Below are 72,089 nucleotides of genomic sequence, written 5' to 3'. Positions count from 1 at the left end.
TCAAGGAATTTTAGAGTGAGGTTGAGAATCAACGTGACAGGAAAATCAAGTTCTTATGATCAGATCATGGGGGAGAACATTTGAGTCACGAATTTGGCTCGCACTTAAGGAAATGTGGAATTGTTTCACAACTCACGCCACCCGGAACACCTCAGCGTAATGGTGTGTCCAAACATCGTAATCGCACTCTATTGGATATGGTGCGATCTATGATGTCTCTTACCGATCTACAGCTATCATTTTGGGGTTATGCTATAGAGACTGCCGCATTCACTTTAAATAGGGCTCCGTCGAAATCCGTTGAGACGACACCGTATGAATTGTGGTTTGGGAAGAAACCTAAGTTGTCATTTCTGAAAGTTTGGGGATGCGATGCTTATGTCAAGAAACTTCAACCTGAAAAGCTCAAACCCAAATCGGAAAAATGCGTCTACATAAGATACCCTAAGGAAACTATTGGGTATAGCTTCTACCTCAGATCCGAAGGCAAGATCTTTGTTGCCAAGAATGGATCCTTTCTATAGAAAGAGTTTCTCTCGAAAGAAGTAAGTGGGAGGAAAGTAGAACTTGATGAAGTATTGCCTCTTGAACCGGAGAGTAGCGCAACTCAAGAAAATGTTTCTGTGGTGCCTGCACCGACTAGAGAGGAAGTTAATGATGATGATCATGAAACTTCAAATCAAGTTGCTACTGAACTTCGTAGGTCCACAAGGACACGTTCCGCACCAGAGTGGTATGGCAACCCTGTCCTGGAAATCACGTTGTTAGACAATGGTGAACCTTCGAACTATGAAGAAGCAATGGCGGGCCCGGATTCTGACAAATGGCTTGAAGCCATGAAATCCGAGATAGGATCCATGTATGAAAATGAAGTATGGACTTTGACAGACTTGCCCGATGATCGGTGAGACATAGAAAATAAATGGATCTTTAAGAAGAAGACAGACGCGGATGGTAATGTAACCATCTATAAGGCTCGGCTTGTTGCTAAGGGTTATCGACAAGTTCAAGGGGTTGACTACGATGAGACCTTCTCACCCGAAGTGAAGCTGAAGTCTGTCCGAACCATGTTAGCAATTGCCGCATTCTATGATTATGAGATATGGCAAATGGACGTCAAAACGACATTCCTTAATGGTTTCCTTAAGGAAGAATTGTATATCAAGCAGCCGGAAGGTTTTGTCGATCATAAGAATGCTGACAAGGTATGCTAGCTCCAACACTCGATCTATGGGCTGGTGCAAGCATCTCGGAGTTGGAACATTCGTTTTGATGAGATGATCAAAGCGTTTGGGTTTACACAGATTTATGGAGAAGCCTGTGTTGACAAGAAAGTGAGTGGGAGCTCTGTAGCATTTCTCATATTATATGTGGATGACATACTATTGATGGGAAATGATATAAAACTCTTGGAAATCATAAAGGCCTACTTGAATAAGTGTTTTTCAATCAAGGACCTTGGAGAAGTTGCTTACATATTAGGCATCAAGATCTATAGAGATAGATCGAGACGCCTCATTGGTCTTTCACAAAGCACGTACCTTGACAAGATATTGAAGAAGTTCAATATGGATCAGTCCAAGAAGGGGTTCTTGCCTGCATTGCAAGGTGTGAGATTGAGCACGGCTCAATGCCCGACCACGGAAGAAGATAGAGAAAAGATGAGTGTCATCCCCTATGCCTCGGCCATAGGGTCTATTATGTATGCCATGTTGTGTACCAGACCTGATGTAAACCTTGCCGTAAGTTTGGTAGGAAGGTACCAAAGTAATCCCGGCATGGAACACTGGACAGCGGTCAAGAATATCCTGAAGTACCTGAAAAGGACTAAGGATATGTTTCTCGTTTATGGAGGTGATGAAGAGCTCGTCGTAAAGGGTTACGTCGATGCTAGCTTCGACACAGATCCGGATGACTCCAAGTCACAAACCGGATACATGTATATTTTGAATGGTGGGGCAGTCAGCTAGTGCAGTTGCAAGCAAAGCGTCATGGTGGGATCTACATGTGAAGCGGAGTACATGGCAGCCTCGGAGGCAGCACGTGAAGCAATCTGGACGAAGGAGTTCATTACTGACATAGGAGTTATTCCCAATGCGTCGGGCCCGATGACTCTCTTCTGTGACAACACTGGAGTCATTGCCCTTGCCAAGGAGCCCAGGTTTCACAAGAAGACCAGGCATATCAAGCGTCGCTTCAACTCCATTCGTGAAAATGTTCAAGATGGAGACATAGAGATTTGTAAAGTGCATACGGACCTGAATGTCGCAGATCCGTTGACTAAACCTCTTCCACGTGCAAAACATGATCAACACCAGAACTCTATGGGTGTTCGATTCATCACAATGTAACTAGGTTATTGACTCTAGTGCAAGTGGGAGACTGTTGGAAATATGCCTAGAGGCAATAATAAAATGGTTATTATTATATTTCCTTGTTCATGATAATTGTCTATTGTTCATGCTATAATTGTATTATCCGGAAACAGTAATACGTGTGTGAATACATAGACCACAACGTGTCCCTAGTGAGCCTCTAGTTGACTAGCTCGTTGATTAATAGATGGTTACGGTTTCCTGACCATGGACATTGGATGTCATTGATAAAGGGATCACATCATTAGGAGAATGATGTGATGGACAAGACCCAATCCTAAGCATAGCACAAGATCGTGTAGTTCGTCTGCTAAAGCTTTTCTAATGTCGAGTATCCTTTCCTTAGACCATGAGATTGTGCAACCCCCGGATACCATAAGGGTACTTTGGGTGTGCCAAACATCACAACGTAACTAGGTGGCTATAAAGGTACACTACGGGTATCCCCGAAAGTATCTGTTGGGTTGGCACGAATCGAGACTGGGATTTGTCACTCCGTATGACGGAGAGGTATCTCTAGGCCCACTCAGTAGGACATCATCATAATGAGCTCAATGTGATCAAGGAGATGTTCATGGGATGATGTGTTACGGGAACGAGTAAAGAGACTTGCCGTAACGAGATTGAACAAGGTATTGGTATACCGACGATCGAATCTCGGGCAAGTATCGTACCGATAGACAAAGGGAATTGTATACGGGATTGATTGAATCCTCGACATCGTGGTTCATCCGATGAGATTATCGTGGAGCATGTGGGAGCCAACATGGGTATCCAGATCCCGTTGTTGGTGATTGACCGGAGATTTGTCTCGGTCATGTCTACGTGTCTCCCGAACCCGTAGGGTTTACACACTTCAGGTTCGGTGACGCTAGAGTTGTAGAGATATTAGTATGCGGTTAATATAAAGTTGTTCGAAGTCCCGGATGAGATCCCGGACGTCACAAGGAGTTCCGGAATGGTCCGGAGGTAAAGATTTATATATAGGAAGTCTAGTTTCGGCCACCGGGAGAGTTTCGGGGGTCACCGGTATTGTACCGGGACCACCGAAAGGGTCCCGGGGGTCCACCGGGTGGGGCCACCTATCCCGGAGGGCCCCATGGGCTGAAGTGGCGTGGGAACCAGCCCCTAGTGGGCTGGTGCGCCCCACCCAAGGGCCCAAGGCGCCTAGGGTTGGAAACCCTAGGGGCCGTTGCCCCCCGAGGGGCCGCCGCCCCGGGGGCCGCCCCCCTCTAGATAGGATCTCCAAGGGGGCATGCGCCCCCCTAGACCCTATATATAGTGGAGGGGAGGGAGGGCAGCCGCACCCTAAGCCCTGGTGCCTCCCTCTCCCTCCCGTGACACCTCTTCCTCCTCCAGTAGCGCTTGGCGAAGCCCTGCTGGAATCCCGCTGCTTCCACCACCACGCCGTCGTGCTGCTGGATCTCCATCAACTTCTCCTCCCCCTTGCTGGAACAAGAAGGAGGAGACGTCTCCGCTTCGTACGTGTGTTGAACACGGAGGTGTCGTCCGTTCGGCGCTAGGATCATCGTTTATTTGGATCACGACGAGTACGACTCCATCAACCCTGTTCTCTTGAACGTTTCCGCTCGCGATCTACAAGGGTATGTAGATGCACTCCTCTCTCTCTCTCTCTCTCTCTCTCTCTCTCTCTCTCTCTCTCTCTCTCGTTGCTAGATGACTTCATAGATTGATCTTGGTGATGCGTAGAAAATTTTAAATTTCTGCTACGATCCCCAACAGGGGGGCGGGCTTCTTTGGCCACTTTTATTTTGATAACCTCACATGGGACAATGTTCTAATAATGATGATCATCACACTTTTATTTACTTACAACTCAATAGTACAACTCGATCTAGAACAAAGATATGACTCTATATGAATGCCTCCGACAGTGTACCGGGATGTGCAATGATCTAGCGTAGCAATGACATCAAAAAACGGACAAGCCATGAAAACATCATGCTAGCTATCTTACGATCGTGCAAAGCAATATGACAATGAATGCTCAAGTCATGTATATGATGATGATGGAAGTTGCATGGCAATATATCTCAGAATAGCTATGGAAATGCCATAATAGGTAGGTATGGTGGCTGTTTTGAGGAAGGTATATGGTGGGTTTATGGTACCGGCGAAAGTTGCGCGGTACTAGAGAGGCTAGCAATGATGGAAGGGTGAGAGTGCGTATAATCCATGGACTCAACATTAGTCATAAAGAACTCACATACTTATTGCAAAAGTTTATTAGCCCTCGAAGCAAAGTACTACTATGCATTGCCCCTAGGGGGATAGATTGGTAGGAAAAGACCATCGCTCGTCCCCGACCGCCACTCATAAGGAAGACAATCAATAAATATCTCATGCTCCAACTTCGTTACATAACGGTTCACCATACGTGCATGCTACGGGAATCACAAACCTCAACACAAGTATTTCTACTAATCCACAACTACCCACTAGCATGACTCTAATATCACCATCTTTATATCGCAAAACTATTGTAAGGAATCAAACATATCATATTCAGTGATCTACAAGTTTTATGTAGGATTTTATGACTAACCATGTGAATGACCAATTCATGTCATCTTCTAAATAGATATAAGTGAAGCAAGAGAGTTTAATTCTTTCTACAAAAGATATGCCCACACTCTAACAAATATAAGTGAAGCAAAAGAGCATTCTACAAATGGCGGTTGTCTATGTAAAGAGAAACAGGCAATCCAAACTTCAAATGATATAAGTGAAGCACATGAAGCATTCTATAAAGCCACACTCAAAAGATATAAGTGAAGTGCAAAGAGCATTCTATAAATCAACCAAAGACTATCTCATACCAGCATGGTGCATAAAAGAAAGATGAAAACTAAATGCAAAAGACGCTCCAAGATTGCACATATCGCATGAACGAAACAAATCAGAAAACATACCGATACTTGTTGAAGAAAGAGGGGATGCCTTCCAGGGCATCCCCAAGCTTAGATGCTTGAGTCTCCTTGAGCTCTTTCCTATCTTCCTTCTTCTCACATCGAGACCTTCTCGATCATCGAACACTTCATCCACACAAAACTTCAACAGAAAACTCGGTAAGATCCGTTAGTATAATAAAGCAAATCACTACTCTAAGTACTGTTGCAAACCAATTCATATTTTGTTTTTGCATTGTGTCTACTGTAATATAGCTTTTCCATGGCTTAATCCACTAATATAAATTGATAGTTTCATCAAAACAAGGAAACTATGCATCAAAAACTGAATCTGTCTAAAACAGAACAGTCTGTAACAATCTGAACATTCACCATACTTATGATACTTGAAAAATTCTACCAAAATTAGGAAAAATAAAAAATTTGTATAGGAAGACAGTGCAAAAAGAATCAGAACCGTTTGATGTTCCAACTAAAAATGTAAAATCGCGCACTACAGACAAAGTTTCTGTCCTGCACCGTACAAACCATCAAGCAAATGTAAACATCCTAAAGGCAAACCTTGACACATTATTTTTAATTTTAAACCTTATAAAAGCACACAACAGAAATAAATGACTCTCTAAAACTTTTGGGTTGTCTCCCTGGCAGCGCTTTCTTTAAAGCCATTAAGCTAGGCATATAGTACTCAAGTAATGAATCCACCCGGATCCCAAGGTATATCAAAGCCAATTTTAATTAGCAATGATTTGTAATTTAGCAGTGAGAACAAAGTAACATATATCATGCAACAACAAAGTCTAACTCTCTTCCTATGCATTGGCATGTCATAAAAGAACAATTCATGCACACAAAGTAAAGGCCAATGCATAGTATAAAAAGTTTCTTGCAATTTCGTTGTATTGGAAACATAAAGAGGCGGAGATGTAGTTCCTCTCTGATAATAATTGCAAGTAGGAGCAGCAAGCACATGCATATTATATCTATCAAAATCATCATGTGTAGTAGTAAAAGACAACCCATCAATATAATCCTTAATAAGGGCAAACTTCTCCGATATAGTGTAGTCGGGAGAATTCAAAAAGATAATAGGACTATCATGTGTGGGTGCAATAGCAACAATTTCATGTTTAACATAAGGAACTATAGCAAATTCATCTCCATAAGCATAATTCATATTGGCATCTTGGCCACAAGCATAGCAAGCATCATCAAAAAGGGATATTTCAAGAGAATCAACGGGATCATAACAATCATCCTTCGGTAAGCACGAAGGGAAATTAAACAATGTATGAGTTGAATAGTTAATCTCATTAGAATGTGGGCACGGGTAGCTAATCCGCTCTTCCTCCTTTTGTTCTTCGCTCTCCTCCTCATCTTTTTCATCCAGTGAGCTCACAGTTTCATCAATTTCTTCTTCCATAGACTCCTGCAAAATATTAGTCTCTTCTTGGACAGCGGGGTAGTCCTCAATATATGGTTCAACATAGGCATTAGAAGCATAATTATCATAGCAATATTTAAGTATGTCAAAATTTTCAGATTTGTAAAGAGTAGCATCATACGTTTCAATCAAAGAAGCAATTTCATAAGCACCCTTAAAAGCAACAAATTCTTCAATTTGTTGAACATCATAATAACTATAAAGAAGGTTGGAAAAGGCGGTAGGCGTAAGCGGGGCGGTTGGCCTTTGCCTAGTGCCTAGGCGGTGCCTAAGCGCCCTAGGCGCGGCCTAGGCGGTAATATAGTTTTAACTCGAAGTGTATTTGTGACTTTTATATGGGTGTTGATACTAATTTAGGGCATATGAATAAGGTAATTACCGGCTACTCCCACTGGAATATAACCCGCTTGACATATCTGTGCAGTATATGGCATGATTTCTTGCTTGGGTAGGCAATTCCTTGCTTTCCCTGCCTAGACCTTCATTTATGCCCTAGGCGAGGCGTTTGGCCATTGCCTAGCGCCTCCTAGGCACTGCCTTTTCCAACAGAGACTATAAACACCCTTAGCATACGAAGATATGATTCCATTATCACTAAACTCACATTGATAGGGAAGGTGTTTCTTAGGGTTTTCAGAACAACAAGTAATATCATATATTTCGCATAAATTCCAAGCATAGCATTGCAAACGATGAATTTGACCCAGTAAAATTTTCCCTTTTTCAGATATTCGGTGTGGCACACAACAAGCATGCTCATCTAAAGATTTGCCCTCAACTAAGCTAGTTGGGGTTTTAGCACGAGCACATAGGGATCGAAGATGATCCAAGTAATAAGCTTTAGCAGTGTGATAGATTTTGAGTGCTTCTTCAACCATTGGTTTAGTAGGTACAACTAATTTTTTTGGTATTTTGCGTTTCCTACCCATAACTAAAGATAGAAAACAACTAAGAACAGCAAATAAAAATTACTTAGTGATAAAGCAAACAAGCACACATGAGAATATTCACCCCCACGCTATTGCTCCCCGGCAACGGCGCCAGAAAAAGGTCTTGATAACCCACAAGTATAGGGGATTGCAACAGTTTTCGATAAGTAAGAGTGTCGAACCCAACGAGGAGCTAAAGGTAGAACAAATATTCCCTCAAGTTCTATCGACCATCGATACAACTCTAACGTTCGCTTTACCTAGAACAAGTATGAAACTAGAAGTACTTTTGTAGGTGTTTTTGGATAGGTTTGCAAGATAATAAAGAGCAAGTAAATAAAAGCTAAGGGCTGTTGTAAGTAAAGAATCAATAAAGTAAATATAGCGAGTGTGGAAAAGTGGTGGTAGGAGTTGCGAAATTGTCCCTAAGCAATTGACTACTTTACTAGACCGATAGCAAGTATTATGTGGGAGAGGCCACTGCTAGCATGCCATCCCTAACTTGGAATTCTATGCACTTATGATTGGAACTATTAGCAAGCATCCGCAACTACTAACGTTCATTAAGGTAAAACCCAACCATAGCGTTAAGATATATTGGTCCCCCTTCAATCCCGTATGCATCAATTTCTATGCTAGGCTGAAGCTTCTGTCACCCTTGTCCTCCAATACATAGTCCTATCAACATACAACTAACCCTATGGTGTGATCCACGTGCGCGGTCATATGATGGGCACCAAAGGACAGCAACATAACCACAAGCAAATTAAATCAATCATAGCAATTCATCAACCATGATAGGACAACGAAAATCTACTCAGACATCATAGGATGGCAACACATCATTGGATAATAATATGAACCATAAAGCACCATGTTCAAGTAGAGGGTACAGTGGGTTGCGGGAGAGTGGACCGTTGTAGATAGAGGGGGGGAGGTGATGGAGATGTTGGTGAAGATGGTGGAGGTGTTGGTGTAGATCGCGGTGATGATGGTGATGGCCACGGCAGCGTTCCGGCGCCACCAGAAGAGAAGGGGACAGGGGGCCCCCTTCGTCTTCTTCTTCCTTGACCTCCTCCCTAGATGGGAGAAGGGTTTCCCCTCTGGTCCTTGGCCTCCATGGCACTGGAGGGGCGAGAGCCCCTCCGAGATTGGATCTGTCTCTCTTTCTCTCTTTGTTTCTGCGTTCTGTTCTGCTGCCTTTTCACTGTTTCGGGTATATATGGAGATCCGTAACTCCGATTGGATCAAAACCTTCGCCATGATTTTTTCCTGAAAATTAGCTTTCTTGCGGCCGAAGAAGGGCATCAACCATCTTACGGGTGGCCCACGAGGGTCAGGGGCGCGCCCAAGGGGCAGGCGTGCCCCCCTGCCTCGTGGCCACCTCAGGCACCGTCTCGCTTGGATTTTTCTTCCGGAATTTTCCAAATATTCCAAAAATAAGCTCCTTTCGTTTTTATCCCGTCTGGATTCCGTTTGATATGGATATTCTGCGAAACATAAAACATGCAACAGACAGGAACTGGCACTGGGCACTGGATCAATATGTTAGTCCCAAAAATAGTATAAAATGTTGCCAAAAGTATATGAAAGTTGTAGAATATTGGCATGGAACAATCAAAAATTATAGATACGACGGAGACGTATCAGCTGGCGCCTCACCCCCTCCGCATGGGCCCTCGCCGTCCGCGGCGCCACCGGCACTGGGATCCTCTCCGGGTCCAAATGCCAGTCATGCGACAGCGTCACGTCCGGGTACGGCAGAGGCACGCGGTGGTGCCAGTGCCACTCGGCCTGGTGCAACGGCACGTTGATGCGCTTCCTCTACCGGGGAGCGCGCGCCGGCGCGGGAAGGGCGGGGAGGGAGGGGGAATGGCGGGCGGGGGCTTTGCCCTTGCGGCTGCTGCCGATGCCGGAGAAGAAACTCATGCTGGCGGTGGCTAGGGTTGTCGCCGGCGTGGGGGCAGGGGTGGCCAGATGGGGACGTGGGCGAGTGGTAAGTGGATGAGGACGGCCCCGCCGAACGCCCGACTTAAAAAAGGACGACCGCCGTTGCTGACGTGTGGGCCCAAGGTGGGCGGTCATCATAAATTATGTTGACCGTGGCGGTTGGGTGGCCGCCAGGTGGGGACGCGGCGGACGGCGAGGAGACGTGCGGTGCGTCTGCTTCGCGTCTGCGCCGACACATTCCAGGCGCAATTTTGGGCCGGAAATGGGTCCGCGCGGACGCCGGGCGGACATGATTTGAGTTTGGGTTGGCGCGTTGGACCGCCACTTTTGTCTGCGCCGACCCAAACGGACGCGGGTGGACGAAATGGGTCGCCTCATTGGAGTTGCTCTAACTTTAGCACGGACACCTAAAACGAACATTGTACTCCCTCCATTCCACAATGTAATGCTTTCTCTATCCTCATGCTTCAACTTTGACCGTAAATTTAACTACCAAAACCGATTGCGGCGGAAGCAAAAGTTATATCAGTGAATTCGTATTCGAAAGAAGTTTTTTAATTATGTAACCTTTTCTCCCGCCGCAGTCGGTCTTGTTCGTTAAATTTATGGTCAAACTTCGATCTTGGGAAGCGTGGGCGCACTATATTTTGGAATGGAGGGAGTATCTATCCGTGGACTGATTTGGACAGGGTTCCAAACAACGATGTGGGAGGCGGTCTTTCAAATCTAGCAAAAACGTCTGATCATATTTGATGCAAATTTAAATAAACTACACAACTTTTCATTCAAATTTAGATAATTTTTACATAAAATTGGATGATTTTCTTTTAAACCGGAGCACATTCATTACATTTTGAGACAAGTCCACATTTCAACCCTCAACTAACTAACATGGTTTGATTTTCACTCTGATCTTTGAAACTGATCGAGCTCAACCCTCACGTTGTCACAAAGTTCAAATAACAACCTTTGACTCAATTTTTGGCTGGTCAAGCGATTTTGACCAGTCAAAGCTGACTAGGCAACCTAGTCGGCATGCCACACACACATCCATCCCAACCTTATGCCCCTGTCTCTGTATGTTTCATTCACACCCTCACACCCTGATCCAGTCCACCCCGTCACCTAGATCACAAGAAACGCCGCTGCTAGCGGCCACCACCTCCACCATCGACAAACGGAGACTTGCGATGCCGCCACACCGCTGACAGGTTCCTTCTCTCTTCCCCTTAAGTTGCTTTTGTTGTGAACCATAGCCCAACTGTTGTTGTTGCCACCACCGACGAGCTACTAACTTGGGCGAACTGCTGCTGCTGGTGTTATCGCTCCACCCCTCCTTCTAGTGATCCTCTCTCTCTACAGTTGAAACCCTAGTAATGATTTGTTTTTTCCATCTCTTGTAGATTGAATGGATCCTCTGAATTGGCCTTTTCTTCATCCACCTGACATCTCACCTCATGTATCACCTCTTCCACGTGTAATCTCATCTTAACGTAAAGCATAATTGGGATCATCAAACTGCCTACTATCACAACAGCACAAAATAATGGCATAAGGCTGCTTGTAATGGGTAGTATCATAAGTTAGTATCATGCATATGGTACTAGTATGTGATAATACCTCCCTAATGCATAGTATCATGTACTAGTATCATAGATGACTTTATTTATTGCCATGCATGATACATAGTGGCATTGCATTTATTATGATACGGTATCATTATATGCCCTCCTCTTCGAGCAGCCAATTGCTTACGATGTGCCAATCTCCGACGAGGTGCTTGCCAAATACACCCTCCTCTTCGAGCAGCCACTTGCATTAGACGTGCTACAAGCTTTCGCCGACTTCTTCGGGTGGCAACTGCCCAGCTCGCTGCCCCCTCCCCCGGGGCAGCTCATTGTCGCCTAGGTGGCTGCCTCTGCGCCGTCTATAACGTGCCCCCACCTTTTCCTATGGATTGTAACCTCAAAACAATTTTTTGGAATGCCCGTGGTCTTAACTCCGGCGCTAAGCGCTCCGCCGTCCGCAGCGTGATCTCCGCTGCCGCACCTACCATAGTGTGTCTCCAAGAGACAAAGCTCGCTCACGTCTCCGACGCCATTGTCGTGGACACGCTAGGTCCGTCCTTTGAGGACTATTTCTTCCTCCCCGTGGATGGCACACGCGGTGGCATCCTCGTTGCTTGGCAACGTTCTACCATCTCCCTCTCCAACCCCCTCATCGGTGAGCATCACGTTACGGCCTTGGTCTCCTCCTTGGCCGGTGAGGGCCATTGGTGGCTCACCGGGGTGTACGGGCCTCAAGATGATGACGCCAAACTCGAGTTCCTTGCCAAGTTACATGACGTGCGCGAGTCCCGTATCGGCCCATGGCTAATTGGTGGAGATTTCAACATGATCACCTCGGCCTCGGAGAAGAACAACTCTAACATCAACCGTCGCACCATGAACAGATTTAGGTGCTTCATCGCCGACGAGGAGCTTCGTGACCTCTATATGCACGGCCAACGATATACTTGGTCCAACGAGCGCGACGCCCCTACTCTGGTTCGCAACGACCGCATTCTTTGCACCTCCAGTTGGGAGATCGCCCACCCACACTGCCTACTCCGCTGCCTCTCCTCTGCGGCCTCCGATCACTGCCCGCTTCTTGTTGACTGTGTGGCCCGCCCTCCGGGTGCACGACGTTTCCACTTTGAGAAATTTTGGCCGAGGTTAGAAGGTTTTCACCATGTGGTTGCTGAGGCTTGGGCCTCTTCGCCGCCGGACGCCGATCCCTTTAGACGGATCGTGACACGTCTCAAGGCGACTGCAAGGAGGCTGCAAAGCTGGAGTGCATGCACGATCGGCAATGTGTCCTTTCAGCTTATGGTGTCCCGCGAGCTCATTGCGAGATTGGACGCTGCTCAAGATCTACGTCCGTTATCCCCCCTCGAGACCTGGTTTCATCGGAAGCTCAAGGCGTCCTACCTTGGCCTTGCTTCGCTCGAGCGATCCATCGCCAGACAACGTGTGCGTCTCTCTTGGCTCTGGAGTGACGACGCCGCGGTATCCTACCTCAAAGTGCACGCTGCCCATTGCAAGCAAAGAAATCTTATGGCAAGTTTGCGCGTCGGCACCCAAATTGTCACCGACCATGATGAGATGACCAAGGCCGCCTTTGTCCACTTCTCTAACGCCCTTGGCAGCACTTCCGATCGCGATATCACGCTCAATCTTCATGCCCTTCGGGTGCCGCAGTTTGATCTTCTTGAGCTTGACGCGCCATTCACCGAGGTGGAGATTTGGAGCGCCGTCAAGAGCTTGCCGACCGGGAAGGCGCCCGGCCCTGATGGATTTACCGCCGAGTTCCTAGTCGCCTGTTGGGACACGATCAAGCCCGACTTTCTTGCGGCTTTCGACAAGCTCTACGCCATGAACGGTCGTGGGCTGCAGAAGCTCAACGAGGCACTTCTTACACTGCTTCCCAAGCGTGCAGACGCGCAATCACTCTTCGACTATAAACCCATCAGTCTCATACACATCTTCGCCAAGCTAGTCGCGAAGCTTCTCTCCCTCCGTCTCGCTCCTCGGCTAAACACCATGGTCTCCACCAACCAGAGCGCGTTTATTGCAGGGCGATGCATCCACGACAACTACCTCCTCATGCAGCAGACGGCTCGTCTCTTGCACAACCTGAAGGCGCCGCGCATGCTTCTCAAGTTGGACATCGCTCGTGCGTTCGACAGCGTCTCCTGGCCCTTCCTTCTGCAACTTCTTCAGCACCTTGGGTTTGGCCACGCTGGCGTGAATGGATTTCCATGCTTCTCTCCACGGCCTCCACGAGAGTTCTCATCAACGGCCACCCAGGGCCTCCGATCGACCACGCTCACGGCCTTCGTCAAGGCGACCCGGTCTCACCCATGCTCTTCACCTTAGTCATCGACGTGCTGAACTCCATGTTGCTACGTGCGGTTGAGCTAGGCCTCCTTCATCGCTTGACCAATCGTCACGCAGCTTCGAGCATATCCCTTTATGCCGACGACGTGGTCATCTTCTACCACCCGGACTCCCACGACCTCGCCACGGTCCGCAGGCTCCTCCACGTCTTTGGGCTCGCTTCTGGGCTTCAAACCAACCTTGACAAGTGCTCGGGCACTCCTATACAATGCACCGATGACCACATGGCCACTATAGCCGCGGAGATGCAGTGGCCCGTCACTCACTTTCCCATCACCTACCTCGGGTTGCCCCTCTCTATCCGCAAGGCCTCTTCGACGAGCTTGCAACCGATCATCGACAAGCTTGGGTGCAAGCTCTCCACATGGCGGGCATCCATGCTATCCAAGGGAGACCGTCTATCCCTTGTGCGCCACGTCCTCAGTGCCATCCCCACGCACTTCCTCATGGCCATCGCCTTCAACAGCACCGCCATCAAGAAGGTGAACCGGATCATCCGTGGATTCTTATGGGCAGGATCGGCTAAGGCTAACGGTGGCCAGTGCCTCATCAACTGGCAGCGTGTATGCCGGCCTATCTCCCTCGGTGGTATCGGTATCCGGGACATATAGCGTACGGGCATCTCTCTCCGTGTTCGTTGGCTATGGTTGCAACGCACCGATGCTACTCGCCCGTGGAGCCACCTTCACATCCCCCACGACGCGGACGCGAGTGCAATTTTCAGGGCCTCCACGACCTGGCAGCTTGGAGCGGGAGACTCTTGCAGATTTTGGACCGACCACTGGATCTCTGGCAGCTCTGTGGCCGAGATTGCCCCTCTCGTTCTCGCTCTCGTCCCAAGGCGCCTTCGGAAGCAACGCTGCGTGCGTGTGGGTCTACACCAGCGCTCTTGGGTACAGGATATCCGCGGTGCGTTTGGGCCGGCGGCCATGGTGCAGTACGTTCAGCTTTGGCGCTTGGTGCGTCACACTACTCTCTCCAATGAGCCGGACACGCTACGCTGGCGTTGGACCTCATCTGCTACATACACGGCAAGCTCTTGCTACAAGGCCCTATTCTTCGGCGCTTGTGAAGACCCTTTCTGGCGGCTCACCTGGCGACCTTGGGCCCCGCTCCGCATCAAGTTCTTCCTTTGGCTGGCCATGCAAAACCGATGCTGGACCGCAGAGCGCCTGGCTCACCGCGGATTGCCCCACGACGACGCTTGCGTATTGTGTGACCAGGACGAAGAGACCATGCACCACCTTCTTGCCGGTTGCTCCTTCTCTCGCCAAATTTGGCATGAGATCCTCGGCTGGGCACGTGTGCCCATCAGCCTCCCTGCCCCCGACACGCCATTCCAAGTGTGGTGGCAATCCTCCCTCGACATCGCGCCCGCTTCCATGCGCAAGGGTATATCCTCCCTCATCATCCTCACAGCTTGGTGGATTTGGAAGCAACGTAATGCCTGCATCTTTGACGGCGCGACACCATCGATCACCTTCACTCCGACACCATCAAGGACGAGGCACGACTATGGGCCAAGGCGGGCGCCACCGGACTGCAAAACATTATCCCCGGCGCGTAGTCTCTAGTTTCTGATCGCGGGGCTGAGCATACCCCCATCTGTTGTGCTCCTTTGCTTGTACACCATGCCTACCGCGCACATGGCCTTGTTAGCGATGTAATCCCATGCTTGTACTCTTCTCCTATCAATACAAAGATACGCAGCTTGCGTATTCGCGAAAAAATCATTGTATGATACTCAACCATCTCTTTCTTCATTTAATTCTATGCCACATCATCAAAATTGCCTACTTGGCATGCATGATACTAACTATGATACTTCCATTACGACCAGCCTAATGAGTCTAACAACTAAATCAACACAATAAATCCTCATGTGGCAAAGAACATCACACAGCATAATAAATCCCTTGCCAGCAGTTTCTCCGAGGGTAGTAATGGTGACCGTGACCAGGACACGATTTAATCGCCTCCCTTGCCGGAGTAACTGCCGCGGCCCGACATTGTCCGAACCTTGTAACTTGTATACGAATTGAGCAAATGGTGAGCTTGGTGGAGGCAGCAACTCTACTAGGCCTAGCAGCTTGCCGGCGGCGACATCAACAACTCGCTGGCGGCTGCAACAGCAACATCTAGGCTAGGGCACCTATGGCGCTAGTTATAGGCTTTTTGGTAAACTGGCGTCGTGCGCTTGTATAATGGGCCAACCCATCTTAGGTCGACCAGGAACTCATCCCGGTTTTGAAAAGCTTCTGGAAGCTTCCCCGTCGGTTTTTTTTTGCTTCTGCCTTTTCTGGACATGGTCTTTGTATAGATTTTTTGTTTTTTCCTTATTTTATTTTCATTTTTTTAATATATTATTTTTTTCAAATTTAAAATATTTCAAATACCTGAATTTTTTAAGGATTTTTTTCAAGTTTCCAAATTATTTCTTCAATTTTTTGTTCATGTTTTATGAAGTTGTGTCAAATTCCTGAAGTTTATTCAAACTTCATGAACTTTTTTCTACTTCCATGATTTTTCTCCAATTTTATGAAGTTTTTTCAATTCACAATTTTTTTCAGATTTGATGTAGTTTTTTTTAAATTTGCAACCTTTCTAAAAACTAAAAGTATTTTTTTGAACTTTTCCCAAGTTTGGAACTTGTTTAGAAGTTTGATGTTTATTTTTGTTTTTTATGGTGAACAACCAAACGGTTTTTCGAGATTTTTTTCAAGATGGTCTTGCGTTTTGAATTGAAGATTAAAAAATTGATTGTGTGAATTATTTTAATCTATATATAAGAACAATGTCCGAGTTAGTACAGTAAAAATTTACGAACTTTTTTTTAGCAAATCATTTAATGTCCGAGATGGTCTTTTTTTTAGCAAAGATTGCGGAGTGAGAATTAGGCCACGGCCATGAATGAGGCTAGCGAGCGTTGTGGCCCTTCATCATTTATTGGTTTTTTCTTTTCTATTCTATTTTATTTATTTTTATTTGTTGTTTTTCTTAGTGTTCATTAGTTTTGTTTCGTTTTTTTGTTTTCCTTCGTTTCCTCATGGGTTTTCACGGTTTTCTTAGGGTTTTATGTTTTCCTGTTTTTTCGTTTTCTCTCATCATTTTTCGGTTTTCACCGTTTTCCTTCGGGTTTTATGTATTCCTTGGGTGCTTTTTCTTGTTCCTTATGTTTCTCCCATTTTTACTATTTTTCTTCTTCCTTCCGTTTCTTCCGTTTTGACTATTTTTCTTCATTTTCAACACATGTTCACAGTTTTCATACGCAATTATACATTATACATACACATCAGGAACAATTTTCTAATTCATGTTTGAAATTTTATGAAAATGTTTGATGATTACCTTTTTAATACATATCGTACATTTTCAGTATATATCAGGAACACTTTCTAATACATGTTTAATAAAAATACATGATTAACATGTGTTATACACGAGCAACATTTTATAAAATTTATGTTTTATGTTCAAAAGTTTAAATACACGTTCTTAGGTTTTTTATAAACGCCAGCAGCATTTTAATTTGTACATGCTTAATATTTTTTAACTATTTTTATTTGATTTTTTAACACAGTACAGATACAGACGCTCATGCATGCGCACATACATTCATTCCTATGAACACACGCATGCACGCACTCATACCCTACCCTCTATGAGCACATTCAAGAGACTGAACTAGCACATTATCCTGAGAATGATGAAGTCACCATAGACGTCTTTATAGTCGACGGGAGTGTCTCCTCCCACTGAACGCACATCACCGAAAAGTCTGAAATAAATCCAGAAAAATGCGAGCACCAAGTCTAGGGCTTGAACCCAGATGAGTTGGGGTTACCACTATCCTCCTAAGCATCCAACCACAGGTTGATTCGCTAACTATGTTTATTTGATGACTACTTTTTTTCACACATATTGTATACTTTTGGTATCAGGAACAGTCTTATACACGGTTATCATTTTTGAAATATATGATTAACTTTTTATACACAACCAAATTTTTTTTTAATTTATATTTTTTTATTATCAATGTTTAATACGCATTCGACATTTTTGGTATACACCGGGGGCATTTTTTATACACATTTAAATTTTTCTAAATAGATGATTAACATTTTTCAAATGCTTGAATAACACTTATAAATACATGGTCTACTTTTGTGAGACACATTGAATTTTTCCTATACATTCTTTATACATGAGAAGCGTTTTTTTCTATACACATTTAACGTTTTACAAATGCTAGATTAACATTGTTTAATTGTTTAATGTAGAGTGTTTTTAATATTATATTTAGAATATTTGGAAGTATAAACAAAAGTAAAAAAATAAAGTAAAACATGAAAACAAAAATAACGTGAAAAAACAGAAAAAAGAGGCTGTGGTCTCCCGCGAGATGGGCCGGGCTTTAGCGGCCTTAGCTTCTCCCTGTGTATGGGCCGGGAAGCCCAACACATCTGACCAAGTCTGTCCTCTCTCTTGTGGCTTTTTATGCTAGCCAACCGGTATCATCCGACACCAATCTCCCCTAAAAAAAATTCGACACCAATCGAGAGGAAGTTTTTCTCGCGGTAGCAGAGCGGTGAACGACGACGACGATGGAGACCCTCCCCTGTGATTTTCGGGAGGGGATGGAAACCCTACCTTGTGAGATTCGTCAGGCGATGGAGGTACTGAACAAGGATAAGGCCGACCGGATCCAGGAGATTGCGGAGAAGCAGGCGATCGAGATGATCCAATGGTACTATGATAAGCTGAAGGAGAAGGAACCGGATTCTTATGAAGACTCGTCATCGTCTGATGACGAAGACTCGTGTGAGTCTGATGAAGATAGGTGTCGTCGTGACTGGAACCGTCTATATGCCGGTATGTTCGGCTCCTTCGATGATTTCAGTAAGCCCTTCCGCCGAATTCGCTTGGCAACGACGAAAACCGCCATTGATGCACATGCTTATCAAAATCCCTCGTATTTATGCGTGCAGCTGCTATCCCAGCCATGCGTTACACGGATAAGCCCGCGCCTCCCAACTTCGCCTGGGAGGATGATACTCTTCAGATCTTTTCAATCGAAGTCATGGGAATAGAGCAGCAAAAATTAGAGTGGCCGCTAGGTGTGTTTGGTATGGTTGCCGCACGCGACTCGCTGGATCACGATCGCTGGATCACAATCACAACATTATCTTCAGTCGTGAACGGGACAATCGTCAGACCATCAGTGAGGAGGTTTGGACTCTCACTTGGCAAATTCTAATGATTAGTTAACATAATTAGTTAACTTCTGTTTGCTATTATGTGATTTATAAGTATATAATGTGCTTGTTTTTATACCCCCATCAACTGTACATTGTTGCCCATTTACTTAATTGTTTCGTGCAGAGTCCCTATCTAGAACTCACAGGCCCTACACGTGCTGTTGTGGTGTCGGATCGTGCGGACTTTGAGGTTAAGCTGAAAGTGAAGGGCGCTAGTGAATCCGAGGATGAATATTTAAGCTGTGTATCTATTCCCTACAATTGCTATTCCAGACCCACTCGCTCACGCTTGGTTGAGAAGCTTGAGACTAGCAAGCTCACCACACTCAAGTTGACACTTGGCTTCATCATCGACTCTATGGAGGCCACGATCAGCGTGAGGGTTATCAGTGGATTATGGACAGAGAGTTCTCGAAGTTTATTTACTGCCAGTACCGCCAGCATAGATCACATGAAAGTCGCGTTGCTCGATTTCGGAGGCGACGGATTGCCTGTTGCCGCTGATGGCAAGGTTCAGCTTTCGCGCCGTGTTGCTTCTGTCGAGCTTGCTGGTGAGCTAAGAGTCTCCGCTGAGGCTCAGTGTGAAGATGAGACTTTGGCTTATGTCAAAGTTTTTACACCAAGGAAGGCCAGTAGAAGCCATGGTATCCTCAACGTTGGATCCTGTAAGATGAAAGTCACGGTTGCCTGGTCTCTTTTCGACTGCGGCCCATTTGGGTGATGCTATGCTTTTGTGAGCTATGCTGCAGTAGTGCCATGGTTGTTGCTCACTTATCCCGTTAAATATGCTTGTGGTGGTAATTTGCATGTATGAACTAATGATGATACTCGACAAAGATATTGTTTTAATTATCTCGTTGTGTAGTCCTGTTTGGTGAATCCTACCATAGTTGACTTGTGGAATGTTTTTCTTTTTGATGCTTAAGTGAACATGTTAAACACCCTGGGAGCGCACACCAGTCACAAGTCTTTATGCAGGATTGTGTCAAAATCCACTTAAAAATCAACGGCAATCAAAACTGAAGCATTCAAAGATCTTCCTAGTACTATCAATAGCATTTTACCTCCAGTGGTCACTGTCACATTTATCACACTAGTACAATTATCTTCACATGTGGGTTCGGCTCCTCTACAGTTATGTTATTACTGTACCCGTGCAGTTACTTGCACAATCTGCCCTTCATTTCAATCAAAGGGCTCTCATTTCTCCAAGTATCTCTCTGTCACAGCGTGTCTTCCACCCCATGTCTGTCACAGCGACGCCTTCCTCCTTCCGCCGCCTCCGACCTTCACCTCCTCAACCCGCTCACCGGCGCGCGACTGCCCTCCCGTAGGCCGTGACGCTGGCCTTCGTCCACCCCAGCCACGACGCAAATGAACACCTAACATCCAAATTACAGTGCTGCTTATGACTCCTTATAAAGACGATGGCACGGCTGTGATAATCCCGCCAGCCAGGCTCCGGCACGAGCTCCACGAGAAGGTCATACTCATGTCCGCGCCGCCGAGGCGCTGAAGAAGCAGACCATGGCATCGGAGTCAGGCCCTTAGGGCGGCTACGCTGGCATGCTCATCTGCAGCTACTGTCCCTCATCGTCATCGTCCCAAACCGCCGACACGAGGTGGACGTTGCTTCAGCCCTGCTGCTGTTTGGTCCTCTTCTATCGTGGTCGGCGCTGCTTTGGTCGCTTCACTCTGCGGTTGCGGCTCGGGGCGTGCGTGTTCCATATCGATGGCGTGCAGCAGATACCTCATTAAGCTCTCGTCGCTCGGTGCAGGCGGCTAGCTGCGCAAATTATCAAATCCCGAACGGCCAAGTCCAAAGCATATACTAGCATCGTACAGATCCGCATGCACAATTGAGGCTGAGTTCTTCGAGTGCATCAGTGTTCGGTGAACGCCGGCGGACAGCAAGAAACGCCCGCTTCCTCAGGAAGAAGACGTCGGTGTGATGAGAAGGATGTAGAGAAAGGGAAGCCCTCCGATTAGATTGAACAAGTAACTGTACGGGTGAAGTAGCAACATAACTGTAGAGGAGACGAACCCCCCTTCACATGGACTCATTATCAATCTGCGGGCACGGATACAAGACTCGGCCTTCAACCGCATGCCCAAAACGTCCGGCCTCATCTGGATATATTTGAAGTGCAAATCCAAAATCGTCCGGATACATTCAGAGTGCAAATCGTCCGGATACATTTAAAGTGCAAGTCCCAAAATGTCCGGCCTCATCCGGATACATTTGAAGTGCAAATGTTGATCATAATAACAATTTGACGAGGAAATCAAAGTGCATATGTATGCAATCTTCACAATTAATAAACAACGGATATTCCGAGACTGGTTGTCCGTGCCTCCTTCACTTTGAATTTTGCAACTCCGCTGCGCCCGCCTCTTGCATCTCTGCCGTCAAGTGCTTCAACATCCTTGCATAGATGGCTTAGCACGATCTTCGCCGCATCATCAGGATCTAAATCGTCCATCTTCATGGTCAACATTTTGGTTTTCTTCAAAACGGTCGCAAGCTCAACCCTAAACCCTTCTCTCTTCAAGCTTGGTTTTCTTCACATCGAGCTCGGTCTTCTTCTTTTCCGAGGTTAATCTTCTTCTCTGTCGCCACCATGAAGATGTCAAACCTCTCTGCTTTCTTTTCCTCCTTGATGTCATAGTGATTGGCACATGCCTCCTTCACCATGATGGCCTTGAACTTCTCTATCATCTTGGTCGCCGTCCCTTCTCACTTCTCCTTCTCATACTTTCTCCTTCGGATCCCCCTTTTGACCTTCTTGCCCGGCTCTCCTTTTGTTCAATTGGTTGGATCACCATCTTCATCTTCATTGTTGATACCGGCAGTAGTCTTGATGGTATGGGCAATGGATAGGAATCACTTTGGTTGCCCATTCAACTTTAACCAACAATGCATGAGGATGAAGTTTCTTTCCACCTTCAAGCGCAATGTGACCGCATGGAAGGGCTGCAAAATAGGACATGGTCAACAAGTTGCATATCCGGCCAAATGACCAACACATGGAACAATTTACTTGCTCGGAAATTTGCGCACTTGTCGGTGTCAAAACCGGCAGATCTCGGGTAGGTTATCCCAAGCTATGTATCATGGACCGATGGGTAATAGGATACAGGGGACACGATGTTTACCCAGGTTCGGGCCCTCTTGATGGAGGTAAAACCCTACGTCATGCTCTTGTTTATATTGATGGAGTATCGAGTACAGAGTTGATCTACCTCGAGATCATATGTTGTGGTCTAAAACCTAAGGGTATGATGAATAATGTCATAATCTATCGACTAGCCTGGCCTTGGCTTATATAACATACTAGAGGCCTAGGATAAAAAGAGTCCTAGTCGAATACGTCGGTGGAGAGGAGTCCTTGTCTTGATCACCAAGTCTTGTGGAATCTTCCTCATATATGTCTTCGGCTGTCCGAACTGGCCCATAAGTAACCGGCCATGGGGGTCCTCGGCCCAATCCAACTGATCGGAAGATGATGCGGTGAGTACCCCCTAGTCCAAGACACCATCAGTAGCCCCCTGAACCGGTCTTCAAGTTGGGGACGCTCCTCGGTTCTTCCGAACTATTCTTCGTCTTCGGTCGTCGGTCTTGAAAACTGGTTCAACAAATCTTCACATCTTCTATCTTGAGGATTGCCGAGCTAAATCTGAAGATCTCACACGTCGGGTATCCGAGGAGCCCTTAAGTCTTCGGCCTTTATCAATGCCTTGTTATTTTTATGCCACACCTCGGGTTTGAAGTTGTTCCCGGGCGGCAGTGTCCTCTTGCGTTCGAGCTCCAACGCCGGACTATATTCGAGGTATCTTTTGTAGACGAGCACCAATGATGCACCACTTCCAAGCTCCAACGCCGGAATGTATCCGAGCTCCAACGCCGGACTATGTCCAAGCTCCAACGTCGGACTATGTCCAAGCTCCAACGCCGGACTATATCCGAGGTGTCATAGATCACCTTGGTTCAAAAAAGTTGAAAGAGTTTAGCCGAGCTTAATGCCGGAAATGCCCTCTATGGAGCCGGCCACTGGCGCCCAAGCTTCATGCCGGACTGCTTCCGAGGTGGTGCACCACCCCGACTATGGGCCGATTTTTTGTCAATATTTTTTATTGGTGCAATTTATTCTCTGCCGAGATATATAGCCAGTAGCCCTCAAGGTGTTTATCGGTCTAAAACCCGAGATGCACCTGAAGGATGACATGAGACCGCTGATCCCAGTAGCCGCTGAGACTCAGGTTGATTTACAAAAATCGGTCTGAGGATCAACTCCTAGCTCGGCAGAATACTTCGGGACACAAAAAGATGTGTGCAGAGTCCTCGAGACTCAGGTTGGATGCGGCCGACCAACCTAAGGATCATAATCTCCTCGAAAACTATATTGCACTTAAATTTTTTGCACTAGATTGCCAATGCAGTAGCCCCCGAGACACTGGTCGGGTGGCAACACCAGATCAGGGGATCGATGTGCCCCTTTAATATTAGTAAATGATAAGCCCAAAGCCCAGTAGCCCCCGAGCCTTAATGCGGGCACGGGTGGCCGAATTAAGGATCAATATCCAGAGTAAAATCACAAATTATGTGTAAGAATTATATGTATCCAAGTACTTTACATCATTAATGCTTGGATCCGCATTGTATAAAACTTTGTTGACCGACCATCGGCTTCCACCTCCTCGGCCAGTAGCCGAGGAGTGTTTGTCCTACTTTATAACATTTATGAGGGCAAAGATTTACGGCAAACAAGGCAATCTGGCCAAACGGTTTTATAAACAAAGGTACGCAGAGAGATATGTTATATTATTGTTTAACATAAGAAATGTCTTTCAAAGAAAATAGTTCCGTTATCAGTTCCTTTCTTTGGGTTGTCATGCTAAGCATGATCATGAAACCTCAGCTCTAATGTAAGAGCAAAATATTGAGGATTTAGTTTGGGAGGCCAGTTACTAGCTCACGGTAGTGTTCGGCGATAGTCGAGGTCAAGCCGTAAACAATTCGACCAATGTTATGAATGGTCCGTCATTTAACATAGTCATCGGATCGCTGACCGGTTTACTCTTATTGTGACAGTCAGTTTTCGGCTTTCTCCACTGAGGTGCTTAACCATGTGAGCTGGAAGCACAATCGCAGTGGTTCTCCCTTTGCACACCTAGCCGAAAGCGGAATGTAGGAGGCAAGCGCAGGAGCCGGGCAACCCAACTATTGACCGAAGACACAATTCGAAACCGATGCATATATAGCAATATCCGAGAATGTTTTTGCCGAATCTCTAAAGGTGTCCGGCGTTGCACTACGAGACTAATGCTGGAAACACACAAATAGTTTAAAAGTGCCATAGGCTTGGAAAACCAAAAAACGTCAGTGAAAACCTGACGTCCGAACAAGATCAAGTGTTCGGTGCCAATCTGAAAATTGGACTTTAGAGAAAAAAAAGGTGCTTCTGTCGTGCTTTAACATGGCACATCCCGAAGGCGGGTCAGCCTACGGCTTCAACCTCAAGACTTCAAGCGGGTCAGCCTACGGCTTCAACTTCATATCCCGAAGGCGGAGTACTTCTCATTATGCCAGTTTAGCAAACTAAACTTTAGAGGTTTTGAGAGAGAAATTAGGCTCCCCGGCTAGTGACCACACACTCGTGTCGAAAAAAGGAGTGATAAATAATTAAAAAAAAACTTTGCAACGACTAAGAAGAAGAACACTTATTATAAAACTGCTCATATAAATTTAAGAGCCCCCAAGTGACTTGGGTAAAAGAATTTTATGTAAAATGATTCTATGTACCGAAGTACTAATATCATATCTTTGTTCACCCGAACTTTAAACGCGTCTTAACCGACCGTCGGCTTCTCCCTCTTCGGTCAAGGACCGAAAAGTGTTATGTACTCCATTTGTCGAAAATATCGACGGTGTTTCCGATAACCAGGCAATCAGGCCATAAGGCTGTAACAGACAAAGCGCGCTCAGAAAACTTATGCTATATTACTAATGAAGTGTAAGAAGCATTTTCGAAGAAAATAGTACCCTCATTGATACCTTTCTTCGGTGCTCATTGTTACTATGAGACTTGTGCAATAGATTTTTTGTACTCATGAGTTCCGTTGTGTGCCGACCATAATTGAAAACAATAAGAGCGCTAGCTTTCGGCTTCACCCAGTCTGAGGTCCGGCTCGGATGACCCGATCGTGACAATCGCAGAGGTGCTCCCTTTACTCCCTAGCCGAACAATCGGGAACGTAGGGATAAACACAGGAGCGAGGCAACCTAGCTTCCAAATCGCTTAAGTCAATATGGTGCATATTGTGGCATAATACACGAACAAGGAACGAAGCCGTACACGTATAATCATATGCAAGAGGAAAGGCTTCATGAAGGAAGCCCCCAAGTAAACTGGGCATTTAAATTTGTGCGTCACAGACAAAGTTTTGACAAGGAAGTATGACGCTTGGTCGAACCGGGAAAAAAATTTAAAGCCGAAAGTTTTGAGCATGAAAGCGACTTAGCTTGTTAATGTGTTCGGCATTGATGACGCGGTCCAAGCTTGATGTAGGACAAGGTTCCATCCCCAAGCCAGTCCCAAGGTGGCGGAGCGAAGAGCTCGGCACTCTAAAGTGGTGGCATAACATGGCCAAAGCGGGCTGATAGAGTGATGCCGAAGCCCCCGGTGCGGGTTAATGAAGTGTTGACGAAACCTCCCATCCAGCCGAGGAGACAGCACTACCCAACTCGATTCATTTACATGTGCACAAAAAATAGTGCAAACTAGAGATAATGGTAATAATGATGAAAAAAATTGTTGCATAATAAATAATTTATGCAAAGTCAGTAATAAAAAAAGTATGGCATGTGCGCCGAACACTCGGTGAGGTAGACCTCTCTCGGCGATGCCGAAGTCCCCGAGGCAACCGAACACGTCGGTATGGCAACACGACAAACAAGATGATCATGCAAGCCGATTCATGCCAATTTGAGACAGCAACGTTGGCTTGCCGAAGCCACCGCGTAATGCAGTCGAAGTCAATCACCTACACGCATAAAATAGTGCGGTCCAAAAAAATAATATAAATATATATAAAATCCTTGCATAATTTCTTTTCGCAAAAATAATTTATTTAAAGAGATGTGGTCTGGCGCCGAAGTCAATATTGATGCAGAGCGTCGGCGTGATGCGATGAAGGCGTGGCAAAAGCCTGAATTCACATGCCGGTCCGAGTTCTGGATTCGGCGTTTGCCGGACTATATACGGAAACTGACTGTACCACCGCGTGACCGTCGATAATGCGGCCGCCATTTGACAGGCATGCGTAGAGATGATGGAACAAACCGGAGTAATAATTCTTTGGGGAGAATAGATCCAAACAAGCAAAAATTACTGGGATAAATAGCACCTGGTTTATTTATTGTAGCAATCCGAAGAAAGATGACTCCCAACATTGGGACTCGATCCGCACACCCATTGCCTGATGGGTGGTAAAGCGCCGGCATGGCGATGCTGGCAAAGGTTGGCTTGCCGAGACAAAGCTCTCGGTCCAGCTAATCGTGATGAAGTTGGTCGGCTGGTGACGCCAAAGTCACCGGAGTAGGTTGACGAAGAGATGATGAAGCCCCCGGTCTAGCCGAGGTGTTGGAGCGACTCGTCAAAGAGATGCCGGAGTCTACCTGTCAGCCGATGTGTCGAAATAGGTCGGCGTGTTTGATGATGATTTGAAGAAGAGCCAGCATGGTGATGCCGACGCACGTCAAGACTTGTGACGCGATCGACGCTAGCTTGATGCAGCTACCGCGTGGCGATGCCAGTGTGCCCGCTCCGTGTAGTCCGTGGGGCAGCGACGTTGATGATGATTTATCCTTCGCGATGCCGAACTCTTGTTTGGCTTGCCGAGATGATGATCGAAGGAGCTGAGCTTGGCTCAATAAAGCGGTGACATGTCTAGCGCAGGTTGGCAGCCGTGGAGCAATACTGCCGGACTGGTTTGACACCAGCGTGATGGTGAAGATTACATCGGAGGAGGCTTAAAATTTTATGGGTACGTGTTTAAAAACAACACACAATACCATAGAAGAAAAATCCTTTAAAAAGGTTGTCCAATATTACGTTCATAAAAAAACATGAATTCTGGTTGGATCCGTATTCGCGCAGAAAACAGATTCGAAAATCGTTGCGATCATCGGAGGTTTCCCAGAGTTTGAACGGTCGGATCGAGCTGAAATTTTGAGAGATGCTAGACATAGGAATTCCGCAGCCGAGCAACGGTTGGATCTTCCAAAGGACGTCCGAGCTAGATGCTGGACGCCACGCTCCAAACTTGTCCAGATTCCTGTCCAGATTCGAAATGGCTTCGGCATATCATAGATTGCTAGAGATTCCTTCATCGGAACTCGATAAAATTTTGCATGATTGTTTTAGACTCAATTCAGCACAATCTTACCGAAGCAATTGTCAAAGTGATACTCGAGGAGGCGGTGGCGGCAGATACGAGTTCGCTGTCCAGAAAAATAGCACGGTCGCTCGAGGGCAATGTTGACGTTGAGCCCCCGAGCTCCATGGATGATCCCTCCATGATCTTGATAGAGATCGGAGTTGATGTTTAATGAAGGCCCTTGTCCGAACATGGTGATCCGAACACGGGGCGTAGTTCTTGGTCGAACCAAGGTGACCAGTCAAGCTGGTGACGAAGATGCCGAAGTCGCAGTTGATCTGCAGGCGAGCCATCGAACCTTTACCGATCACACAGCGGAACTCTCAATGAAAGCACCATTGTCAGTGTCAAAATCGGCAGATCTCGGGTAGGGGGTCCCAAGCTGTGTATCATGGACCGATGGGTAACAGGAGACAGGGGACACGATGTTTACCCAGGTTCGGACCCTCTTGATGGAGGTAAAACCCTACGTCCTGCTCTTGTTTATATTGTTGGAGTATCGAGTATAGAGTTGATCTACCTCGAGATCATATGTTGTGGTCTAAAACCTAAGGGTATGATGAATAATGTCATAATCTATCGACTAGCCTGGCCTCGGCTTATATAACATACCAGAGGCCTATGATAACAAGAGTCCTAGTCAAATACGTCGGTGGAGAGGAGTCCTTGTCTTGATCACCAAGTCTTGTGGAATCTTCCTCGTATATGTCTTCGGCTGTCCGAACTGGCCTATGAGTAACCGGCCATGGGGGTCCTCGACCCAATCCAATTGATCGGGAGACGATGTGGTGAGTACTCCCTAGTCCAGGACACCGTCAGCACTACTTGACCACCGGTTTATGAGTATATTGAGATGGCTGCAATACTTGCTCACAGCTCTTGGGTGGTGTACCATCGATAGGTGAGCGCTTTGGCGTACGATCTCAGATCGCTTCTGTGTGGTAGGCATCGGAGTTCTACTGCTCATGGAACCAAGTATGAACATTGGACCAAACGGTTGGGCATCTTTGCTCCGTGCCTTGAAACGGATCAACGCCGGTGGCCAACCAAACATCACACAACAATTCGTCCTTCCTAAAATTGAAACTTTCTCCCCCACCACTTCTTCTTTGGGTCGGCACTGGCAGCCAATCGTCCGGATCAAGGCCCGATCCGACTACTGGGGATGTGTTTGGTTGCCCGCATGAGGCCCAGCCTGGCCCGGGCGGGAAGAATTTGGCCCGTTTGGTTTCCTGCATTCATTGTGCGGCCCGCATCGCACGAAGCTTAAAGCACGTCCAGGCCTGGCCCAGGGGCAACGCACGAATCGGCAGTAGCTCGCGAGCCTGGCCAGGGCGAGGCAGGGGAGGGCGACGCGCTTCTCCCCTCATGCGAGCAGGGGAGATGGCGCGAGCTCGCCCGCGTCGCCGAAAAATCGGCGGGAGGATTTCAGCTCACCTCCCGCCGCTCCACCCCCTATTTAGCCCCTCCCTCACCGCCCCAACTCCCGCCACCATTCTTCCTCCGTTCGCGCTTTCCCGCCGACGCGCATCGGCACCGACGAGCAGGTAAGCGGCGCATCTTCATCGGCCGATTGTCCACGGCGTCGGAGCTCCTTCACTGGCCGGCGTTCATCTTCCGCCACCGTCCCCCTCATCCTCAAGCTGCAGCCATGGCCTCTGTGAGTTCAATCCCCCTTTCTCTCTGTTCCTTCTAGCTAGATCTGAGCTGCAGCTAGGGTTTGATCTAGATGCATGATTGATTAGTGGTCTGATATGTGAGCTGATATGGTTGGTTGCTATGATGCGGTTACAATTTCTGGTAGGGCTAGATGTTCAAGCATGTGGTAGGCTAGATTAGTAGTAGAGTTTGAAGTTGAACCTTGTGCTTGTGTTGAATCATGCTCATATCTGTGATTTGTAGCTATTGGTGGTCATGTGCTTGCTATGATAGTGATGAACCATGTACATGTATGCTTAGTGTGATAGTGATGAAACATGTGCTTGCTATGATAGTGATGAACCATGTACATGTATGCTTAGTATGATAGTGATGAAACATGTGCTTGCTATGATAGTGACGAACCATGTACATGTATGCTTAGTATGATAGTGATGAAACATGTGCTTGCTATGATAGTGATGAACCATGTACATGTATGCTCCTGCTTTCATAGATTGTCCGGTATGTTGTGTGCTATGCTCACTGTCAATGCGTGCTACGATTGTAGGACGTGATCACGCAGATGCAAGATCTTAGTCAGGCCCTTGTCGTGTCCGACAGCCAGTTTGCTCCATCGTTTGTCAAGGACTCGCAGCCTATGGCCCAGATGGCACCTGATTTAGAGGTGTTCGAGTCTGATTCCCTCTATGTGCCAGTAGTGCTCGTTGAGTCAACTACTGCTGCTGCTGCTGCTGCCGCTGCACTCAAGCTAGCAGCAGCAAAGGCAAAGAAGGATAGTAGGTCGAACAACATGAAGTGGCAGCCGTTCATGTCCACGTTCGTGCTGAACAAGATGTGTGAGCTTGTCTCTAGTGGAGTTAGGACTGACAAGGGCTTCAAGGAGGTGCACTTGAACACCGTTGCGAAGCAGGTGTTCGAGTTCTGTGGGCAAGAGATGTCTGCCACCCAGGTGTACAACCACCTGAGAAAGTGGAGAAGTCGATGGATTCAAGTGTCCAAGCTGAGAGACCTTGGCGGCGCCATTGCTGTGTTGTGGCGTTGGTGTGCTAGGTGTGATCATTGTGGGTAAGCTCACCAACTAGGGTACAAGGTAAGCACAATATGTACGCCGTATGCAACCAAACGTCGTGTTCATGTGCCGATAGGGCCAATACAACCAACCAAACAAAATGCACTTGCGTATTACCTAATGCAGGGACTAGGGATGCAGGCAACCAATCAAGTTGCATATAGCGTATTAGGGCCTGTTTTTGCTCAATCAAACTGGATGGAGAAGTGCATGTGATGCAGGAACTGTTCACAACGGCAACCAGACACGCCCTGAGTGTACGTGCCCGGCTGCTCGGTATATAGCTCTGTATGAGAATCATTCACTTGTTTGTCCTCGACGCCATCTCCGGCGTGGATGATGTCCAACATCTTTCCATCATCTGTCAGCGTCGCCTCCGGTCAAGGCATACCGGCGAACAGAGAGTGGGCTCCAGTTGATCCGCGTCTGATGCACGTGACCGGAGCCGACATCCGCGACCGGACAAGCTGTGGCGATGGCGACGCAGCAAAGTGGAGGGCGCGTTCAATTGACGGTCCATGGCACGAATGTGCCGGAAGTGGCTGGGGTCTGGTGTTGATGACCAAGCTGCATGGCAGCGTAGTATATAATCCTACACAGGGCGTTGATGACCAGGTATAGAATGACCGATGTTTTTTTTTTGAACTTTGGCAACCTTTACTAAACGATGATCATATCTACAAGTTAAGGAATAAGAATCAGGAGGTTTCTCTCGCCACAAATCCGAGGATTTCCTTGTGTAATTTGCTCAAGCTAGCGCGTGCACTTGCGCCATTGCTTTCCCGGTCACAATGCTCGAAGAGTCATAATCTGCCGGCAGCCATCTGTCACTACAGCCCCCGAAGCACCGTAATTTGATGGATCCAGAATAGCTTGGACAATTTCTTGTGAATCATATTCTACAGACAGGGTTGAGATACCTAGCTCTTCCCCAAGACACAGCCCCTCGAGAACCGCGGCTGCTTCCATAGACGCTACATCGGTGGCATACTCCTTGAAAGAACAGGATGCAGCTATGAAAGATCTATTCGAACCACGCAGCAGCACCCCTGTTGATCGGGAAAGAGCACAGCGATGACATTTTTACTCATGTTTCCAGAGCTGAATAACCCTTCACAGGGCCTACTAAGGACAAGGCTTCCTGCAATGCCTCTAGGAGATATCCTGGATGATCCTCGATGCGTACGCGCCCAAGTTCTGATGGTATTTTGCGCAGAACTCTTCCAACAATCTGCAATTAGCAGAAAGAAATGTGAGTGACTGAGAAGATGATGAAGCAGGAAAAAAAATACATGCACACAACACGATGCTTGCCATGCTTTTCTTCTTCTTTGTCATTCTTTTTTCGGGAATTGGGTTTAGTTTACTACCCTATTGATCGCAAAGCACAGTAAATAGGAACAGAATAATCAGATTATAGAAGAAAGCATCACTTGAAAATCACGATGACAAGGTATTTCTGAAGATTTCATTATAATTCTTCCATGTAAAAAGGAGTTGATGCGGAATGATGAGTTCAAGCTCGAACCTTGCGAGCATAGCCACCATAAGCTATTCCTCCTATTAGAGCTTCCTGGGAACCAACCTTTTCAGTAGTTCTTGTCCCTGAATTTACAAAATGAAGTAGTTTTTTCAGAAGGAACGTTTTCCCAGGACAGCAAAACATTTGTGAATCAAAGTAAATTCTATGTTTACGTTGCTTTATATAATTCAGCTACTGAACACTGTCATATACCAAGTGAGCACAAATTTCATAAGTATTCTGTGAGATAAGAATTGAACATAAGGGGAAAAAATACCAGGTAAAGTCCTAGCCATGAAAAGGCCAGCTTTCTTTAAGCAATCTACAGTGTATAAGTTGGTGCCACCAGCCAGCTGATAAAAGCCTTCCAGACCATAGTAACAGCAAAGACTTAGAAAATTTGAACAATAATATTCCCACAGATATTACTCAATATTATTACTAAGAATGAATGTGTTTACCAAGAGGCCTATCTTGTACTGAAGTCAGATCAACAGCAAAAGAAACAGTTTCCCTTGTTGCACCTCGACCGATGTCACCACTCATAGGACGACCATCTAACTACTCACATAAATCAAAGTAACTGAAATAAGCCCAAAGTAAAAGCATGGATATGCTTAGAGGATCAGCAGTAGCGTATACCATATGCACGGCGGAGTTCCTATCACATTAAGAGAATTGGACAGAATTTACAGAAAATATGGCTACATATATATAAATTAAGATAAAAGAACTACTCCGTTCCATATTAGTTGTCGCTGATTTAGTACAAAGGGAGTACATATTTATGGCTATCACAGTTTACCAGTTTAAATAAAAACATAACCTAGAAAATACCAAAATTATTAATTAAGTTCATGAACAAAGCAATCTGAAAAAAATACGAGCAATGTGAAAGATGCAATTAGGAATTTTTTCTCTTGAGAACAACCTGCCAAAGATTATACCCTTCCAGATTAGACTGCATTATCGTATATGTTGCATTCATGAAATCAATTGTTGATGCACCAGCATTAGGCAGGCTTACCTGAAATGTATGAACTTCCTTATTTGTTATACGAGTAACAGGGGGGGATTTTTAATATGAAAAAAAGGAACATGGTGGCACTTCTTAGCATCAGAACTAGCACACATGCAGATAGAGTGTGAGGCTTACTGCGACCAACTTCACATTATTGATTGACTCACCCAAGCTGTTCCAGAGCGTACTAAACATACCAATTCCCCTACAATAAAGGAAAAGTATTGTAACAACTGTGCTACATGACAGAGAAAAAGCAACGAAAGATACACCAAGGAACAGGAAACCCACTTTCCAGTGGTATGTATTTCTATTGCATCAACATCACTCCTTTTCAACAGTTCAGCTGTCGTGGCAGGATCTCGTACATAGGACATAGCACCTGAAATGATTTAAACCAAAGTTGGTAGCTTTAATAAGATACACAAAGACAAAGGTACAGGAATGATAAGGTTACCATAAATACATGCTGAGATTACATATGAATGTAAAGAAGGTTATCTGGAAAAAAAGATACAGCTCAATTTAATAGATCATGTAAACCATCCTGATGGCTGAAATAAAAACAAATGAAAGAACCCAAAACACAGTGCTCACTTATTCTGTCATAAGGGCAAACTGATAAGCATCTACCGCAGCCATAGCATCGTTCCATAATGACACCACCCTGCACGAGACATGAGATCATGGAGAGATAAAACAAAAGCATAAAAAGTAACCAAACCAATGGATACCTCAAGTTTATCACATATTGGATCGGACTGAGCATGTTCTCCAACCATGACCCTCTTTAGTGATATTGCATCAGCAGGACAAACTTTCTCACATGGCTTTGAGCAATTCGGTGGGCAATCTTCAGGATCAAATCCTATGGACAGAGAGGAGTTCATGGCTTCAGACATTTTTTTCAGCAGTTACAAAATCCTTCAGTTAAACAGACATGCGCCAGTCCTGCTAGTGAAAGCAGGAAACTGGGTACATATATTAGAGGTACAGTGGTAAAGTAATTTACAAATTCAAATAACCATAGTTAAATATAAATGTCAAAGAAGACAATCATTTTGAAGTAGCACATTTGCAAATTAAATTATAATAAAGATTACGTTATTTTGTTTACCAGCTTTGCGGAAATGAATATCTCTGCAATCATCATTAACGCTAACCATCACCCAAGGCCTTTGAACTTCTGGTACAATTGAGGCTGCTACATCAATACCTTCATTCACCGCACTGACTACAGATGCATCTGCTGCACAATCAATGCAATCCACTGCATGCACAAAACTGAGCCATGACTTCTAGTATAAACCCTCGTACATTGATGTAATCATGCCAAATAAGCAAATATAACAATTTTTCGGTAATATAACAATTTTCCAAGAAGAACTTTAAGGTATTCTGTAAAATGCTTTCTGTGGCACATTCCATTTAATCGAGATGTGAACCTTTTTTTTTTGAAACGTGAGAAATACCTGAATTTGTCCCCCTGCGGGGTCGAACTCTCTAATCGAGATGTGAACTACTTGGCTGAACTATCCATTAGATAACTTCCAAGCCTATTAAAACCCTCACACTTACAGAAGTCCCTCCATGAATATGAACTTTGCAATATGCATATGTACAGATTATCGCTGTAGTAACACAAAGTTCTAAGCCCTATACATTTCACTTAGTAATCAACAGACTGTAAGTACCCATCATTTCAAATAAGAGGAAAATTAAAATGAGTTAATGTGTGGCTGAATGCAAGAATGTATAGAACCTTCATGGAATTGCATGACTCTGTTATCTCGGTCACGCGCATTATTGTTTATAAGAAATACTAGCTTGTCTCTGGGTTCACTAATGATTTGATTTACGTTAACGTCTGATCAGAAAATGTCGAATTCCAGGTAATTCAGTTAACAGTTCTTTATTCACTATGTAAATATTTCATCAGTTGCTAAAAGTATTATTCCGCTGTTGGTACGAAATGGTAAACTTGCACCCGGAATTATTATTTTTCAATTAAATATGTATACCTCCAGCCAGCGTGTAGACAAGGGAGAGATTCCGGACATCGGCAGCATCCTACAAGGCACAGATAATGTTTGTGAACTACTCCCGGCCCCAAAGGTTTGGTAATTAACATATCAATTACATCGTCGCCAGTCGCCACCACTAGTTCCACTGTACTTCGGACTAAAAGATTAGTGTCCCAGAGCCACAGGAAGACATGAACAACATCCACGAGCTGAACTGCACAGGTTAAATTAACTAGGATTTCTATGTAATACTGCTAATAGAAAAACACTTCTCCTCCCTGTAACCAAAACCATCAATCTATCATCATGGGCAGCCCCTTCCTCTAAAGTATAATGAGCTCACTTAATTACGAGGCAACCCTCAGCCAACGGGGACTAAATAAGCAATAACACAACGTCGCAGCTCCGGCGGGAGAGTGCAGTGAAGGAACCAGGAGGCATTTTGCGACGGGGTTCCAGTATGCCGTACCTCGAAGCTGGCGCCGCAGATGAGCTTCACCCAGTCGCCGCGCCGGAGGGCCGCGACCTGCGGCGGGTGGTGGTGGCAGTCTTCGCCGGCGACGCGGATAGGCCGGGATGCGACGACGCGTGAGGCTGCGGCTCGGACGGCGGCGTGCGAGGCGAGGAGAGGCGGCGGCGGAAACGGCGCCACGGCCATAGCTTCAGGCGCGGTGGCGGAATGATATCTGCTTTCTCTGCTTCGCCATTGGGCCTTGAGCGAACGACTGGATTACCTGGACCCGTTCATCATGAGATCAACGGCCACGATCTGTTCTAGATGCCGAGAAACCTGGCAAGAGTACTGCAAGATACTGTCTGTTCTTCTCTTGGCTCTCTTACTGCTCTTCCCTTGGGGGGAAAATGCTCTTTGTTTCTTTCGTTGATTACAAACTTGAATTTTTGAGTCGAATACAAAGCTATTGGATTATCAACGAAAAAAACAATTTGTGTTAGATACATTTATTTGAGGGACAAGTTTTTTCAGACGGATGGAGTATTATTGATTAATCTCATGGTCAAGCCAACATCAAACAGATTTTAAAAGCACATGGAGTCTCCATCTCTCAGAATATGGCACGAACCTGTAGTAAATTAAAGGAACAATTCATATACTTAGTTTCATCGACTTCTCCTCTGTGGATATAAGTGATTAAATGACTTCACCACCACCAATGCCTACATCTAATAAACGGTTATTTCATTCTTCTGGTGTGAACTAAAAGAAAGAGCTTATCGCTGGCTATAAGATGGAGTTATTACATCGATCCCTCCTCATAGACAGTAATTAGGATCAGTTCCCGCAAAAAAAAAAAGATCATGTCCCATAGAAGATATTTTGTGTTATGTACTTGTGTTCCTTTCTCGTTTGACTGTGTCTCATCAATATTGGAATCCATGTTTTTCTTTTCTTTTCATCTTCTCCTCTACCTCTAACCTATCGATTGCCTTCCGTCCCTTCTCTTTACACTACTCACGGCCAATGGCGAGCGACACGTCTAACAACATTTCATTGCTTGGTTGCCTACCACAAAGTGGTGAGTTAGTGGCCATGATTTAGTTTATTTTCTAGTAGATGATCTTTTAAATATTACTCAAGAAATATTATAATATAACTAATCACACACACCACCATAATAAAAAAAAACTTTATGAACTCATTGAATCAAGGTAATGGAACAATGAGTTTTCAAGTTTTTTTTTCTTCTTTTTGGACAGCAGCAGAATTCTCAAGGTTGTGGGTTTATAGAGAGTTCTTTTTTTGGTGAAAAGGGTTTACGGAGAGCTACAGTTGGCTTTCCAGGATTAGTAGTTAATCCAATTAAGGGGGTGTTTGGTTCAGGGACTTTTTAGTCCCAGAGACTAGAAAAAGTCCCTAAAAAGTCCCTAGGAACCAAACAGGAAGGATTTTTTTTACAGGGACTAGAAAAAAACTCTACTGGAGAGTCTTTTTTGATTAGTCTCTGGGATTAGAAAAAGTCATAGGACTTCTGAACCAAACACCCCCTAATATAACTATTGCTCATATAACTGTTATTATTACCAAGTACCATCGTACCAGCACACACCGAACTCCATTTTTTCACATCACAACATAATATATTGTTTATACATAGATAATTGACCTTGGTTATGTTGTATGTTTGACTTATCCATGTGCAGTCCGCTTAACCTTAATCAGATGCCTAACATTAACTATCAACCGACCGAACCTAGTCATCGATGCTCAGCTGCCGCCATACTTGAATGCATCAACACAATTAACTAGTAGACTATACTGCTCCATGATCTCTCTAGGAATCTTCCTAGAAAGTGCACAACGTACTGATCATGGCAATTAAGCACTAATTCTTATCCCGCAAATTGCGCTAACCCGTCAATTGATCGTCGGTCGATGTATCCACAGCTGGCACGATCAACACTTGTCAGTGGCACATTTGTAATAAACATATAAGGTGTTGATCCACGTCATGGCCTACCGATACATGTGCCGGCAGTGGCACAAGAAGCTCCATGTTGCCAGCGGATGACAGTTGTCGATATCGACACGTGTTAGCGGAACATTCTAATCGTCGCGCAGATCAAGATCAAGGGTGTCGTGCACGTTACCGTACCCAAGAATATATGTCAAAAGAGGAGAACATGTCAGGAAATCAGGCCCCCAAATCATGGAGATGGCATGCATGTGCAACGAATTTGATTAGTCCAATTAGTTAAATCGGCACTATGGTGCATACCATGATCAGCTCCCCGGAGGGGAACATGGTGGCACATTATCTCAACCAGTACTTAACTATAGTTAACATAGGGAGGAGGGAGATGTATTGCATGTAGTAGTATATATCGTGCTTAGCAAACTATGTATGTGTGCACATGACGCAGGAGACCTTTTCCTGTGCTGCATGCACTTCTGCTGAGGTGGCAGGGAGGTAGAGTGGTGTGGTGCATGTGGGCCCTTGACACATCACACATGCATGCATGCATATGCATGGTAGTGGCGCCTTGAGGAGGATCATGCAGTGGAGGGAGGGATACAGGGTGTTCTGATGAGGAGATCATAAAAGGAGTGCATGCATGGTTGGTTGGTGGTGTATGCATGAGAGGTGTCTGCCTGTGTTTGGATGGACGAGAAGATCAGAAATGTTTGTTGTTTAAGATATATCATGTGGTGGCATGTGGCCTTGAGTTAGGAGGAACATGCATGCATGCCCTCTCCCTCAAGCAATACCTCCCATGCATGCCAACATGCTGCCACCCCTACTCTCTCACTAGCATCACAGAAATAAAATAGTATATGAATATATGATCCACATAAATATACGTATATGATCTAGCTATGCTTGATGCATGTGCATGCTTAATCACAGGACACAACATGGGTTCTTTATGCTCTGACACCTAATTCCCCCAATAGCTCACCCCTTCCAACCTAGCAGCTCCAACGCGGCCTCTCCTCTCCTATATATATGGCACCCCTTTCGCCATGTTCCAACACATGCATACTCAGCCACCAGCTGCATTATCTCCCTCATCGACCCATCTCCTCTAGCCACTCTACGTACGCAGCGCACTTGCCTCTCTGTCTCCCTCCCTCTCACATCCCAAGCAGTAGCCGTCGCGAGCGATCGAGATCCGCCATGGTTGCACACGCCAGCATCTACTGCAGCGCCGCCACCGCCATGGCGACGACGGCGAGGAGCGGGCCGGCATACTCCGCCGTGGCTCCTAAGTCGTCGCCGAGGAATACCAAGAGAAGGAGCGGCAGGAAGGCGACGAGGACAACGGCCGGGCGGCGGCGCTGCGTGGAGGCCATCAGGAGGAAGATGGAAGCGCTGAGGCGGCTCGTCCCTAGCGGCGGCGATCACCGCAGCGACGAGATGGCGGAGGACGACGGCGTGGACGAGCTCCTGTTCCGCGCCGCCGACTACATCGTGCGGCTGCAGGTGCAGGTGAAGGCGATGCAGCTCATGGTCGACGTGCTGGAGCACACCAAAGACTCTTGATTATTTATCCATTTCTACTATATAGGTCGTGTCGAGCAGAACAGATACATGTACACGCATACCAGTATAGGTACCCGCGTACGTATACAAATTGTGTATTTTTTTCGATTTTGGGGGTCATTTCTTTCTTTCTTTCTCTTTCGGCGTTTTGGAGAAGTATGAAATACGTAGGGGTTAATTATACGGGTGGGAATGGTTATTGGTTTATTCGTTAATTGCTGTGAACTTGCGTGAGTGCGTACTACTTACGTGATGATGTAAATATGTATGCATGACTTTGATATATGTATACATACATATATACATCCGGTATATGATGCTACAATGGAAATTTTGGTTGCTAGTATTTGTTTACGAATCACTATGACAGGACAATTATTCACTCTTATGTGATGTTTGTTTCGAAATAAATGTTTATTTTGGCGGGTTTGCTATTTCTCAATTACCTGAGAATAGAAAACGGGTTAGTCAGAGAACCAACTAGTGGTTTGATGGTTAAGAGGGCGGTGGTACCCCTAACCTCCCATGGTTCGAACCCCATGGTTGAGGTTTTGGTGTCTCGTTTATTCTTTCAATAGGAGGTGACTTTCTATCAATGGTGATACCAATGCGACGTGGCTAGCCACTGATGCACACGAGGGGGTGGATGTGCTTTTCGTTTTGTCCGACTCTCGGATTGAACAACAACAAAGCTCGACACGAGGATGCCATCAAGGGCTTATCGAGACCTCGCCGAAGACGGGGACAACGTGGATCGCCGCCGGAGGAAGAGGGTAGATTGGAGGAGGAAGATATGGTGATGGCTGCTAGATTTCAATCCAATATTAGGAAAAACTTTTTCCCAAGGCAGTTGTTCCTTAGGTGCTTCATTATTTTAGAATTTATTTTTCAGGAGCATGCAAACTGTGTGCCTTAGCTTTAGAGAGGATAGATGTAAAATACAAGAATTATAGACAAACTCCCATCACACCTCGATGAGAAGTAAACTCCCCTCCAGCTTGAACGCGCACATTACAACCACAACACACAAGATCATATCCTAAACTGGCCATTAAAGCCGCATCTCAACCAACACCGGCCATCTCCAAAGAGCAACAACTTCAAAGAACTATCCTTGCCGACGCACCAGCCACCCCTTGAATGGCCTAAAAGAGTCGGTAGTGTGTGGTGGGACTCAGACAACTACGAGAAAGTCATCATCTTGGACTCACCCCGTACATAGCTAGCGCCCCTAGACCCTTGAGAACGGTCCATAACAGCAGCGCGCACCATAGGAACGCAACTTAGAACCTCCAAGCCATGTCTCCAAATACGATGCTCCAAACAGAGGGATGGCGTCGAGGATGCCGCCATCGTCATTCTGGATCCGAACATAAGCTTTCACCTGGAGAAAACAAACCAAGTGAGAGAGAGCGAGATGCCGACACACCGCAATGAAGCCTCCAAGAAGGGGGAACGACACCCACGGGTGTCATCGCCGTTGGCACCAACGTAGATGGGCAAGACTTTCATCCGCATGGACCCGCCCTTGCATCCCTGCCCATGTTGGTTCACTCCGTTGCCAGTACATCACCACGTCCTTGAAGCCGTGTCGTCACACTCGACCAACACCACCGCCAGAACGGCTGGCACCACCACGCCGGGCTAACATTGTTGCTGCTAGCACCACCGCGGTGCCCAGTAGCCACTGCGACTCGGCATCATCATGCCTACCGGTAACCACAGACCAACCCCACAAGCCCACCTAGATCTAGAACGTGTGACCTAGAGCCCCTGGCGGCCGCGGCAGCACCACTGGATGGAGCCTGCCCCACCGCCACCGAGCAGGGCCGCCATCGGCTTCATCGTGCTTCGCCGCCAAGAAATCCGCCGCCGCCGGGGGAGAGCCGCATCCAGGAGATGGCCCGTTGCCATCGGCATTGCTCGGGCCTCTCCTGACAATGTTCCTCCACGGCAACAAGGAAGAAGGGGGCGGAGGGAGGGAAGCTAGGGTCCCCCGTGTCACCTTAGAGAGGGACAGGAAGTTCAACTTGAGAACTTCTCGACGAATGGCCTTTATTATTTTAGCATTTTAATTGTGTTCCGGAAAACGAGTTTTGCATCTCTAATTAGTTAGCTGCCCTTCATTCCTCCTTCCCCTGCTGTGGCCTTCACAAGTGGCTCCCCTTGCGCGCTCCTCATGGAACCCCGCCTCCCCCTTTGCTCCCAAGGGCAGGCAGCATTGCCGATCGTACTAGCTCATTCTCGTCGCCTCCCTAGAAGTTGTCCTTGCCCTTGCGCCGCGCTGGCCTTCTCCCCTTTGCCCAGCATTAATCATCACTCATCTCTCCTTGTAACAAACGTCATGGAGAAAAACCTCACCGTAAAAACCATGGGAGCCAAGATTTAGCTGCACCAAGAAACCTCACCGTAACCTCTTAACAAGTGCCGGAACCATGGCAGCAAAATTTCTGAAAGGTGGATAAAATGAGCACCCAGAAATTTGGGCCAAAATTTCTACATACAAACAGGGTTCACGACGGAGTTTCCTTCCAACATATCCAGATGCTAATGCCAAGGAGAAGAAGGGTTGTACAACAAAAGAATGGCATCGCCCTACAAGACAACATGTTCATTTCCTACCAGAAGGGTGGCGAAGAAGCACGGCATCTTCGCCAATCAGCAGTTCACTCTTCTCTAGGATAACTGACCATCGTCCACTTCTTCTGTTCGACAGCTCCTTGTCGACAAAACATCAGATGCTCTCTACCTACTGTTCAACAGCTCCTTGTCGACAAAACATCAGATGCTCTCTACCTATGGTCTGAACTGAACTAGATGAAATGGCAACAGTGCTAACATTATGACGAAACTGCTCTGTTCCGTAGTATCCTCTCTACATAACGTCCGAGCTCAGGCGAGATAGAATCCGCGGCACCCTGGACACATTTCTTGTAAGAAAAGTCTTCAGTTGTGCCGTCATCCCGTACCATAATGAAGCACCTTGTTCCTGGGTGACTAGGATGATGTCCAATCTGCGAGGAGCACACACCACATCATCTCAGGGTAACAATATGCTAGAATTCAAGAGTAACCATAATGCACTGCAAAATAGTTGGCTACGATATTTACAACAAGCATAGGCACCAAAACAGGGATGTAACACAATAGATACCGTCAGATTGAACAATATGAACAGAGGGAAAAGATTGTTGTTCATGCAACCTTGGGAACACAACAATGCTACGAAAGCTGGTAAGGGTAGCAACCTTGAGATGGAATTAAATGAACACAATCCTTTTTCACATTAAGTGGACAGCTCATTAGCGCATTCGCATGTTAGCACCGAGAATATTAGCACATATACCAAATGAAAAACAGATGCAGACAAAGATGTAAGAAAATCAATCCTATTATTTTGGGAAACAATAGAATTCCTATTAATACATTCATCTATAGTTAGCTACATTCATAACAGTAGAATTGTAGAATGACGAAGCTATGAGGAAAACAGAAACACATTTATATTACCTTTATATCTTCTATTCCAGCACCAATCTTTTCACACCCTCTGGGATGAAATCTCAGGGCCTCGATTACACGTGATTTATCTAGCTCCCCAACACATTCATTTAATTGGTACCTTCATGCAAGTAAAACATGGTATCATATAGGAAGGTAATCAAGATAAAACTTCAAATGGGATAAAACTACTATGCACAATACAATTCCATGGATAGTGATGGGGGCATTACTCTCGTAGCATGTTCTGCAAGCAAGTGCGCATATCAATAATGTTGTCCCATATACCAACTGCAGCAACAAGAAAATCTTGCTCCACAGATATGGTGCTACCATTCAAGAAAGCTTCGCCCGGCGCTTGCCGAACTTCAGGGCTATTTAGGAAGTCATAGATGTTCTCATTTGGTATGGGTGCATGCGCCTGCAGAAAAAGTTAAATGTTAGCATCGAATTAAACATATGTATATGCATCGAGTACAGTAAGGAGAAAGCGTATTTTTATCCATTTATCACTTGGCCAAGATTAAATCACTGGTTACAAAATAATCCCAACATCACGAGACAGGCAGTTCAAGCATCCCACAGCCTGATCACAGACAGGTATCTGGGAAAATATATCTGGCACTATGCTCTCAAAAACTAAATGCATGAATCTATAGCAGTGGAGTAGAGGGCAGTTGTATATGAAGGCCTCAATTTGCTTTTACTTTTTTCATTTTTGGGAGTACAATGAAATGCCCCTAAAAAAGCATGCGCCTAAATTTGACAGTAGTTACAATACTCACCTTCCCAGAATAAATAATCTTGAAAGGACCCGATGTCCCAGTAGAAGGCTCCTTGCCCCAGGCCATTGCATCTACAGTACCACAGAGATTGTCCACTGAAGACTGCTTTGCAGCATTTATAAAAGTATGTGCAGGCCTCTGCAGAACATGACATCAAATAAGAATTTGTTCACCGAACTTTAAAAAGGAAAATCTTGTAGTAAAGAAGAAGCCTAAATTACTCACAGAAAAACAAGCTTCAGAAAATGGAGATGAGATTGATAATCGAGTCCGTTGTTGCTTCAAACCTTGACTGCTTAGTCCATGGAACTGCCCACTTACAGACAGGCAATTTGCCACGACCAGCAAGTGTTCGCGGCGAATATTCCTTCCAATATCATCAGTTTTTGATCTTAAAGACTGCACAAGGAATGAGGAAACATCAAATGCTATAGAAGAAATTATCATTGGCAATCAGGCTTCAAAACAATTTGACCCAAATATTTAGAGAAGTGAAAATCAAAACAAAGAGAAGAAAATATATACTTCAACAAAGTATTTCCACGCTGAGTCTATGCCATATGAGCAGAAAATATCATATACGCTCCCTGGCCGGCTCCGCTCCCAGTCAATCAACTCCATAATTGCTATGCAAGACTTTTGTAGAGTAGCCCAAAACTTAACACTCTTGCAATGCTCCTCAGACATAACAACTTTCACAACAAGTTCACTGTCCTCTTGACACTGGATCTCAACTTTCTTAAATTCCAAAAATCCTGCAAAGGAAAACAAGTATTGTGCATCAAATATAATCCGCATGTTCTGTACTGAAGGAATCAAGTTAGCATGTGGTATTTGAAACATAGAAGTCACATAACGGGTCCTCAAATTTATGAGAACATCAGAAGACTGAATCATACAAGTTGCAGCGAAAACAACTTTACCTTTGTACCATGAAACTTAGAAAAATAAAATTATATGTTCTACAACTCGATCTAGTAAAGTAAGGAGTTCCTTAGCACAAATATAGAAAACATGTTTCGGAAAATCTATCGAACCATAATTACCTTTCACTAGTAAGGCCAGGAGGTTTGGAATCACCCTTTTCTTGATAGTGTCCAATTGAGACATAGAGTTTGAATCATCCTGTGTTACCACAGTGATGCAACAAGTCTGCCTGTTACCGCACTCATTGTCAGCAGAACATTTGCTGCAGGGTAGAAGTATTGCATGTCAAAATATATATTGCAGAAGCTCAAAGAGAAAAAGTAAAGTAGGCATTCGCATAATGCATAACATGCATAAGCACTTCATAGCCTACAATTCACCTCACATCTAATGCCTGACATGTTTGTTGAAATATTGATGTGTATATATCACTTAGGCAGGCAATGCAATAGTTGGATTTAACTACAATGTAAATTTTTAGATAAAAACTGTTTAGTAGTATTAGTATTGGTCTATGTGTCTGTATTAGTCTAGATTTCCTTCCTTGTATTTCAAGTCTCTTGTACTATATAGTTGCTCCTCTAATACAAAATATCTACTCCTTCCGTATCAAAATATAAGACGTTTTTGTAGGCTAGTTTAGTCTACAAAAAAGTCTTATATTTTGGTACAGAGGTAGTATTTTGTTGTGGTAATTTTAACTATATCAAGATGTCAAATTCTCCAAAATAAGAATGATAACTCATTTATTGTTGCTGGTTTGGTCTAACATTGATGTGAGGTAATCCATCAATGGATAACAGCATTGTATCTTGAATAGTTCAATTGCTACCATGAACAGCTATTGTTTTCCTTAACGAAATGACGCAAACTAGGTGTTCCAGAAAAGACCAATACTATATGATGAATAGATTAAAATCTAGTATTTGGAGAGAAAAAAGGTTGCTAGGTTGACACTGTCGTGTGGGTTGGTCACCCAAATGCTAGGTACGGACGGCCCTAGCTGGCTCCAACTAAGGGATATAATTGTGTTATCTTTAAGTTTGGGAATAGTATTATTAACTAGGAATTAGTAATCAACTAAGGAGAAGATATCCCTTAAGTCAAGCCTTACACCAACTAGGGAAAAGATGTTCAGTTTGTTGCCTAGCTTGGGTTGTTACTTGACCCCTTGAGACCTTGAGATGAATGATCAAGCAAGAAGAATTACGACCTATCTGTCGCTACTTCATCCTCGCAATCCCTAATCTAATCCCTCTCCCAAACAGCCGCCTGACCATCTTCCCAGCGGTATTTACCCTTCATGACATCATTTCGACAAAGAAATGAAGCACACACTATAAACTGATGCTTCTGAAATACAATTACTTTGTAGCATACACACCAAAATGTTTATCCCCTGATTGGTAAACATCAGCAGAATCTAACTTATATGTTGCCATGAATGTTAGTGATAATTACCACGCCTCCTGGGACGTCCACTGATTGGGCGCTAAGATCCTGTAATTATCACCTCCTAGGAGGCATGTACTCTCCCCCATCTTTTCAATGAAATGAAACGCAAAGATTCCTTTGCGTTTTCTCGAAAAATTACCACGCTGAGAGCGAGGGCAGAAAGGAGAGTTGAGTATATTAACAGGGCATATACTGTATCTTCATTTTCACGCTAGCGAGAACATGGAAGCAGTTGGCACACCAAATTAGTGGTTAGACAAAAAGAAACAGAGAGACATATAAATACTAATTTTAACTCGAACATTTTTTTCATGGGAACCAAATAGTTTCTGAACTTACCCCTTTGAAATATAAACTTTAGGGAAGTTTAACTTGTCTCTTTTGGCATTGTATTGTTCTGTAAGCTCTTCCACAACAAGTGTTAGTCCCAATCTTTTTTTCGTCATCATTTCCTGCATGTACGTACAGGTTTAAATATTTATTTAAGACATCAGCTTAATGACCCTTATAAAATAGGAAGTGTGGTTACTTCGAAAGAATAAGACCTGGCTTAGATGAAAATGAGTAATCCATGGGCTTCCTTTTGTTGACTCTATACCACATCCCCCATATCTGCAAAACAAAATGCAAAAAATATTAATTAATTAAAAAGTACTTCAACGTGAAGTGATAGGAAAAAGATGATTCAAATGTACTGACAGGATCATGACGGTGGCAACCAAATCAGAGAAGTTCACTGGCTCGAGATGATCCTTAACTTCTAGCGATGCATACTCCAAACCATATCTATATTTTTTTAGATTCTTTGACAGGAAAAGCAAACCAACATGATCCATAGAAGTACCACCCTTCTGGCACTTCAATACATCCTGAAATTAATGTTAAAGTAGTATCAGAAGAAAGAAAAGAGACATCACAATAATCATTGGCCGTGAAACAATATAGTAAAAGAGCATAACCTGCAAATTCATGAGAGGAGATTCCTCCAAGCTGTTCACTGGGTGATCCAAAGCTCCATATGCAGCTTCTGAAATGGAACAAGCAGCCCATGAACCAACAGGGGCACCAAGTTCACCTTCCACATTGCGATCACTGCACATGTCTTCAGCAGTATCATAAGTGAACTGCATTATCTGCTGCCCGTAAGAACTTCTAACAGTCCCATCATAAGCAACATATAAATCCCTCAGGTGATACATTAGTTTTCTTGTTAAAGTCCCGGGAACATCTGCATTCTCACTGAAGAAGTTTGCCCTGCCAGATATCGAATGAAGAAGACACTCCAATGGATTTAAACCACCAGCAAAGGAATTCCTGATCACAGCATACAAGTTTTGGCCTCCCAAGCATTCACCCGTGCCCTCAGATTTATGCCTATTCCAGCTGGCACATGAGAGTTCCGATGGAATTCTAAAGGGGAATCTGCTTGCTGGAAGTTGAAGACCGACGCATGCAGTTTGTTGCACAAACTTCAACATGCTACCCTTACTTCCTGCATTAGTCATCATCATCATTGAATTATTTTTGGCTGTGTGCTGTTGAACCATCTTCTGAAGATCACTGAATACACTCTTAAACGCCATGATTGAAGATTTTATAATTGGCAGATTGCTCTGAATGAAATTGGACTGTTCATAAGATTGTGATAAATCAGCACAGTCGTCATAACATTTCAGAATCGATATGGAATCTGGACTTAGCAATATCTGTTTAATACGAAAAGCCTCTTCAGCATCATCCAATGCCAGATTAACTCCATCAGCTAGTTTTCTCCTCGAGTCATGGTCTGGGAACAGATAGATATCCGAAAGACTGACACTTAAACCTCTCATGGTTAAAAACTCACATAGTACATCCTGAGCAGAAGAGAGTAACTCAAGAGCCTTGTCGCCATATTGTTTGAACATGACGGAAAAAAGGCCAGATATGCTATTCTGCAGCCAAAAAGATTCAGATGGGCAGGCAAGAACTTCACCGTCTATGATGTGTACCTTAGGCTCAATGCTGAAACTCATATCAGACGGAAGCAGCATGCTGAACAACTGCTTACCGGTCCACAGTGGACCATGAGAGTGTATAGATTTCATTATTGCTGGCCCTGGTGTCGGCGAGAGTGGATGGCATAATAACATTTGAAATTGCTGAACTTCAGTTTTCTTTAGTAAAACCTCTGAGCTTGTTAACAGATATGCTGCAGCTAGAGAGTCATGTGTTAATGACACCAAACTTCGCCCATCTTGCGCGTTCAATAGTTGGTGGCTCAAACTAACTAGCTCCTCAAGCTCAACTCTTGACTGTATGGACTGTGGGACATATCCATGCAAACAGTCCCCATCAAAATCTCCCGCGAGTGGTGCACAACAGAGTGGGTTGATTGAAAGTACCGACTGAACTGGGAGTAATTTTGCAGAGAGTCCAATAACGGAGTGTTGATGTATTGACGGTGGCCTATTGATAAGAATAAGATCACCATCCTGCAACAGCCTGTGCACAGTGTCACCAATTACCAGCTGATTTGGCTTCCGAACAATAATTGTCTTTCCACTGCGCTTAATGACTAGTTTTTCATTGGCAAGAAGGTAACAGTTGCACTTCGAATTTATGCTGTCAAAGTTGTAGGAGTTCACATGCTCAGAAACTAACAAGTTCGAAGCTAAATCCACAGGGATGCCAATTTCATGCAATCTAATCTTCGGATCACCGACCATAGTACCCCGAAAAGCATTATCGGACCGTTTGCTGAGAATGGCATCCTTCAACCACTTCATTCCATGTGTGTCTGTTGATGACTCCTTATCTGTCTTTTTAGAGTGTAACTGCAAATAAATAAAAATGTTATCAAGCAAGTGAAAGCATATGACATAAGCAGTAATCACAATGCCACCTCAAACTACATATTGGTAATTCTTTGTTTTGAATAAATAACAAAAACAAACAGCTTTTCTTTCACTGAACCCGATACTCATCCTTCGAAATTAACCGAATTAAACTTGGAGGGGACTAGATGAAACAGCTATGTTTTGTCGGTTGTGTTTAATCTGTTTACAGAGGGCAACATATCAAGGTGGAAGATTGGTGTATGCGCTATTCTCCACTACAATCAGGTAAAGTGCCAGAACAATTTGAATATCATATGGTGCAAGTCAACTACTGAGTGCATGTTTGGAGATGGAAAGCAATTAATGGAAAAGGGATGGACAAAAATGGGAACCAGATATAATACTGTCAAATGCATAACTCCATATGTGTGAGTGGGAACAAAATAAACAAGAGCTGCTTCAAATAAAATACACCTAATCTAACCATATTAAAAGGACTGTTATGATGCTTTTTAAGAGCCGCATCAAAATAAGCTAACATGTCTTTTTACTGGATTACGACAGAGAAGTGTTGCGCGCACAAGTGTGTGTGGGGTTGAGGTTATGAAGTACAGACTTTGGTTTAATTTTTTTTTGTTGAGTATCTACAGATCTGACAATACAACAGGAGAACTTGACCGGAAAACTGCAAGGGAGGCTCTGACAGTGTATAATTTTAGTAAAACTGACAAAAATAGGGAAATTCAAATCTGGATAATGTGGATCATGCTATGCGGATATTGCAATAGAAAGACATATAATCATGCAACATCGATACTGCAATAAAACAAGATATCAGCTCCCTTGCCTTTGACAATTTGAGGCACTCCACAACTCGGCTTGTGACAAGTGAACTTGCAAGAACACTGAACTGTGGATGCTGACGCAAGTCATCAAGTTTCCTACCGACATCAACCGTCCTCTTGTAAGCTTTTGTCAGGTCATCCTAAGTCCAAACATGGAATGAAAAAACATATAAGTCCATAATTACGACACCAACACAGCCCAGAAAATGCACCAAGTATGTGCATCAGACCACAATAAAACAAGCATGCTCAACAAACCTATAAGGAAACCAGAGAGAATACTGCCTTGCTTTGGCAACAGAATTGTGTAAGAGTATATTAGACAGAGTAATGATGAATCATTTAATTAGATGTAGGAAGACTAGCCTAGGTTCTCTCGTTGATTACATGATTTATTGTTGACTCACTATCAGATGTAAGTCCTTACACCATACAGAGGATTTGGTTGCATTTAACAAAAGCATTTAAGGGGAAAATTGTTAGAAAACGTTGAAGGGATGATACAGAAAATAATCTTTGGTATGAAGTTCACCAGAGAGGTCTAGCACTTACATAAGCTAGGCGAGGGCCATCTGAAAACCCATAGGGCAACTCCGCCACGCGATGGAAGTTAGGAGTGACCGGCAAACACGACAGGAAAATTAGCTCCGGCCTTGAAGCAAACCGGCTAAATAGCTCAGGATCAAGTTGTTTCAATATGTGAGAGGCCTGCAAATACGATAAAGGAAATAAGGTTGTAACCATAAGAAATATTTTAAAATTATATGGTCGGTTGCTTGCCATTTACTTTTGAAAGAAATGCGCTGTAGCATAGCAATACCAGTGCAGTGGCCTACAAGAATATGCATACCACCTTTCAAAAGAAGCTTTGAGAAAATAGCATTGGCCCAGTTTCCCTTATCACTTAATTATATTTTTCATCCACACATCGTCCACTGAACAAAACTAGAGGTGCATTATAATTTCACTGAAAAGTGGATGAGTCAATTTACACCCTATGAGGACATTCTGCATCCACTTTTATGCAGAGAGTTGGTAACGCATCATCGTGGACCAAGTGTATTGCCTTAATGTTCATGCAAAACTATTTTGCCAGATAATAATAATGATATATCATATTTCTGGATCACATAGTGTTTGTTGTGTTTTGTTTTCTGCATGTTATAAAATATTCAAAACAACACAAGCAACCCAAAATCCCCTTTAAATTGTCTTATAATTCCATACACTTGACGCTTTGAGAAAAATATGGCAGGGACAAAGTTGATGAATTGTCAGCCAATAATATAGAACATTTTTCTCAAAAGAAGAAACAGGAAACGATGCTGCAGCAAAACCAAATCTGCTCTGCAAGCCAACACAGAACAGACTAATGTTACTGAATAGCAAATACTCTGCGACAATTAATATGGATCGGAGGGAGTACTAAAGCTGTGACAATTAATATGGATCGGAGGGAGTACTAAAGCTGTGACAATTAATATGGATCGGAGGGAGTACTTACTTGGTATGGAGACAGTAATATCTTGGTCATATTTGATTGAGGGGGGTGGTGATGAGGTACGAAATCCCAATAGTCCAGGGGAAGAACTTCAGCTGAATCAGTCACTCTGTCAGCAACTTCTGCAGTAAGCGAAATTTTGTCCATAACGCTAGGATCCCGTTGAAGTTTAGCCTTGGACAGTGTCATTCTTGGGCTTGTCAGTGTCTTAAAGATTACATCGGGGTATTGTTTAGTGCCATCCTTCTGTTCAGCAAAAAAGGGTCAAGGTTTAATATGATAGGGCAGAATTACAGGCCCAAACGTTGAACATGCACTTACTGAGCAATACTTGCAAGTTGCTTGACTTGTTGCCCCATCCGACCTCTTCGACAACAAAAATCAACATGTTAGAGGAATAAATATGAACCAACCCGGTATACCAAAAACGAGATATGCTTCTGCATGCATAGTTTCTATATTATGTATTGCAATGCCTACATATCTTCTGATGTGCTTTTGAAATGTAAATATCTTGTCTCACAAATTCCAAATGTTCAAACAAATAAAATGTTAGTAATCAGTATAAAGCTTAGTTTCCACATTGCAGAAGTTTGTTTAAAGATACGTTAGGCATGGGAAAAGATGCACTAGCTATGACAGCAGTACCAATATTTGTTTTATGGACTTTTATTTTGTATGCAGGACTTAGCACCATGACATTAGTTCAGCAGATCAACAATGAGAGTTTTTTAACAAGGACCTTATTGTCCAGAGGCGCTATGACCCATAAGGTATGACACCCTTAAAATATTAAAGAGAATAAATTGGTAAATCAGGATGAAGTAGGTTAATCTGGCTATTACAAACCTTTGAATCTCTGTTCTGCTTTGGAGTGTGGCAGCCAGGACATATCTGATTCAGTAACTGAACAACTTCCTCGAATAGATGCGGGTTGAACACAGTTGCTGGCAGCTTAATCACGCCAGAATGACCTAAAATTTGGACACATCAATTTATTTTGGATTAGGAACAACCACATAAATTTGATGCTGAATGCTTAATATTACTCACCATCACATTCACGCACACTCTGCGCTCCGCAAGTCTCACACTGTGGTGCCCCATTTGGTAGTCCCAACTTGGCACTACTGACATCAGATGGTTCTACAATGCTCACGCTGCTTGACTTTTCCTGGAAATGCACATCAGCTTTAAGTATATTCCTCTTTTCGGGGGCAAAAAGCAAAAGCTTACCATCTCTGTATTGGTCATGAGATAGAATGTGATGCCTTTCAGCTCCCCGGTTGGCATTCCCATTTCAGCATTTGGCTCCTCCATCCTGCAGAACGAACACATAGAAAATGTCATGTACTGACAGAAGTAGATGATGACACACGAAAAGGAACAGAATCTAATCTAAATCATTGATACAGGAAGAAATAGTTTGATGGAACAGCAAACTGCTACAGGCATTGCTACGGAAACAGGAATCGCATCTCAATCCCAGGCACTCGTATCAAATCGGACAGTTGATAGCAAAACCGGAGCAAACGGGCCATCGGCACGAACTGACAACCAGTACCAATTTACAGGAGAAACGTGAATGAGTACGAGAATGTGGTCAGATTGGACACTGGAATTCCTACGGAATTTGGACACAGGAAACGAATTAACAGGAATTTGACAGCACGGTTCGGTTGATCCGAAGAGGGTTTATAGGAAAATAAATACAGGATCGAAGTCCAAGCCAGAAAACAAAATAGCCTACGAAAAACCCTCCACGGAGAGGCAGAGCCGGGGCGCCTCACCTGCGAAGGACGGAACCAACCCGCCCCTAGTCGAATCCCAGGAGCGGCAGAGGGTGCCGACGCCGCCGGCGCAGCAATCTGCGTGCGAGGGAGAGCGAAGGTGGAGGGCGGCACGGAGACGAAGAGGAGGAGGGCGGCACGGAGACGAAGAGGAGGAGGGCGGCACGGAGAACGGTAAACTAAAGAGAATCTCTCTCTGAATCCTAACCGGTTCAGAGTCGGACGAACACCTGCGGAAAGGTAAGGAAGAATATTTCTAGCCGTCTCGGGGTTCGGGCGCCGCGCTCCACCTACCTGGGGGTTTGGGCATTTGCGGGCGGGCGGGCCACCAGAGCCGGGGTTTTCTGGGCAGTCCACCGGGAGAAGCGGCCTGATTCCCTGACGTCACTGCGCCTTCTTCCTCGGTCCAAATGGCAGACGGGGGATCAAAGAAGACTGAGAGAGAGAGAGAGAGGAGTCGGACAGCGGGCGCTGCAGAGGTCAGTCAGGAGGATATTACCCGAACACGAACCTGGAGCGGAGCGCTGCACGCGGCGGCGGCCGACGGGAGGGGCGGCGGCGTCCGTCCGGCTCCGGCCGGCTGACCGCGGTCGCCGACGGGAGAGGCGGCGGCGGGCGCCCGCGCGGGCTCGTTCGAGCGAGGGAGTCTGGGAGAGGAGGCGCACGGCCTGGCCTCGTGCTGGCCGAGGGGCAGAGTACTACTCTGTCTCGCTTTTTCTTTTCTGAGATTTGGATTTGATGAATTGGACCAGGGTCCAGGGGTGTGTGTATTATATACTCTTGTAGCGGCCCTTTTTAAGGGAAACATTTATCAGCCGCCATAAAGCTTTTATAAAACTAGTGGAATTTGATAAATAAATAAAATAAACACCACCTTATATTATACTACAACCCGTAGTAATTTTTTTTTTTTGAAAAACGTAGTGAACTGATTCTGACAAATAGTATAGCACATTGCACTTTGCATTTTTCTGAAAATACCAGTGTAGTATAAAAACATGGCTACATTCGTGGCGCGAATAAAGCTTTGGGTTGGCAAGTTTAGGCGTAAAACAAATAGGTTTGAACGTTTATAATGGTGGTGGATTTGCTTTTCTTTTGAGAGACTATAAAGGGTGGATTGCTAAATTCCTTGCATCATCTATAGAATACTTAATGAATTTGTGCACGGGAAACCAAGTTTGATAAGTATTTATTTTATTACAAGAGAGCATCAACATTGTGACGCTTGAACTCCGTATTTTTGGCTTTAGCATCAGTGTCGCAAGTCAAAACACTAAAATGGGCATTGATGAACCTTCCTTCTCCATCCCCGACAGGTTTGCTCCATTTTGTTGTCTCTTGGTGTGTTATGTGTCATGCTAGCTTTCATAGTTTTTATAGAATATGAAACGAACAAAGGCTTTGGCTTAGCAAGTTTAGTCATAAAATGAAAATGTCTCGACGCTAATCATTTGTAGAAGAATTATGTAGTGGATTTGCTTTTCTTCCAACAGTTTAAAGGCAGATTTGTTGATTCCTTGCATCATCTAAGGGTTTTAAGAAACTTGTGCGTGAGAATAGAATTTGAAATGTATTCACCGGTTGCAATATACAAGAGAAGTGTGAACGAGTACGAAAACATAGTCAGGGCACTGGAATTCCGACATAATTTGGAACCATGGAACCAAACACGAATTTGAAACGTAGTAAACTGATCCTGACAAAGATAGCACATTGCATTTTGCATCTTTCTAAAAATACCAATGTAGTATAAAAACATGGCTATATTCATGGCGCGAAATTATGGCGCGAATAAAGCTTTGGGTTGGCAAGTTTAAGCATAAAATGAATATGTTTGAACGTTAACTATTTGTGGATTTGCTTTTCTTTTGAGAGACTAGGGTGGATTGCTAAATTCCTTGCATCATCTAGGGGTTTTAAGAAACTTGTGCGCGAGAATAGAATTTGAAATGTATTCACCGGTTGCAATATACAAGAAAAGTGTGAACGAGTACAGAAATATAATCGGATTGGGCGCTGGAATTCTGACAGAATTTGGAACCATGGAACCAAACACGAATTTGAAACATAGTAAACTGATCCTAACAAAGATAGCACATTGCACTTTGCATCTTTCTAAAAATACCAGTGTAGTATAAAAACAGGGTTGTATTTGTGGCACGAAATTATGGCGCGAATAAAGATTTGGGTTGGCAAGTTTAGGCATAAAATGAATATGTTTGAACGTTAACTATTCTTACGATGGTGATGGATTTGCTTTTCTTTTGAGAGACTAGGGGTGGATTGCTAAATTCCTTGCATCATCTAGAACACTTAATGAATTTGTGCGCAGAAACCGAGTTTGAAACATATTTATTTTATTACACGAGAACATCAACATTGTGACGCATGAACTTCGTATTTTTGGCTTTAGTATCAGTGTCACAAGTCAAAACCCTAAAATGGGCATTGATAAACCTTCCTTCTCCATCCCTGACACGCTTGCTCCATTTCGTTGCCTCTTGGTGTGTTATGTGTCATGCTAGCTTTCATAGTTTTATACAGAATAAGGAGCGAACAAAAGCTTTGGCTTAGCAATTTTAGTCATAAAATGAACATGTCTGAACGCTAATCATCTATAGAAGAATTATGCAGTGGATTTGCTTTTCTTCCAACAGTTTAAGGGCAGATTTGTTGGTTCCTTGCATCATCTAGGGTTTTTAAGAAACTTATGCGCGAGGATACAATTTGAAATGTATTTACTGTGCCAATATACGGGAAAAGTGTGAACGATTGCGGAAACATGGTCAGATTGGGTGCTGGAATTCTGACAAAATTTAGACACATGGAACCAAAGAGGAATTTAAAATGTAGTAAATTGATTCTGACAAAGATAGCACATTGCACTTTGTATCTTTCTAAAAATACCAGTGTAATATAAAAACATGGCTATATTCGTGGCGCCGATAAAGATTTGGGTTGGCAAGTTTAGGCATAAAATGAATATGTTTGAACGTTAACTATTCGTACGATGGTGGTGGATTTGCTTTTCTTTTGAGATACTAGGGGTGGATTGCTAAATTCCTTGCATCAACTAGAATACTTAATGAATTTGTGCGCGGGAAATCGAGTTTGAAACATATTTATTTTGTTACATGAGATCATCAACATTATGATGCTTGAACTCCGTATTTTTGGCTCTAGTATCGGTGTCGCAAGTCAAAACCCTAAAATGGGCATTGATGAACCTTCTTTCTCCACCCCGACACGCTTGCTCCATTTTTTTGCCTCTTGGTGTGTTATGTGCCATGCTAGCTTTCATAGTTTTTATAGAATATGGAGCGAACAAAAGCTTTGGCTTGGCAAGTTTAGTCATAATAAAATGAACATGTCTGAACGCTAATCATTTGTAGAAAATTATGTAGTGGATTTGCTTTTCTTCCAGCAGTTAAGGGCAAATTTGTTGATTCCTTGCATCGTCTAGGATTTTAAGAAACTTGTGTGTGAGAATAGAATTGATACGTCTCCAACGTATCTATAATTTTTTATTGTTCCATGCTGTTATATTATCATTCTTGGATTTTTATATTAATTTTATAGCAACTTTATATCATTTTTTGGAACTAACCTATTGACATAGTGCTCAGTGCTAATTGCTGTTTTTGCTTGTTTTTACTCCACAGAATATGCATATCAAACAGAGTCCAAACACAGCGAAACATTTTAGAGATTTTTTTTGCCCAGAAGACAACTTGGGAGCCAAGGAAGTGCCAGAGGGGAGGCCCGTGGGGCCCACTACCCACCTGGGCGCGCTAGAGGCCCCTGGCGCGCCTTGATGTGTAGTGGGGCCCATGGAGGTCCTTTCCGCCGCCTTTCAGCTCTATAAATATCCAAATATTCCAGAAACCCTAGGGGAGTCAACGAAACACAATTCTAGCTGCCACAAGTTCCAGAACCACGAGATCCAATCTAGAGCCCTATTCCGGCACCTTGTCGGAGGGGAACACGATCACGGAGGGGTTCATCATCCTCATTGGTGCTCCTCTGATGATGCATGAGTAGTTTACCACAGACCTATGGGTTCGTAGGCAATAGCTAGATGTCTTCTTCTCTCTTTTTGATTCTCAATACAATGTTCTCCTCAATGTTCTTGGAGATCTATTTGATGTAATGACTTTTTGCGGTGTGTTTGTTGGGATCCGATGAATTACGAGTTTATGATCAGTTCTATCTATGAATATTATTTGAGTCTTCTTTGATCTCTTATATGCATGATTATTATAGCATCGTATTTATTCTCTGAACTTTGGTTTGGTTTGACCAACTAGATTGATTTTTCTTGTAATGGGAAGAGGTGCTTTGTGATGGGTTTGATCTTGCGGTGCTCAATCTCAGTGATAGAAGGAGAAGTGACACACATGTATCGTTGTCATTAAGGATAAAAAGATGGGGTCTATTCCTATATGAATAGTTTTTTTCTACATCATGTCATCGTTCTTATTGCATTACTCTATTTCTCCATGAACTTAATACACTAGATGCATGTTGGATAGCGGTCGATGTGTGGAGTAATAGTAGTAGATGCAGACAAGAGTCGGACTACTAATCTTGGACGTGATGCCTATATAATGATCATTGCCTGGATATCATCATGATTATTTGAAGTTCTATCAATTGCCCAACAGTAATTTGTTTACTCACCGTATGCTATTTTCTCGAGAGAAACCACTAGTGAAATCTATGGCCCCCGGGTCTATCTTTTATCATATTGTTTTCAGATCTATTATTTCAAAAACCCAAAAATACCTTGCTGCACTTTTTCTTTATTTATTTTATTTAGTGTTTTTGCTAGATCTCTTTATTCAATCTCATACAATTTAATCTATGTCAATACCGAGGAGGGATTGACAACCCCTCTTATGCATTGGGTTGCAAGTATTTGTTATTTGTGTGTAGGTACTGTTTACATAGTGTTGCTTGGTTCTCCTACTGGATTGATAACATTGGTTTCATAACTGAGAGAAATACTTACTATTGTTGTGCTGCATCATCCTCTCCTCTTTGGGGAAATACCAACGGAGATACAAGCAATCAGGAATAATTTCTATCGCCGTTGCCGTGGAGACATCATCAACATCTATCAAGTACCCAATCACAAATCTCATCTCCTTGCAATTTACACTATTTGCCATTTGCCTCTCATTTTCATCTCCCCCACTACTAAAACGTTATTGCGAAAAGCACAAACATATTTTTTCTTTTTTTGCCTTCTTTTTTTTGCCTTTTTCCCGTTTGATATTTTGTTTGCATGTGATCTTGCTTGCGTAGTCACGATGTCTCAAAGAAAGTATTATGATATTCCTTACCCCACTATTTTGCTCGAGATTGAAAAACCTACCAAGGAATATATGACTATACAATTTGAGCATAATAAGTTTTCCACCGAAGAGCTTAAAGAACACTCTATTGTGCTAGATGCTATAACAACACAACTTGATCATGTTAGTAGAGAAGTTTCTAATCTTCAATCTAAGTATGCTCACACTGAAAATTTACTAGGGAAAATATCAGATGCACAAGCTACACTAGTAAATCAGATGGCAGGTAAGCCAGTATCTTTAGAGGATAGTAATGATGAAGATCTTAAAATGATTGGTATTTCTTCTATTAATTCTTTGTTTAGTAATATTAAACTTGATGAAAAGAGGACTGAAGAAGAGTCAACTTTAGCTAGAGGGCGTTCTCATATTTCAGAGGGAATCTTGTTGAAAAAATTGATAGAAGTGGGTATGGAGAGGTCAAAACTTTAACTAGTGATGTGCCCACTCTTTTGGATTACAAAGTTTTTAATTATGATAGTTTCTCTTTGATTGAATGTATTTATTTGTTGCAATCCATGTTAAATTCACCCAATGCCTATGAACAAAATAAATATTTTAGTAAACATATTGTGGAAGGGATGATGAAAGTTTCAGAAGAAAAGTTGGAATTATATATTTCAATTCCTAGAAAATTATATGATGAATGAGAACCTACCATTAAATTCAAGATAAAAATTTATGAGTGCTTTGCTTTATGCGATTTAGGTGCTAGTGTTTCCTCAATTTCGAAATCTCTATGTGATGTGCTAGGTTTTACCAAGTTGGATGTTCTCTTAATTTGCACTTAGCGGATTCTACTATTAAAAAAAGCCTTTGGGAAGGATTAATGATGTTCTTATTATTACAAATAGGAACTATTTATTGTTCTTGATATTGGTTGCAATCCGTCTTGTCCCATCATACTTGGTCGACCGTTTTTACGAACTATAGGTGCCATGATTGATATGAAAGAAGGGAATATCAAATTTCAGTTTCCACTAAGAAAGGGTATGGAACACTTCCCTAGAATAAGAATTAAGCCACCATAGGAATCAATCATGAGGGCAACCTGTGTATAAAAAACTAGAGATGATAATACTTGAATATATGCATTATGCCTAGCTAGGAGCATAAAACGATAGCGCTTGTTGGGAGCCAACCCAACGAATAATTTTTTTCTCTTTTTCTTTCTATTTTTGTGTGTTCACACAATTATGCTACTATTATGATTGTGTTTTTATGTTTTAATTAGTGTTTGTGCCAAGTAAATCCTTTAGGACCATGTTTGGTGATAGTTGATTTGATCTTGTTGAAAAACAGAAACTTTTGCATCCAGTAGCAGAATTTTCAAAAATCACATAAGTGACGAAAAATTCTGTATTTTTTACACAAGAATAATATACAAGTTGCTTACGTTGTCCTAATTTTTCAGAAATTTTGGAGTTATAAAAGTATGGACAAAGTCCAGATTACTACAGACTGTTCTGTTTTTGACAGATTCTATTTTCGTTGCATTGTGTGCTTATTTTGATGAGTCTATGGACTGTATCGGGGGTATAAGCCATGGTAAAGTTAGAATATAGTAGGTATAATGCAATAATAAAATATGAATGGGTTTGCAATAGTACTTAAAGTGGTGATTTGCTTTAGTATACTAACGGATCTCAGGAAGGTTTTGTTGAGTTTTGTATGATTGAATTTTTCAAGTTTTGGGTGAGATCACGATGGATGAAGGAATAGGGAGTGAAAAGAGCCTAACTCTTGGGGATGCACATGGCACCCCAAGGTAATATTCAAGGAGAACCAAGCAACTAAGCTTGGGGATGCCCCGGAAGGCATCCCCTCTTTCTTCTAACAATCATTGGTAATTTTACTTGTAGCTATATTTTTATTCGTCACATATCATGAGTTTTGCTTGGAGCGTCTTGTACTATATGAGTCTTTGATTTTTTTTGCTTTTTAGTTTGTCGCAATCATCCTTGCTGGACACACCTATCTAAGAAAGCCATGACGATGCTATGATTTGTTAGAATTGTTCTATGTGCTTCACTTAAATGTTTTGAGCTATGGAATTTCTCTAGTGCTTCACTTATATCTTTTTGAGCACGGTGGTGCTTTAATTTCTGAAGAAATACTCTCATGCTTCACTTAGATTAATTTGAGACTTGGTAAATTTTTGGAGAAATTCTCTCATGCTTCACTTATATTATTTGGGAGATGATGAAAAATTATTCATGCTCATGTTCTTCACTTAAATTTGTTTGAGAGCTTAATATAAGCAATGGTGATATATGAAACTAGTCCCAAAGTGATAGATATCCAAGGGGGATATAATAAAAACTTTCATGAAGATCATTGGACATTATAAACTTGATTCTTTGTAATAGTTTTGAGATATGATGATAGTAATATGTGAGTCATGTTGGTGAGTAATTATGCTTTAGTAAGAACATTGGTGTTAAGGTTTGTGATTCCCTATGCAGGCACGAAAGTCAATAGTTATGCAGTGAAATTACATCCTACTTGTGGTGCATTATTCGATGTTAGTTATGCTTAATGCTCGTTTATGAGAATTTTTGTTTCTTGGTTGGTTGCTTCTCAATCTATTTTCTAGCCTTTCCTTACACTAAGTGATAATACTACTTGTGCATCCAAAATCCTTAAACCAAGTTGTGGCATATGAGTCCATCATATCTACCTATATGCGGTATTTCCATGCCGTTCCAAGTAAATTTGTATGTGCCAACTCTAATTTTCAAAACAAATTTCCTTTTTGTGTGCCCGTACCGCTCATGAAGCGGCAGGGGGTGGCCGATATTTTCCATGCTAGATGTGTTATTCTCAAGATGAGTGTTTATTCACTTGTCATTGCATGAGAGTGGCAGTAATAGGGATGCCCAGTCTCAAAATGAAAAAGAAATTTACTTTATGTTGTCAAACAATAAATTCCTTGGAAAGTGTTGGTATGGAAGGCACCCATGGATACGACTATCCATGGATTGTGAAAAAATGGTGGAAAAAGGAATAAACTTTATTTTATGTTTGGGAACCGCCTATGATGTATCTAGCATGGAAAGTATTCGGAACTACTCAGTCGTTTTCGTTGACGGGAAAAGCATGCCTCTCAAAATATTTTATCTCTCAATTTAAGATTTGAGCTCTGGCACCTCTACAGATCTCTGCTTCCCTCTGCGAAGGGCCTATCTATTTACTTTATGCAATTTTTATTTGATTCTCCATCCTCTCTTATAAAGCACCAACTAGGGAGCATTATGATCATACTTGTGCATTGGATGTAGCTAATATTCGAGTTTGTTTCATGAATGGATCAATGATTGAGCATGATGGGCTAGGGATAACTTCCTTTAGTGTTTATATTTTGAAAGACATGGTTGCTTATTGATATGCTTCAATATTGAAATATTCATGTCAAATATAGACTATTGCTTTGAATTGTCTAAAAGTCCAAATGTCCATGCTACAAAAGAAAAGAATATGTGATGAACATGTTAGACAGCATTCCACATCAAAAAAATCTGTTTTTATCACTTACCCACTCGAGGTCGAGGAGGAAATAAGCTTGGGGATGCTGATACGTCTCCAAAGTATCTATAATTTTTGTTCGTTCCATGATGTTATATTATCATTCTTGGATGTTTTATATTCATTTTATAGCAACTTTATATCATTTTTTGGGACTAACATATTGACATAGTGCCCAGTGCCAGTTGTTGTTTTTTTGCTTGTTTTTTACTTCGTGGAATATGCATATCAAATGGAGTCCAAACGCAAAAAAACTTTTTGGAGATTTTTTTCTGCCCAGAAGACAACTTGGGAGCCAAGGAAGTGCCAGAGTGGAGGCCCGTGGGGCCCACTACCCACCTGGGCATGCTAGAGGCCCCTAACGCACCCTGATGGGTAGTGGGGCCCACGGAGGTCATTTCCACTGCCTCAGCTCTATAAATACCTAAATATTCCAGAAACCCTAGGGGAGTCGACGAAACACAATTCCAACCGCCGCAAGTTCCAGAACCACGAGATCCAATCTAGAGCCCTATTCCGGCACCTTGCGGGAGGGGAACACGATCACGGAGGGATTCATCATCCTCATTGGTGCTCCTCCGATGATGTGTGATTAGTTTACCACAGACCTACAGGTCCATAGGCAGTAGCTAGATGGCTTCTTCTCTCTTTTTGATTCTCAATACAATGTTCTCCTCGATGTTCTTGGAGATCTATTTGATGTAATGACTTTTTGTGGTGTGTTTGTTGGGATCCGATGAATTGCGAGTTTATGATCAGTTCTATCTATGAATATTATTTGAGTCGTCTTTGATCTCTTATATGCATGATTATTATAGCCTCATATTTCTTCTCCGAAACTTTGGTTTGGTTTGGCCAACTAGATTGCTTTTTCTTGCAATGGGAAGTGGTGCTTTATGATGGGTTAGATCTTGCGGTGCTCAACCTCAGCGACAGAAGGAGAAGTGACACGCATGTATCATTGCCATTAAGGATAAAAGTATGGGGTCTATTCCTACATGAATAGATCTTGTCTACATCATGTCATCATTCTTATTGCATTACTTCGTTTCTCCATGAACTTAATACACCAGATGCATGCTGAATAGCAGTCGATGTGTGGAGTAATAGTAGTAGGTGCAAAATCATTTCGTTCTACTAATCTTGGACGTGATGCCTATATACATGATCGTTGCCTTGGATATCATCATAATTATTTGCTCTTCTATCAATTGCCCAACAGTAATTTGTTTACCCACCGTATGCTATTTTCTCGAGAGAAGCCACTAGTGAAATCTACGCCCCCATGTCTATCTTTTATCATATTGTTTTCAGATCTATTATTCCAAAAATCCAAAACTACATTGCTGCACTTTTTATTTATTTATTTTATTTCGTGTTATTGCTAGATCTATTTATTCAGTCTCATACAATTTAATCTATGTCAATACCGAGGAGGGATTGACAACCCCTCTTACGCGTTGGGTTGCAAGTATTTGTTATTTGTGTGCATGTACTGTTTACATAGTGTTGCTTGGTTCTCCTAATGGATTGATAACCTTGGTTTCATAACAAAGGGAAATACTTGCCGTTGTTGTGCTGCATCATCCTCTCCTCTTTGGGGAAATACCAACGCAGATACAAGCAATCAAGACTTTGAAATGTATTTACCCATGCCAATTTACAAGAAAAATGTGAACGAGTGCGAAAACATGGTCATATTGGCCGCTAGAGTTCCGACGGAATTTGGACACATGAAACCAATTAATAGGAATTTGATAGCACGACTCGTTTGATCCAAAGAGGGTTTACAGGAAAATAATAGATGGAAACATTATCTGCCCAACCTTCCTCAAGGACGTTTTGCTAGCGAACCCCCCTCAAGAGCATGGTCTTGATTCGATGGATGTCAGTTTTCACACGAAAAAACCCCCAAAAACACCCTTGAAGAGTGAACGAACAAGAGGAGAGTGAACAGTAGGGAGAATCTCTTTGAATCCTAATCAGTTTAGAGATGGATGAACACTTGCAGAAGGCAAGGGAGCTGCTGAGGAAAATTTGGTCTCAGGGTTCAGGCGCCATGCACATGGGGGTTTGGCCCTTTGTGGGCGAGAGAACCAGAACCAAGGGTTTTCTGGTCAGTCCATCAGTAGAAGCAGGCTGATTCCTACTACTCCCTAGGAGTTGTTGGATTCCCTAAAGAGAAAAGGTGATGTAGCACAACAACAGAAAGTATTTCCCTTAGTTGAGAACCAAGGTTTATAAAAATAGTAGGATTCAATAAGCTAACAATGTTAACAACACCTACCCACAAACAAAAAAATTGCTTGCACCCAACTTGGCAAGGGGGTTGTCAGGCCCCTTGTCTTGCTAGTTACTCCCTCGTCCCAAAATAAGTGACTCAACTCTGTACTAACTTTAGTACAAAGTTAGTACAAAGTTGAGTCACTTAATTTGGGATGGAGGGAGTACAAGATTAAAAGCAAATATATAATGATAAAGGGAAAATGGCAAAAAAGTAAAAGAACATTTTTTCTAGGAGTTTTGCATTTATGGAGAATAGACCCAAGGGCCATAGGTTCACTAGTGGCATCTCTATCGAAAGCAGGTAATGGCATGGTAATAAATTACTATTGGGCAATTGACAGAAAAGTAGCAATTTATAACTATGATCATTCATGGCATAATCTCACATAGGCATTACATCTGTGATAAGTAGACCGTTAATCCAACTGAATCTACTACTATTAATCCACTCCAAGACCACTATCCAACATGCATCTCAAACTATTAAGTTTGCAAGAAACATAGTAACACAATAAGCAAGATGACGTAATGCAGACAAAAAGAAATCTAGCAATAAGATTAAACCCCATCATTTTATCTTTAGTGGAAACAATACAATACGTGTCTTCGTCCTTATTGTCACTTGATTAGAGCACGTCAAGATTTAACCCACTACTATGCACCACTCCCTCAAAAGAAATACTCACCTCTCTTGGCCAGAGAAGACAAATAGATCAGAAATCATGTATAGCCATTTAATTATGCAGCAAAGATGATGGAAATATGCCCTAGAGGCAATAATAATGTACTATTATATTTCCATTTTCATAATTAGCAGTTTATATTTCATGCTATTAATGTTGTGATACTGGAATATGTTATTCAGTGGAAAACTCATATGCACGTGTGGAATGATAAACGGTAAAGTATAGGTTATCGGTCTTGCCTCTAAGACTAGCTCAAGTGTTGTTGGTGGTCATGTTTTTCGGTCTCAGGATATCGTTAAGTGTAACAATAGTCCTGAAACAATATAGAGAGTACGACGTAAGAAGAATGATCATATTGGATCGACCCAATCTTGTTTGTTATACTTTGAGATAGTATTGTCTGAAATCAATTGTTATAGCACAGAGTGTTAGCATGTGTTTTAGTTCCTCGGGCCATGAGAGTCACTACAAAAAAACACTTCCATGATGATACGTGTTTGTCACAGTAGGTCACGTTTTCTGTCATGCATGTACATCCGTGACGATTTTATGACAGAATCAAGATAGTCATATCTGTGCTGTCATAGAAGTGTTCCATGACAATACTCAAATTATCATCACAAAAGTGTCCACTTCCATGATGATAAATGACGCATCATAGAAGTGTTTTCATCAAGGGTAAACAACACGTGGCATCCACTGTAATGGGTCATTGTTAAGCTATCGGGTTCTGGTATGGATCTGATAGCTCGTTAACAGCTCGGACCAATGGGGATTTTCCGCGTGTAAAATTCTCATTGGCCAAAGGAATCACGTGTCAGCTCAGTGTCGCGACAGATGTCATTCATCCAATGGATGAGACGGGCCTACACTACTGCAGGATGGTCCTAACGCGATACTACAATCAGAGACCCTTCGACGAAACTGTGTGTGGTGCATTAATTGCAAACGATCGTGTAGGAAAATCGTAAACAATGATACGAACTGTTTGCGATGGCGGAGACATCAAACACGATTCAGATTAGAGTTGAGTGTGCGATACGTGGCATACAATTCACTCAGATGAACTATTTGTGATTAGGCAACACAACAGAAACGGTGAGCCAAATCAAGGTGTGTGCGATATGCGGCATATAGTTCACTCGACTGAACTGTTTGCGATGGGCCAAGACAACAGAAATGGTTCAACTTAATAAGATGTGTGTGATACATGACAAACAGGTCCGTAATCAGAAATGTGTGCGAAAACTGATAATAACATGACACATTGCTGCTAATAAGCTGTGTGTGTTGCGGGAAAACGCTTGATGTCGCTTGAACTACGTCGGCATTTCCCCAAAGAGGAAGGGATGATGCAGCACAACTACGGTAGGTATTTCCCTCAGTTATGAAACCAAGGCATCAATCCAGTAGGAGAACCAAGCAACACTATGTAAACAGTACCTCACACAAAGAACAAATACTTGCAACCCGATGCTTATAAGGGGTTGTGAATCCCTTTTCGGGTAATGGCGCCAGAAATTGTCAAGTTGACGGGATAATAATTGTGATTGAGCGGATAAATAGATCTCGAATAAACGCGAAACAAAAGATGCAAATAAAAAGTGCAGCAAAGTATTTTTGGGTTTCTAGAATAATAGATCTAAAATAAAAGAAAATAAAAATATATCTCAAAGGCAAATAATAGATCGGAAAGCAAATATGATGGAGAATAGACCCCGGGGCATAGATTTCACTAGTGGCTTCTCTCAAGAAATAACACACGATGGATAAACAAATTACTGTTGGGCAATTGATAGAAAATCGAATAGTTATGACGATATCCAGGCAATGATCAATATATGGGCATCATGTCCAAGATTAGTAGACCAACTCCTGCCTGCATCTACTACTATTACTCCACACATCGACCGCTCTCCAGCATGCATCTAGTGTATTAAGTTCATGGAGAAACATAGTAATGCAATAAGAATGATGACATGATGTAGACGAGATCTATTCATGTAGGAATAGGCCCCATCTTGTTATCCTTAATAGCAACAATACATGCGTGTCTTGCTGCCCCTTCTGTCACTAGGAAAAACACCGCACGATCGAACCCATCACAAAGCACCTCTTCCCATGGCAAGAGAAATTGATCTAGTCAGCCTAACTAAACCAAACATTCGAAGAAGAAATACGAGGCTATAAATAATCATGCATATAAGAGATCAAAAGAAGACTCAAATAATATTCATGGATATAGATCTGATCATAAACTCAAAGTTCATCGGATCCCAACAAACACATGCAAAAAGAGTTACATCAAATAGATCTCCAAGAGACCATTGTGTTGAGAATCAAAAGAGAGAGAGAGGAAGCCATCTAGCTACTGCCTACGGACCCGTAGGTCTATTATAAACTACTCACGCATCATCGGAGAGGCACCAATGAGGATGATGAACCCCTCCGTGATGGTGTCTAGATTGGATCTCGTGGTTCTGGAACTTGCGCTTCCCTAGGGTTTCTGGAATATTTGGGTATTTATAGGGCAAAGAGGCGGTGTGGGAGGCCACCGAGGTGGGAACAACCCACCTGGGTGCTCCCCTTAGAGCTCCCCTCTGGTACTTCTTTGTCCCATCAGGTGTCTTCTGGTCCAGAAAAAGTCTCCAAATTTTTTGCTGCGTTTGGACTCTGGTTGGTATTGATTCTCTGCGATGTAAAAAATAAGCAAAAAATAGCACCTGACACTGGGCACTATGTCAATAGGTTAGTCCCGAAAAATGATATAAAGGTGTTATAAAATGATTATAAAACATCCAAGAATGATAATATAACAGCATGGAACAATAAAAAATTATAGATACGTTGGAGACATATCAACGCTTGCTGGTATACAATTGCCAGCAATTGATGAAATCATCACCGGTGGGTTCCCTAGTTTACTCTGTTGCGATGTGATTTGCTCTGTCCACAGAAGAACAACATATATAACCAAAATAAACATCCAATTATATAAGTGACTATACAAAACATTCACACACACCTCAATAAACAATTACATGCATTCTAAACTAGGAGAAACAGTCATCTAATCAGCTACTTCTTGTGACGATGCCGCCACTGCTCTGTGGCTTGATCCCTCGTCTGGGGCAGGACGAAGGCACTTAGTCATGTCAATGATCTACCTGTACATCTCATAGCTTGTGTATGCGTCCTTGACCGCATACTTGATGTCTTCTTCATCTAGTCTCTACTCCCAGGCACTATGCCAGGCAATCTTGTCCTTCTTGGTCTCATCCTTCATCTTCATGTAGTAGGGGTCAATGATGGTTGAGGCGAGGTCAACTAGGGATTCTTGGTTGTTCTTCATGTTGCCCCAGACCGTGTAGTGGTCACGGATGTCGACAAGATTCCAGCAGGCCAAGCCCGAAATCTTGAGCGCTTATAGATCATTGTTGGTGTCCACCATAGCGAAACTGTAGTAGAGGTTGTTGATAAACCTGGCGAAACGCTCGCAAGGCCTTGTGGCCAGGTAATACACATCACAAGAAGCTTGCAAGAAAATTGACTAAGGAGTTAGTTACAAGATGATGTATTATGGAACAAGAGACTTGCTGGTAATGAGATTGAACTAGGTATGAAGATACTGATGATCGAATCTTGGGCAAGTAACATACTGACAGACAAAGGGTATTATGCATGTTGTCATAAGGTTTGACCAATAAAGATCTTCAATAGAATATGCAGGAGCCAATATGGGCATCCAGGTTCGGCTATTGGTTATTGACGGGAGAGGTGTCTCGGTCATGTCTACATAGTTCTCGAACCCGTAGGGTCCGCACGCTTAACATTCATTGACGATATAGTGTTATATGAGTTATATGATTTGGTGACCGAATGTTGTTCAGAGTTTCGGATGAGATCACGGACATGACGAGGAACTCCAGAATGGCCCGGAGGTAAAGATCGATATATATAGGACCATGATATTTGGACACCGGAAGAGTTTCCGTAGGTACCGGGTAGTCATCGGATCATCAGAAGGAGTTTCGGGAAGCCCCGGGAAGATGATGGGCCTATTGGGCCAATAGGGGGGAGCACACCAACCCACAAGGGGCTGGCGCACCCCCCTATGACAGCCGGCCTATAGGAGAAAGGAAGGAGGGGGATCCGACCTCCCCCTTCCTTCCCTCTCCCCCTTTCCTTTCCCACCGGCACATATGGAAGGGGGCACGGCTTGGGGCAGGAGCCGAAGTGGGATTCGGCCCCACTTGGGGTGCCTCCTGGCTGCCTCCCCTCTCCCCAACCTATATACATGTGGGAGGCGCCACACATAACCACGACAATCGTTTAGCCATGTGCGGCTCCCCTCTAGATAGTTTCATCCCCCGGTCATATTTTCGGAGTGCTTAGGTGAAGCCCTGCGGAGATAGCACCGTCACCACGCCGTCGTGCTGTAGGAACTCATCTACTACTTAGCCCGTCTTGCTGGATCAAGAAGGCGAGGACGTCACCGAGCTGAACATGTGCTGAACATGGAGTTGTCGTACGTTCGGTACTTGATCGGTTGGATCACGAAGAAGTTTGACTACATCAACCGCGTTACTAAGCGCTTCCGCTTATGGTCTACGAGGGTGCATAGACATACTCTCCCCTATCGTTGCTATGCATCTCCATGGATAGATCTTGCATGTGCGTAGAATTTTGTTTTGTTTTCCATGCAAGGTTTCCCAACAGTGGCATCCGAGCCAAGTCTATGCGTAGATGATATGCACGAGTAGAACACAAAGAGTTGTGGGCGGTGATAGTCATACTACTTACCGCCAACATCTTATTTTGATTCAGCGGTATTGTGGGATGAAGCGGCCTGGACCAACCTTACATGTCGATGCACATGAGACCGGTTCCACCGACTGACATGCAACTTGTTTTGCATAAAGGTGGCTGGCGGGTGTCTATTTCTCCTACTTTAGTTGAATCGTATTTGACTATGACCGGTCCTTGAAGAAGGTTAAAACGACAAACTTAATAAATCACTGTTGCGGTTTTTACGTAGTTAAGAACGGTTCTTGCTAGAAGCCCGTAGCAGCCACGTAAAACTTGCAACAACAAAGTAGAGGACGTCTAACTTGTTTTTGCAGGACATTTTGTGATGTGATATGGTCAAGATGTGATGTGATATATGTTGTTGTATGAGATGATTGTTGGTGTCAAAATCGGCGGATCTCGGGTAGAGGGTCCCGAACTGTGCGTCTAAGGCGGATAGTAATAGGAGGCGGGGACACAATGTTTACCCAGGTTCGGGCCCTCTCGATGGAGGTAATACCCTACTTCATGCTTGATTGATCTTGATGATATGAGTATTACAAGAGTTGATCTACCACGAGATCGTAGAGGCTAAACCCTAGAAGCTAGCCTATGGTTATGATTATTGTTGTCCTACGGACTAAACCCTCCGGTTTATATAGACAACGGAGGGGGCTAGGATTACACAGAGTTGGTTACAAGGGAGGATATCTACATATCCGAATTGCCAAGCTTGCCTTCCATGCAAAGGAGAGTCCCACCCGGACACGAGACGAAGTCTTCAATCTTATATCTTCATAGTCCAACAGTCCGGCCAAAGGATATAGTCCAGCAGTCCGAGGACCCCCTAATCTTGGACTCCCTTAGTAGCCCCTGAACCAGGCTTCAATGACGATGAGTCCGGCGCGCAGATTGTCTTTGGCATTGCAAGGCGGGTTCCTTCTCCGAATACTCCATAGAAGATTTTGAACACAAGGATCGTGTCCGGCTCTGCAAAACAAATTCCACATACCACCGTAGAGAGCATATTATTCCACAAATCTAATCTATTGACAACTCTTCATAACGTGACGTCCTGCTGTAGCCCGGTCATTACGAACCATTTTTCCCTGCCTGCCACTTCACGTGTTGTGAGGCGGTTTTATTGGCACTTCTTGTCGAAGCAGAGATTGTGTTCCCCTTATCACAGGGTTCTCATCAATACGGGTGTGGGTAACCCAATCATGCTTGTTAGTATGACTCCTCGATTTTAGGCAAGTTCCAGATGGCCACACGGAGGACACTTGATATTCGCCCTCTTTATAAAGGGGCCAAGGCATGTCCTTCTCTTCTCGCGCTCAATCCTTCCCTTCCCTCACCTCGAGTTCCAACACCCAAGGCTCAGGCTGAGCGGTTTGGACCTTCAACCATGTCCGGATCCAACCTTCAAGGCCGGTGGATGGCCTCTTCTGTCATAGAGGAGGACATCAAGAAGCTAAGAGAAGCCAGGTATCTAACCGCCGAAATCTCGCACAGGCTGCCCGCTCAAGGGCAGGTCATCCCCACTCCCGAACCCAACGAGAGTGTTGTATTTGTTTCCCACTTCCTCTGAGGGCTAGGCTTTAGTCTTGATCCCTTTGTTAGAGGGCTTATGTTCTATTACAGGCTCAATTTCCATGATCTAGCCCCAGATTCCATCCTTCACATCTCGTCGTTTATCGTCGTGTGTGAGGCTTTCCTCCGCATCACCCCACACTTCGGCTTATGACTCAAGACCTTCAATTGGAAGCCGAAGATGATCGATGGGTGACAAGCAGAATGCGGAGGTGCCATAATAAGCAAAGGCGCCGATGCTCCATGGCCAAAGGGTTCCTTCCCGGAGGTGTCCAACTTATGGCAGCGGGAGTGGTTTTACATCATAGCTTCCCGAAGTACTAAGTGGGTAGCTGCCCCCACCTTCCGTTCGCTCCCCCCGCCACAACTGGTGTCATGGGTCAACAAGGGGCTGGACTGGGGGCCAGTTAATGACGTGCCGACATTGCAAAGTCGCATATGAGATCTCCTCAAGAGAGATGTCAGTCTCGTCAAGGTAATTCAAGTTATGCTAGTTCGTCGGGTCCTGCCATGCCAACGTCGATCTCTCCGTATGTGGGAGTTCAACCCGGAAGGACCGCGAACTATTCAACAATTCTTCGGCATGACGCTCGAAGGGATGTATGGATTGTTCTTCGGATCATGAATAAAGTGTCCGGACACCACCGAGGATGCGGGTCTAAACTGCAATCGTCCAGATACCCATGTAAGTAATTCTGCGACCGAACACGTCGTCTTTTCATTTGTCATAACATCATTCTGAAAAAGTTGCTCTTGGCCCGGACTGGATAAGAAAGGCGAAGATGATCAGGTGTTCGGCCCCCTTCCCAAAGTCTCATCGGATCATGTACTAGCCAGGATGCTTGAGCGCGCACTTTATCAAGTGCCATCAGGGGAAGATAAAGGGAGGGATAAAGAAGCCGAAAGAGGACCTCATGCATTACTCATCCAAACCGGGGGAATTAGTGTCTCCGCGACGGAGGATAATCGGCGAGAAGAATCTAGAATCCCCTCTCCCCAAGGAAGGAAAAGGACCGCCCCTGAAGACTTGGAAACGAAGGTTTCCAAATGAGGGAAGAAACCTTCGCCAGGGGGCCCTGCCCCGGAGGGCGTCCTGACCGCACAGTGCCCGCAAGGGGGCCAGCCCTCCACCGAGCTGTAAGTGAATCAAGAGTACTTTTGGTAAATATATCCTATTTTATCTCCAAGGACAATAACCGAGACATATATCTTGTAGTCCGGCTCGTAGCCCTTCTCAACAGAGTTTGTCTTCGGGGGATCTTCTTCCCGAGATGATGGAGTGCGAAACGCCTCCCCTGCCTCCTGGGGCGGACGACCCTGAGGTGTCATCACGGAGGATTTCTCCTGATCCGCCAAGGCCAGAAGGTAACCCTTCGGCCACCCGAAGTCCGGAGCATTCGTCTCCTAAGGAGAGCAACAGAAAGAGTGCAGGACTGTCCAGTGCGCAACTGGACACACTGATGAGTCTTTTGGAGCAAGTGGCTATCTCAGAGGAGCATCGTACTTTAATGGGTACAGTGGTCGAGAGGATCTCATCCGCCACGAGTGGGTTGCATGAAGCTTTTACGAGCCTGCTTAGAGGCTTCGAGGTATGCAAAGTAATATATAAATTTTTTGACGGTCCCGCACACGCTAGGTGTGCTCTATATAGATAGTAGCCCCTGAG

General features: G+C 43.9%; 3 protein-coding genes across 9 annotated transcripts; 1 reads left to right on the top strand and 2 right to left on the bottom strand.

Moving 5' to 3' along the window:
- Positions 1-18,113: 18,113 nt before the first annotated feature.
- LOC123103920 (uncharacterized) lies at positions 18,114-19,071 on the top strand. Of its 2 annotated transcripts, none has more exons than XM_044525714.1 (3): positions 18,114-18,438; positions 18,555-18,795; positions 18,949-19,071. In XM_044525714.1, exons 1-3 carry the CDS (start codon positions 18,171-18,173, stop codon positions 18,959-18,961), a joined length of 522 nt encoding a protein of 173 aa, XP_044381649.1. In that variant the 5' UTR covers positions 18,114-18,170; the 3' UTR covers positions 18,962-19,071. The 2 variants fall into 2 exon arrangements, with proteins under 2 accessions (XP_044381649.1, XP_044381587.1); XM_044525652.1 differs by having other exon boundaries at positions 18,114-18,465.
- An 11,663-nt stretch (positions 19,072-30,734) lies between these two features.
- Positions 30,735-35,335, bottom strand: LOC123039007 (uncharacterized). Of its 3 annotated transcripts, none has more exons than XM_044462345.1 (12): positions 35,031-35,334; positions 34,559-34,607; positions 33,655-33,807; positions 33,272-33,405; positions 33,135-33,204; positions 32,829-32,919; positions 32,673-32,742; positions 32,448-32,543; positions 31,978-32,077; positions 31,794-31,880; positions 31,523-31,599; positions 30,735-31,225 (listed from the first exon to the last, which is right to left on the bottom strand). In XM_044462345.1, exons 1-12 carry the CDS (start codon positions 35,217-35,219, stop codon positions 31,082-31,084), a joined length of 1,260 nt encoding a protein of 419 aa, XP_044318280.1. In that variant the 5' UTR covers positions 35,220-35,334; the 3' UTR covers positions 30,735-31,081. The 3 variants fall into 3 exon arrangements, with proteins under 3 accessions (XP_044318280.1, XP_044318281.1, XP_044318284.1); XM_044462346.1 differs by having other exon boundaries at positions 33,655-33,723; XM_044462349.1 differs by lacking the exon at positions 32,448-32,543 and having other exon boundaries at positions 35,031-35,335.
- Positions 35,336-41,013: 5,678 nt separating this feature from the next.
- Positions 41,014-52,942, bottom strand: LOC123038976 (DNA-directed RNA polymerase IV subunit 1). 4 transcript variants are annotated; one of them, XM_044462341.1, is made up of 19 exons: positions 52,685-52,942; positions 51,632-51,716; positions 51,449-51,569; positions 51,245-51,369; positions 50,717-50,761; positions 50,399-50,641; positions 49,447-49,602; positions 48,897-49,034; positions 46,190-48,046; positions 45,930-46,099; positions 45,776-45,842; positions 45,570-45,682; positions 43,895-44,037; positions 43,374-43,603; positions 43,074-43,247; positions 42,849-42,986; positions 42,297-42,484; positions 42,073-42,184; positions 41,014-41,576 (listed from the first exon to the last, which is right to left on the bottom strand). In XM_044462341.1, exons 2-19 carry the CDS (start codon positions 51,713-51,715, stop codon positions 41,403-41,405), a joined length of 4,278 nt encoding a protein of 1,425 aa, XP_044318276.1. In that variant the 5' UTR covers position 51,716; positions 52,685-52,942; the 3' UTR covers positions 41,014-41,402. The 4 variants fall into 4 exon arrangements, with proteins under 4 accessions (XP_044318276.1, XP_044318265.1, XP_044318273.1 ...); XM_044462330.1 differs by having other exon boundaries at positions 52,697-52,942; XM_044462338.1 differs by lacking the exon at positions 52,685-52,942 and adding an exon at positions 52,480-52,540.
- Between the last annotated feature and the right edge of the window lie 19,147 nt (positions 52,943-72,089).

Source organism: Triticum aestivum, chromosome 1A (assembly GCF_018294505.1).
Source record: "Triticum aestivum cultivar Chinese Spring chromosome 1A, IWGSC CS RefSeq v2.1, whole genome shotgun sequence".
Taxonomy (NCBI): Eukaryota; Viridiplantae; Streptophyta; class Magnoliopsida; order Poales; family Poaceae; genus Triticum; species Triticum aestivum.
The sequence above is the reverse complement of the archived record's forward strand: the minus strand, read 5'-3'. Positions and strand labels throughout refer to the sequence as shown.

Coding starts and splice junctions, on each gene's coding strand:
- LOC123039007 (XM_044462345.1), bottom strand. CDS start 35,219: ATGGCCGTGGCGCCGTTTCCGCCGCCGCCTCTCCTCGCCTCGCACGCC. Junction 34,608..35,030: donor TCTGCGGCGCCAGCTTCGAG/GTACGGCATACT, acceptor TGTGCCTTGTAG/GATGCTGCCGATGTCCGGAA. Junction 33,808..34,558: donor TGTCTACACGCTGGCTGGAG/GTATACATATTT, acceptor TTGTGCATGCAG/TGGATTGCATTGATTGTGCA.
- LOC123103920 (XM_044525652.1), top strand. CDS start 18,171: ATGGAGACCCTCCCCTGTGATTTTCGGGAGGGGATGGAAACCCTACCT. Junction 18,466..18,554: donor CGGCTCCTTCGATGATTTCA/GTAAGCCCTTCC, acceptor TTATGCGTGCAG/CTGCTATCCCAGCCATGCGT.
- LOC123038976 (XM_044462341.1), bottom strand. CDS start 51,715: ATGGAGGAGCCAAATGCTGAAATGGGAATGCCAACCGGGGAGCTGAAA. Junction 46,100..46,189: donor CTCCTCTCATGAATTTGCAG/GTTATGCTCTTT, acceptor CATTAATTTCAG/GATGTATTGAAGTGCCAGAA. Junction 44,038..45,569: donor AAAGTTTATATTTCAAAGGG/GTAAGTTCAGAA, acceptor TCTACCCTGCAG/CAAATGTTCTGCTGACAATG.